This window comes from Calliphora vicina, chromosome 4 (genome assembly GCF_958450345.1).
Source record: "Calliphora vicina chromosome 4, idCalVici1.1, whole genome shotgun sequence".
Taxonomy (NCBI): domain Eukaryota; kingdom Metazoa; phylum Arthropoda; class Insecta; order Diptera; family Calliphoridae; genus Calliphora; species Calliphora vicina.
Genome location: NC_088783.1, coordinates 94,785,502 through 94,857,590, shown reverse-complemented (window position 1 = coordinate 94,857,590; position 72,089 = coordinate 94,785,502). Strand labels below are relative to the sequence as shown.

Genomic DNA, 72,089 nt, shown 5'->3' with positions numbered 1-72,089 from the left:
CTAAAGACCTAGGAAGCTAATTATTTTTAAATTTGGATTGCATGAGATTGTAGCTTTCTGACAAGGTATAACTTAAGTAGCTAGCATAAATAGTACCCGATATATATGCGGGTATATCGGACATTTTTCGAAAGATGTCCCAAAATTACCCCAGTTTTTAACGACTTCATATAAATCGCAATTTGAAAAGGCCCTAAAGAGCTAGGAAACTCATTTTTTTATATTTGGATTGCATGAGATTGTAGCTTTCTAACAAGGTATAACTTAAGTAGCTAGCATAAATAGTACCCGATATATATGCGGGTATATCGGACATTTTTCGAAAAATGTCCCAAAATTACCCCAGTTTTTAACGACTTCATATAAATCGCAATTCTAAAGGCCCCTAAAGACCTAGGAAGCTAATTATTTTTAAATTTGGATTGCATGAGATTGTAGCTTTCTGACAAGGTATAAGTTAAGTAGCTAGCATAAATAGTACCCGATATATATGCGGGTATATCGGACATTTTTCGAAAGATGTCCCAAAATTACCCCAGTTTTTAACGACTTCATATAAATCGCAATTTGAAAAGGCCCTAAAGAGCTAGGAAACTCATTTTTTTATATTTGGATTGCATGAGATTGTAGCTTTCTAACAAGGTATAACTTAAGTAGCTAGCATAAATAGTACCCGATATATATGCGGGTATATCGGACATTTTTCGAAAAATGTCCCAAAATTACCCCAGTTTTTAACGACTTCATATAAATCGCAATTCTAAAGGCCCCTAAAGACCTAGGAAGCTAATTATTTTTAAATTTGGATTGCATGAGATTGTAGCTTTCTGACAAGGTATAAGTTAAGTAGCTAGCATAAATAGTACCCGATATATATGCGGGTATATCGGACATTTTTCGAAAAATGTCCCAAAATTACCCCAGTTTTTAACGACTTCATATAAATCGCAATTTTAAAAGGCCATAAAGAGCTAGGAAGCTAATTATTTTTAAATTTGGATTGCATGAGATTGTGGCTTTCTAACAAGGTATAACTTAAGTAGCTAGCATAAATAGTACCCGATATATATGCGGGTATATCGGACATTTTTCGCAAAATGCATGAGATTGTAGCTTTCTGACAAAGTATAACTTAAGTAGCTAGCATAAATAGTACCCGATATATATGCGGGTATATCGGAAATTTTTCGAAAAATGGCCCAAAATTACCCCAGTTTTTAACGACTTCATATAAAACGCAATTCTAAAGGCCCCTAAAGACCTAGGAAGCTAATTATTTTTAAATTTGGATTGCATGAGATTGTAGCTTTCTGACAAGGTATAAGTTAAGTAGCTAGCATAAATAGTACCCGATATATATGCGGGTATATCGGACATTTTTCGAAAGATGTCCCAAAATTACCCCAGTTTTTAACGACTTCATATAAATCGCAATTTGAAAAGGCCCTAAAGAGCTAGGAAACTCATTTTTTTATATTTGGATTGCATGAGATTGTAGCTTTCTGACAAGGTATAAGTTAAGTAGCTAGCATAAATAGTACCCGATATATATGCGGGTGTATCGGACATTTTTCGAAAAATGTCCCAAAATTACCCCAGTTTTTAACGACTTCATATAAATCGCAATTTTAAAAGGCCATAAAGAGCTAGGAAGCTAATTATTTTTAGATTTGGATTGCATGAGATTGTGGCTTTCTAACAAGGTATAACTTAAGTAGCTAGCATAAATAGTACCCGATATATATGCGGGTATATCGGACATTTTTCGCAAAATGCATGAGATTGTAGCTTTCTGACAAAGTATAACTTAAGTAGCTAGCATAAATAGTGCCCGATATATATGCAGGTATATCGGAAATTTTTCGAAAAATGGCCCAAAATTACCCCAGTTTTTAACGACTTCATATAAATCGCAATTTTAAAAGGCCATAAAGAGCTAGGAAGCTAATTATTTTTAAATTTGGATTGCATGAGATTGTAGCTTTCTAACAAGGTATAACTTAAGTAGCTAGCATAAATAGTACCCGATATATATGCGGGTATATCGGACATTTTTCGCAAAATGTCCCAAAATTACCCCAGTTTTTAACGACTTCATATAAATCGCAATTTTAAAAGACCCTAAAGAGCTAGGAAGCTAATTATTTTTAAATTTGGATTGCATGAGATTGTAGCTTTCTAACAAGGTATAACCTAAGTAGCTAGCATAAATAGCACCCGATATATCCGATATATATCGGACATTTTTCGAAAAATGTCCCAAAATTACCCCAGTTTTTAACGACTTCAAATAAATCGCAATTTTAAAAGGCCCTAAAGAGCTAGGAAACTCATTTTTTTATATTTGGATTGCATGAGATTGTAGCTTTCTGACAAGGTATAACTCAAGTAGCTAGCATAAATAGTGCCCGATATATATGCAGGTATATCGGAAATTTTTCGAAAAATGTCCCAAAATTACTCCAGTTTTTAACGACTTCATATAAATCGCAATTTTAAAAGGCCATAAAGAGCTAGGAAGCTAATTATTTTTAAATTTGGATTGCATTAGATTGTAGCTTTCTAACAAGGTATAACTTAAGTAGCTAGCATAAATAGTACCCGATATATATGCGGGTATATCGGACATTTTTCGAAAAATGTCCCAAAATTACCCCAGTTTTTAACGACTTCATATAAATCGCAATTCTAAAGGCCCCTAAAGACCTAGGAAGCTAATTATTTTTAAATTTGGATTGCATGAGATTGTAGCTTTCTGACAAGGTATAACTTAAGTAGCTAGCATAAATAGTACCCGATATATATGCGGGTATATCGGACATTTTTCGAAAAATGTCCAAAAATTACCCCAGTTTTTAACGACTTCATATAAATCGCAATTTTAAAAGGCCATAAAGAGCTAGGAAGCTAATTATTTTTAAATTTGGATTGCATGAGATTGTAGCTTTCTAACAAGGTATAACTTAAGTAGCTAGCATAAATAGTACCCGATATATATGCGGGTATATCGGACATTTTTCGCAAAATGTCCCAAAATTACCCCAGTTTTTAACGACTTCATATAAATCGCAATTTTAAAAGGCCATAAAGAGCTAGGAAGCTAATTATTTTTAAATTTGGATTGCATGAGATTGTAGCTTTCTAACAAGGTATAACTTAAGTAGCTAGCATAAATAGTACCCGATATATATGCGGGTATATCGGACATTTTTCGCAAAATGTCCCAAAATTACCCCAGTTTTTAACGACTTCATATAAATCGCAATTCTAAAGGCCCCTAAAGACCTAGGAAGCTAATTATTTTTAAATTTGGATTGCATTAGATTGTAGCTTTCTAACAAGGTATAACTTAAGTAGCTAGCATAAATAGTACCCGATATATATGCGGGTATATCGGACATTTTTCGAAAAATGTCCCAAAATTACCCCAGTTTTTAACGACTTCATATAAATCGCAATTCTAAAGGCCCCTAAAGACCTAGGAAGCTAATTATTTTTAAATTTGGATTGCATGAGATTGTAGCTTTCTGAAAAGGTATAACTTAAGTAGCTAGCATAAATAGTACCCGATATATATGCGGGTATATCGGACATTTTTCGAAAAATGTCCCAAAATTACCCCAGTTTTTAACGACTTCATATAAATCGCAATTCTAAAGGCCCCTAAAGACCTAGGAAGCTAATTATTTTTAAATTTGGATTGCATGAGATTGTAGCTTTCTGACAAGGTATAACTTAAGTAGCTAGCATAAATAGTACCCGATATATATGCGGGTATATCGGACATTTTTCGCAAAATGTCCCAAAATTACACCAGTTTTTAACGACTTCATATAAATCGCAATTTTAAAAGGCCATAAAGAGCTAGGAAGCTAATTATTTTTAAATTTGGATTGCATGAGATTGTAGCTTTCTAACAAGGTATAACTTAAGTAGCTAGCATAAATAGTACCCGATATATATGCGGGTATATCGGACATTTTTCGCAAAATGTCCCAAAATTACCCCAGTTTTTAACGACTTCATATAAATCGCAGTTTTAAAAGGCCATAAAGAGCTAGGAAGCTAATTATTTTTAAATTTGGATTGCATGAGATTGTAGCTTTCTAACAAGGTATAACTTAAGTAGCTAGCATAAATAGTACCCGATATATATGCGGGTATATCGGACATTTTTCGCAAAATGTCCCAAAATTACCCCAGTTTTTAACGACTTCATATAAATCGCAATTCTAAAGGCCCCTAAAGACCTAGGAAGCTAATTATTTTTAAATTTGGATTGCATGAGATTGTAGCTTTCTGACAAGGTATAAGTTAAGTAGCTAGCATAAATAGTACCCGATATATATGCGGGTATATCGGACATTTTTCGAAAGATGTCCCAAAATTACCCCAGTTTTTAACGACTTCATATAAATCGCAATTCTAAAGGCCCCTAAAGACCTAGGAAGCTAATTATTTTTAAATTTGGATTGCATGAGATTGTAGCTTTCTAACAAGGTATAACTTAAGTAGCTAGCATAAATAGTACCCGATATATATGCGGGTATATCGGACATTTTTCGCAAAATGTCCCAAAATTACACCAGTTTTTAACGACTTCATATAAATCGCAATTTTAAAAGGCCATGAAGAGCTAGGAAGCTAATTATTTTTAAATTTGGATTGCATGAGATTGTAGCTTTCTAACAAGGTATAACTTAAGTAGCTAGCATAAATAGTACCCGATATATATGCGGGTATATCGGACATTTTTCGCAAAATGTCCCAAAATTACCCCAGTTTTTAACGACTTCATATAAATCGCAGTTTTAAAAGGCCATAAAGAGCTAGGAAGCTAATTATTTTTAAATTTGGATTGCATGAGATTGTAGCTTTCTAACAAGGTATAACTTAAGTAGCTAGCATAAATAGTACCCGATATATATGCGGGTATATCGGACATTTTTCGCAAAATGTCCCAAAATTACCCCAGTTTTTAACGACTTCATATAAATCGCAGTTTTAAAAGGCCATAAAGAGCTAGGAAGCTAATTATTTTTAAATTTGGATTGCATGAGATTGTAGCTTTCTAACAAGGTATAACTTAAGTAGCTAGCATAAATAGTACCCGATATATATGCGGGTATATCGGACATTTTTCGCAAAATGTCCCAAAATTACCCCAGTTTTTAACGACTTCATATAAATCGCAATTCTAAAGGCCCCTAAAGACCTAGGAAGCTAATTATTTTTAAATTTGGATTGCATGAGATTGTAGCTTTCTGACAAGGTATAAGTTAAGTAGCTAGCATAAATAGTACCCGATATATATGCGGGTATATCGGACATTTTTCGAAAGATGTCCCAAAATTACCCCAGTTTTTAACGACTTCATATAAATCGCAATTCTAAAGGCCCCTAAAGACCTAGGAAGCTAATTATTTTTAAATTTGGATTGCATGAGATTGTAGCTTTCTAACAAGGTATAACTTAAGTAGCTAGCATAAATAGTACCCGATATATATGCGGGTATATCGGACATTTTTCGCAAAATGTCCCAAAATTACACCAGTTTTTAACGACTTCATATAAATCGCAATTTTAAAAGGCCATAAAGAGCTAGGAAGCTAATTATTTTTAAATTTGGATTGCATGAGATTGTAGCTTTCTAACAAGGTATAACTTAAGTAGCTAGCATAAATAGTACCCGATATATATGCGGGTATATCGGACATTTTTCGCAAAATGTCCCAAAATTACCCCAGTTTTTAACGACTTCATATAAATCGCAGTTTTAAAAGGCCATAAAGAGCTAGGAAGCTAATTATTTTTAAATTTGGATTGCATGAGATTGTAGCTTTCTAACAAGGTATAACTTAAGTAGCTAGCATAAATAGTACCCGATATATATGCGGGTATATCGGACATTTTTCGCAAAATGTCCCAAAATTACCCCAGTTTTTAACGACTTCATATAAATCGCAATTCTAAAGGCCCCTAAAGACCTAGGAAGCTAATTATTTTTAAATTTGGATTGCATGAGATTGTAGCTTTCTGACAAGGTATAAGTTAAGTAGCTAGCATAAATAGTACCCGATATATATGCGGGTATATCGGACATTTTTCGAAAGATGTCCCAAAATTACCCCAGTTTTTAACGACTTCATATAAATCGCAATTTGAAAAGGCCCTAAAGAGCTAGGAAACTCATTTTTTTATATTTGGATTGCATGAGATTGTAGCTTTCTAACAAGGTATAACTTAAGTAGCTAGCATAAATAGTACCCGATATATATGCGGGTATATCGGACATTTTTCGAAAAATGTCCCAAAATTACCCCAGTTTTTAACGACTTCATATAAATCGCAATTCTAAAGGCCCCTAAAGACCTAGGAAGCTAATTATTTTTAAATTTGGATTGCATGAGATTGTAGCTTTCTGACAAGGTATAAGTTAAGTAGCTAGCATAAATAGTACCCGATATATATGCGGGTATATCGGACATTTTTCGAAAAATGTCCCAAAATTACCCCAGTTTTTAACGACTTCATATAAATCGCAATTTTAAAAGGCCATAAAGAGCTAGGAAGCTAATTATTTTTAAATTTGGATTGCATGAGATTGTGGCTTTCTAACAAGGTATAACTTAAGTAGCTAGCATAAATAGTACCCGATATATATGCGGGTATATCGGACATTTTTCGCAAAATGCATGAGATTGTAGCTTTCTGACAAAGTATAACTTAAGTAGCTAGCATAAATAGTGCCCGATATATATGCAGGTATATCGGAAATTTTTCGAAAAATGGCCCAAAATTACCCCAGTTTTTAACGACTTCATATAAATCGCAATTTTAAAAGGCCATAAAGAGCTAGGAAGCTAATTATTTTTAAATTTGGATTGCATGAGATTGTAGCTTTCTAACAAGGTATAACTTAAGTAGCTAGCATAAATAGTACCCGATATATATGCGGGTATATCGGACATTTTTCGCAAAATGTCCCAAAATTACCCCAGTTTTTAACGACTTCATATAAATCGCAATTTTAAAAGACCCTAAAGAGCTAGGAAGCTAATTATTTTTAAATTTGGATTGCATGAGATTGTAGCTTTCTAACAAGGTATAACCTAAGTAGCTAGCATAAATAGCACCCGATATATATGCGGGTATATCGGACATTTTTCGAAAAATGTCCAAAAATTACCCCAGTTTTTAACGACTTCATATAAATCGCAATTTTAAAAGGCCATAAAGAGCTAGGAAGCTAATTATTTTTAAATTTGGATTGCATGAGATTGTAGCTTTCTAACAAGGTATAACTTAAGTAGCTAGCGTAAATAGTACCCGATATATATGCGGGTATATCGGACATTTTTCGCAAAATGTCCCAAAATTACCCCAGTTTTTAACGACTTCATATAAATCGCAGTTTTAAAAGGCCATAAAGAGCTAGGAAGCTAATTATTTTTAAATTTGGATTGCATGAGATTGTAGCTTTCTAACAAGGTATAACTTAAGTAGCTAGCATAAATAGTACCCGATATATATGCGGGTATATCGGACATTTTTCGCAAAATGTCCCAAAATTACCCCAGTTTTTAACGACTTCATATAAATCGCAGTTTTAAAAGGCCATAAAGAGCTAGGAAGCTAATTATTTTTAAATTTGGATTGCATGAGATTGTAGCTTTCTAACAAGGTATAACTTAAGTAGCTAGCATAAATAGTACCCGATATATATGCGGGTATATCGGACATTTTTCGCAAAATGTCCCAAAATTACCCCAGTTTTTAACGACTTCATATAAATCGCAATTCTAAAGGCCCCTAAAGACCTAGGAAGCTAATTATTTTTAAATTTGGATTGCATGAGATTGTAGCTTTCTGACAAGGTATAAGTTAAGTAGCTAGCATAAATAGTACCCGATATATATGCGGGTATATCGGACATTTTTCGAAAGATGTCCCAAAATTACCCCAGTTTTTAACGACTTCATATAAATCGCAATTCTAAAGGCCCCTAAAGACCTAGGAAGCTAATTATTTTTAAATTTGGATTGCATGAGATTGTAGCTTTCTAACAAGGTATAACTTAAGTAGCTAGCATAAATAGTACCCGATATATATGCGGGTATATCGGACATTTTTCGCAAAATGTCCCAAAATTACACCAGTTTTTAACGACTTCATATAAATCGCAATTTTAAAAGGCCATAAAGAGCTAGGAAGCTAATTATTTTTAAATTTGGATTGCATGAGATTGTAGCTTTCTAACAAGGTATAACTTAAGTAGCTAGCATAAATAGTACCCGATATATATGCGGGTATATCGGACATTTTTCGCAAAATGTCCCAAAATTACCCCAGTTTTTAACGACTTCATATAAATCGCAGTTTTAAAAGGCCATAAAGAGCTAGGAAGCTAATTATTTTTAAATTTGGATTGCATGAGATTGTAGCTTTCTAACAAGGTATAACTTAAGTAGCTAGCATAAATAGTACCCGATATATATGCGGGTATATCGGACATTTTTCGCAAAATGTCCCAAAATTACCCCAGTTTTTAACGACTTCATATAAATCGCAATTCTAAAGGCCCCTAAAGACCTAGGAAGCTAATTATTTTTAAATTTGGATTGCATGAGATTGTAGCTTTCTGACAAGGTATAAGTTAAGTAGCTAGCATAAATAGTACCCGATATATATGCGGGTATATCGGACATTTTTCGAAAGATGTCCCAAAATTACCCCAGTTTTTAACGACTTCATATAAATCGCAATTTGAAAAGGCCCTAAAGAGCTAGGAAACTCATTTTTTTATATTTGGATTGCATGAGATTGTAGCTTTCTAACAAGGTATAACTTAAGTAGCTAGCATAAATAGTACCCGATATATATGCGGGTATATCGGACATTTTTCGAAAAATGTCCCAAAATTACCCCAGTTTTTAACGACTTCATATAAATCGCAATTCTAAAGGCCCCTAAAGACCTAGGAAGCTAATTATTTTTAAATTTGGATTGCATGAGATTGTAGCTTTCTGACAAGGTATAAGTTAAGTAGCTAGCATAAATAGTACCCGATATATATGCGGGTATATCGGACATTTTTCGAAAAATGTCCCAAAATTACCCCAGTTTTTAACGACTTCATATAAATCGCAATTTTAAAAGGCCATAAAGAGCTAGGAAGCTAATTATTTTTAAATTTGGATTGCATGAGATTGTGGCTTTCTAACAAGGTATAACTTAAGTAGCTAGCATAAATAGTACCCGATATATATGCGGGTATATCGGACATTTTTCGCAAAATGTCCCAAAATTACCCCAGTTTTTAACGACTTCATATAAATCGCAATTTTAAAAGGCCATAAAGAGCTAGGAAGCTAATTATTTTTAAATTTGGATTGCATGAGATTGTAGCTTTCTAACAAGGTATAACTTAAGTAGCTAGCATAAATAGTACCCGATATATATGCGGGTATATCGGACATTTTTCGCAAAATGTCCCAAAATTACCCCTGTTTTTAACGACTTCATATAAATCGCAATTCTAAAGGCCCCTAAAGACCTAGGAAGCTAATTATTTTTAAATTTGGATTGCATTAGATTGTAGCTTTCTAACAAGGTATAACTTAAGTAGCTAGCATAAATAGTACCCGATATATATGCGGGTATATCGGACATTTTTCGAAAAATGTCCCAAAATTACCCCAGTTTTTAACGACTTCATATAAATCGCAATTCTAAAGGCCCCTAAAGACCTAGGAAGCTAATTATTTTTAAATTTGGATTGCATGAGATTGTAGCTTTCTGAAAAGGTATAACTTAAGTAGCTAGCATAAATAGTACCCGATATATATGCGGGTATATCGGACATTTTTCGAAAAATGTCCCAAAATTACCCCAGTTTTTAACGACTTCATATAAATCGCAATTCTAAAGGCCCCTAAAGACCTAGGAAGCTAATTATTTTTAAATTTGGATTGCATGAGATTGTAGCTTTCTGACAAGGTATAAGTTAAGTAGCTAGCATAAATAGTACCCGATATATATGCGGGTATATCGGACATTTTTCGAAAAATGTCCCAAAATTACCCCAGTTTTTAACGACTTCATATAAATCGCAATTTTAAAAGGCCATAAAGAGCTAGGAAGCTAATTATTTTTAAATTTGGATTGCATGAGATTGTGGCTTTCTAACAAGGTATAACTTAAGTAGCTAGCATAAATAGTACCCGATATATATGCGGGTATATCGGACATTTTTCGCAAAATGCATGAGATTGTAGCTTTCTGACAAAGTATAACTTAAGTAGCTAGCATAAATAGTGCCCGATATATATGCAGGTATATCGGAAATTTTTCGAAAAATGGCCCAAAATTACCCCAGTTTTTAACGACTTCATATAAATCGCAATTTTAAAAGGCCATAAAGAGCTAGGAAGCTAATTATTTTTAAATTTGGATTGCATGAGATTGTAGCTTTCTAACAAGGTATAACTTAAGTAGCTAGCATAAATAGTACCCGATATATATGCGGGTATATCGGACATTTTTCGCAAAATGTCCCAAAATTACCCCAGTTTTTAACGACTTCATATAAATCGCAATTTTAAAAGACCCTAAAGAGCTAGGAAGCTAATTATTTTTAAATTTGGATTGCATGAGATTGTAGCTTTCTAACAAGGTATAACCTAAGTAGCTAGCATAAATAGCACCCGATATATATGCGGGTATATCGGACATTTTTCGAAAAATGTCCAAAAATTACCCCAGTTTTTAACGACTTCATATAAATCGCAATTTTAAAAGGCCATAAAGAGCTAGGAAGCTAATTATTTTTAAATTTGGATTGCATGAGATTGTAGCTTTCTAACAAGGTATAACTTAAGTAGCTAGCATAAATAGTACCCGATATATATGCGGGTATATCGGACATTTTTCGCAAAATGTCCCAAAATTACCCCTGTTTTTAACGACTTCATATAAATCGCAATTCTAAAGGCCCCTAAAGACCTAGGAAGCTAATTATTTTTAAATTTGGATTGCATTAGATTGTAGCTTTCTAACAAGGTATAACTTAAGTAGCTAGCATAAATAGTACCCGATATATATGCGGGTATATCGGACATTTTTCGAAAAATGTCCCAAAATTACCCCAGTTTTTAACGACTTCATATAAATCGCAATTCTAAAGGCCCCTAAAGACCTAGGAAGCTAATTATTTTTAAATTTGGATTGCATGAGATTGTAGCTTTCTGAAAAGGTATAACTTAAGTAGCTAGCATAAATAGTACCCGATATATATGCGGGTATATCGGACATTTTTCGAAAAATGTCCCAAAATTACCCCAGTTTTTTAACGACTTCATATAAATCGCAATTCTAAAGGCCCCTAAAGACCTAGGAAGCTAATTATTTTTAAATTTGGATTGCATGAGATTGTAGCTTTCTGACAAGGTATAACTTAAGTAGCTAGCATAAATAGTACCCGATATATATGCGGGTATATCGGACATTTTTCGCAAAATGTCCCAAAATTACACCAGTTTTTAACGACTTCATATAAATCGCAATTTTAAAAGGCCATAAAGAGCTAGGAAGCTAATTATTTTTAAATTTGGATTGCATGAGATTGTAGCTTTCTAACAAGGTATAACTTAAGTAGCTAGCATAAATAGTACCCGATATATATGCGGGTATATCGGACATTTTTCGCAAAATGTCCCAAAATTACCCCAGTTTTTAACGACTTCATATAAATCGCAGTTTTAAAAGGCCATAAAGAGCTAGGAAGCTAATTATTTTTAAATTTGGATTGCATGAGATTGTAGCTTTCTAACAAGGTATAACTTAAGTAGCTAGCATAAATAGTACCCGATATATATGCGGGTATATCGGACATTTTTCGCAAAATGTCCCAAAATTACCCCAGTTTTTAACGACTTCAAATAAAACGCAATTCTAAAGGCCCCTAAAGACCTAGGAAGCTAATTATTTTTAAATTTGGATTGCATGAGATTGTAGCTTTCTGACAAGGTATAAGTTAAGTAGCTAGCATAAATAGTACCCGATATATATGCGGGTATATCGGACATTTTTCGAAAGATGTCCCAAAATTACCCCAGTTTTTAACGACTTCATATAAATCGCAATTTGAAAAGGCCCTAAAGAGCTAGGAAACTCATTTTTTTATATTTGGATTGCATGAGATTGTAGCTTTCTAACAAGGTATAACTTAAGTAGCTAGCATAAATAGTACCCGATATATATGCGGGTATATCGGACATTTTTCGAAAAATGTCCCAAAATTACCCCAGTTTTTAACGACTTCATATAAATCGCAATTCTAAAGGCCCCTAAAGACCTAGGAAGCTAATTATTTTTAAATTTGGATTGCATGAGATTGTAGCTTTCTGACAAGGTATAAGTTAAGTAGCTAGCATATATATATAGTTACCGATATATATGCGGGTATATCGGACATTTTTCGAAAGATGTCCCAAAATTACCCCAGTTTTTAACGACTTCATATAAATCGCAATTTGAAAAGGCCCTAAAGAGCTAGGAAGCTAATTATTTTTAAATTTGGATTGCATGAGATTGTAGCTTTCTGACAAGGTATAAGTTAAGTAGCTAGCATAAATAGTACCCGATATATATGCGGGTATATCGGACATTTTTCGAAAAATGTCCCAAAATTACCCCAGTTTTTAACGACTTCATATAAATCGCAATTTTAAAAGGCCATAAAGAGCTAGGAAGCTAATTATTTTTAAATTTGGATTGCATGAGATTGTGGCTTTCTAACAAGGTATAACTTAAGTAGCTAGCATAAATAGTACCCGATATATATGCGGGTATATCGGACATTTTTCGCAAAATGCATGAGATTGTAGCTTTCTGACAAAGTATAACTTAAGTAGCTAGCATAAATAGTGCCCGATATATATGCAGGTATATCGGAAATTTTTCGAAAAATGGCCCAAAATTACCCCAGTTTTTAACGACTTCATATAAATCGCAATTTTAAAAGGCCATAAAGAGCTAGGAAGCTAATTATTTTTAAATTTGGATTGCATGAGATTGTAGCTTTCTAACAAGGTATAACTTAAGTAGCTAGCATAAATAGTACCCGATATATATGCGGGTATATCGGACATTTTTCGCAAAATGTCCCAAAATTACCCCAGTTTTTAACGACTTCATATAAATCGCAGTTTTAAAAGGCCATAAAGAGCTAGGAAGCTAATTATTTTTAAATTTGGATTGCATGAGATTGTAGCTTTCTAACAAGGTATAACTTAAGTAGCTAGCATAAATAGTACCCGATATATATGCGGGTATATCGGACATTTTTCGCAAAATGTCCCAAAATTACCCCAGTTTTTAACGACTTCATATAAATCGCAGTTTTAAAAGGCCATAAAGAGTTAGGAAGCTAATTATTTTTAAATTTGGATTGCATGAGATTGTAGCTTTCTAACAAGGTATAACTTAAGTAACTAGCAGTTTTTAACGACTTCATATAAATCGCAGTTTTAAAAGGCCATAAAGAGCTAGGAAGCTAATTATTTTTAAATTTGGATTGCATGAGATTGTAGCTTTCTAACAAGGTATAACTTAAGTAGCTAGCATAAATAGTACCCGATATATATGCGGGTATATCGGACATTTTTCGCAAAATGTCCCAAAATTACCCCAGTTTTTAACGACTTCATATAAATCGCAATTCTAAAGGCCCCTAAAGATCTAGGAAGCTAATTATTTTTAAATTTGGATTGCATGAGATTGTAGCTTTCTGACAAGGTATAAGTTAAGTAGCTAGCATAAATAGTACCCGATATATATGCGGGTATATCGGACATTTTTCGAAAGATGTCCCAAAATTACCCCAGTTTTTAACGACTTCAGATAAATCGCAATTTGAAAAGGCCCTAAAGAGCTAGGAAACTCATTTTTTTATATTTGGATTGCATGAGATTGTAGCTTTCTAACAAGGTATAACTTAAGTAGCTAGCATAAATAGTACCCGATATATATGCGGGTATATCGGACATTTTTCGAAAAATGTCCCAAAATTACCCCAGTTTTTAACGACTTCATATAAATCGCAATTCTAAAGGCCCCTAAAGACCTAGGAAGCTAATTATTTTTAAATTTGGATTGCATGAGATTGTAGCTTTCTGACAAGGTATAAGTTAAGTAGCTAGCATAAATAGTACCCGATATATATGCGGGTATATCGGACATTTTTCGAAAGATGTCCCAAAATTACCCCAGTTTTTAACGACTTCAGATAAATCGCAATTTGAAAAGGCCCTAAAGAGCTAGGAAACTCATTTTTTTATATTTGGATTGCATGAGATTGTAGCTTTCAAACAAGGTATAACTTAAGTAGCTAGCATAAATAGTACCCGATATATATGCGGGTATATCGGACATTTTTCGAAAAATGTCCCAAAATTACCCCAGTTTTTAACGACTTCATATAAATCGCAATTCTAAAGGCCCCTAAAGACCTAGGAAGCTAATTATTTTTAAATTTGGATTGCATGAGATTGTAGCTTTCTGACAAGGTATAAGTTAAGTAGCTAGCATAAATAGTACCCGATATATATGCGGGTATATCGGACATTTTTCGAAAGATGTCCCAAAATTACCCCAGTTTTTAACGACTTCATATAAATCGCAATTTTAAAAGGCCATAAAGAGCTAGGAAGCTAATTATTTTTAAATTTGGATTGCATGAGATTGTGGCTTTCTAACAAGGTATAACTTAAGTAGCTAGCATAAATAGTACCCGATATATATGCGGGTATATCGGACATTTTTCGAAAAATGTCCCAAAATTACCCCAGTTTTTAACGACTTCATATAAATCGCAATTCTAAAGGCCCCTAAAGACCTAGGAAGCTAATTATTTTTAAATTTGGATTGCATGAGATTGTAGCTTTCTGACAAGGTATAACTTAAGTAGCTAGCATAAATAGTACCCGATATATATGCGGGTATATCGGACATTTTTCGAAAAATGTCCAAAAATTACCCCAGTTTTTAACGACTTCATATAAATCGCAATTTTAAAAGGCCATAAAGAGCTAGGAAGCTAATTATTTTTAAATTTGGATTGCGTGAGATTGTAGCTTTCGAACAAGGTATAATTTAAGTAGCTAGTATAAACACTACCCGATATATATGCGGGTATATCGGACATTTTTCGCAAAATGTCCCAAAATTACCCCAGTTTTTAACGACTTCATATAAATCGCAGTTTTAAAAGGCCATAAAGAGTTAGGAAGCTAATTATTTTTAAATTTGGATTGCATGAGATTGTAGCTTTCTAACAAGGTATAACTTAAGTAGCTAGCATAAATAGTACCCGATATATATGCGGGTATATCGGACATTTTTCGCAAAATGTCCCAAAATTACCCCAGTTTTTAACGACTTCATATAAATCGCAATTCTAAAGGCCCCTAAAGATCTAGGAAGCTAATTATTTTTAAATTTGGATTGCATGAGATTGTAGCTTTCTGACAAGGTATAAGTTAAGTAGCTAGCATAAATAGTACCCGATATATATGCGGGTATATCGGACATTTTTCGAAAGATGTCCCAAAATTACCCCAGTTTTTAACGACTTCATATAAATCGCAATTTGAAAAGGCCCTAAAGAGCTAGGACACTCATTTTTTTATATTTGGATTGCATGAGATTGTAGCTTTCTAACAAGGTATAACTTAAGTAGCTAGCATAAATAGTACCCGATATATATGCGGGTATATCGGACATTTTTCGAAAAATGTCCCAAAATTACCCCAGTTTTTAACGACTTCATATAAATCGCAATTTGAAAAGGCCCTAAAGAGCTAGGACACTCATTTTTTTATATTTGGATTGCATGAGATTGTAGCTTTCTAACAAGGTATAACTTAAGTAGCTAGCATAAATAGTACCCGATATATATGCGGGTATATCGGACATTTTTCGAAAAATGTCCCAAAATTACCCCAGTTTTTAACGACTTCATATAAATCGCAATTCTAAAGGCCCCTAAAGACCTAGGAAGCTAATTATTTTTAAATTTGGATTGCATGAGATTGTAGCTTTCTGACAAGGTATAAGTTAAGTAGCTAGCATAAATAGTACCCGATATATATGCGGGTATATCGGACATTTTTCGAAAGATGTCCCAAAATTACCCCAGTTTTTAACGACTTCATATAAATCGCAATTTGAAAAGGCCCTAAAGAGCTAGGAAACTCATTTTTTTATATTTGGATTGCATGAGATTGTAGCTTTCTAACAAGGTATAACTTAAGTAGCTAGCATAAATAGTACCCGATATATATGCGGGTATATCGGACATTTTTCGAAAAATGTCCCAAAATTACCCCAGTTTTTAACGACTTCATATAAATCGCAATTCTAAAGGCCCCTAAAGACCTAGGAAGCTAATTATTTTTAAATTTGGATTGCATGAGATTGTAGCTTTCTGACAAGGTATAAGTTAAGTAGCTAGCATAAATAGTACCCGATATATATGCGGGTATATCGGACATTTTTCGAAAAATGTCCCAAAATTACCCCAGTTTTTAACGACTTCATATAAATCGCAATTTTAAAAGGCCATAAAGAGCTAGGAAGCTAATTATTTTTAAATTTGGATTGCATGAGATTGTGGCTTTCTAACAAGGTATAACTTAAGTAGCTAGCATAAATAGTACCCGATATATATGCGGGTATATCGGACATTTTTCGCAAAATGCATGAGATTGTAGCTTTCTAACAAGGTATAACTTAAGTAGCTAGCATAAATAGTACCCGATATATATGCGGGTATATCGGACATTTTTCGCAAAATGTCCCAAAATTACCCCAGTTTTTAACGACTTCATATAAATCGCAATTTTAAAAGACCCTAAAGAGCTAGGAAGCTAATTATTTTTAAATTTGGATTGCATGAGATTGTAGCTTTCTAACAAGGTATAACCTAAGTAGCTAGCATAAATAGCACCCGATATATATGCGGGTATATCGGACATTTTTCGAAAAATGTCCCAAAATTACCCCAGTTTTTAACGACTTCATATAAATCGCAATTTTAAAAGGCCCTAAAGAGCTAGGAAACTCATTTTTTTATATTTGGATTGCATGAGATTGTAGCTTTCTGACAAGGTATAACTCAAGTAGCTAGCATAAATAGTGCCCGATATATATGCAGGTATATCGGAAATTTTTCGAAAAATGTCCCAAAATTACTCCAGTTTTTAACGACTTCATATAAATCGCAATTTTAAAAGGCCATAAAGAGCTAGGAAGCTAATTATTTTTAAATTTGGATTGCATTAGATTGTAGCTTTCTAACAAGGTATAACTTAAGTAGCTAGCATAAATAGTACCCGATATATATGCGGGTATATCGGACATTTTTCGAAAAATGTCCCAAAATTACCCCAGTTTTTAACGACTTCATATAAATCGCAATTCTAAAGGCCCCTAAAGACCTAGGAAGCTAATTATTTTTAAATTTGGATTGCATGAGATTGTAGCTTTCTGACAAGGTATAACTTAAGTAGCTAGCATAAATAGTACCCGATATATATGCGGGTATATCGGACATTTTTCGAAAAATGTCCAAAAATTACCCCAGTTTTTAACGACTTCATATAAATCGCAATTTTAAAAGGCCATAAAGAGCTAGGAAGCTAATTATTTTTAAATTTGGATTGCATGAGATTGTAGCTTTCTAACAAGGTATAACTTAAGTAGCTAGCATAAATAGTATAAATAGGACATTTTTCGAAAAATGTCCCAAAATTACCCCAGCAATTCTAAAGGCCCCTAAAGACCTAGGAAGCTAATTATTTTTAAATTTGGATTGCATGAGATTGTAGCTTTCTGACAAGGTATAAGTTAAGTAGCTAGCATAAATAGTACCCGATATATATGCGGGTATATCGGACATTTTTCGAAAAATGTCCCAAAATTACCCCAGTTTTTAACGACTTCATATAAATCGCAATTTTAAAAGGCCATAAAGAGCTAGGAAGCTAATTATTTTTAAATTTGGATTGCATGAGATTGTGGCTTTCTAACAAGGTATAACTTAAGTAGCTAGCATAAATAGTACCCGATATATATGCGGGTATATCGGACATTTTTCGCAAAATGCATGAGATTGTAGCTTTCTGACAAAGTATAACTTAAGTAGCTAGCATAAATAGTGCCCGATATATATGCAGGTATATCGGAAATTTTTCGAAAAATGGCCCAAAATTACCCCAGTTTTTAACGACTTCATATAAATCGCAATTTTAAAAGGCCATAAAGAGCTAGGAAGCTAATTATTTTTAAATTTGGATTGCATGAGATTGTAGCTTTCTAACAAGGTATAACTTAAGTAGCTAGCATAAATAGTACCCGATATATATGCGGGTATATCGGACATTTTTCGAAAAATGTCCCAAAATTACCCCAGTTTTTAACGACTTCATATAAATCGCAATTCTAAAAGACCCTAAAGAGCTAGGAAGCTAATTATTTTTAAATATGGATTGCATGAGATTGTAGCTTTCTAACAAGGTATAACCTAAGTAGCTAGCATAAATAGCACCCGATATATATGCGGGTATATCGGACATTTTTCGAAAAATGTCCCAAAATTACCCCAGTTTTTAACGACTTCATATAAATCGCAATTTTAAAAGGCCCTAAAGAGCTAGGAAACTCATTTTTTTATATTTGGATTGCATGAGATTGTAGCTTTCTAACAAGGTATAACTTAAGTAGCTAGCATAAATACTATAAATAGGACATTTTTCGAAAAATGTCCCAAAATTACCCCAGCAATTCTAAAGGCCCCTAAAGACCTAGGAAGCTAATTATTTTTAAATTTGGATTGCATGAGATTGTAGCTTTCTGACAAGGTATAAGTTAAGTAGCTAGCATAAATAGTACCCGATATATATGCGGGTATATCGGACATATTTCGAAAAATGTCCCAAAATTACCCCAGTTTTTAACGACTTCATATAAATCGCAATTTTAAAAGGCCATAAAGAGCTAGGAAGCTAATTATTTTTAAATTTGGATTGCATGAGATTGTGGCTTTCTAACAAGGTATAACTTAAGTAGCTAGCATAAATAGTACCCGATATATATGCGGGTATATCGGACATTTTTCGCAAAATGCATGAGATTGTAGCTTTCTGACAAAGTATAACTTAAGTAGCTAGCATAAATAGTGCCCGATATATATGCAGGTATATCGGAAATTTTTCGAAAAATGGCCCAAAATTACCCCAGTTTTTAACGACTTCATATAAATCGCAATTTTAAAAGGCCATAAAGAGCTAGGAAGCTAATTATTTTTAAATTTGGATTGCATGAGATTGTAGCTTTCTAACAAGGTATAACTTAAGTAGCTAGCATAAATAGTACCCGATATATATGCGGGTATATCGGACATTTTTCGAAAAATGTCCCAAAATTACCCCAGTTTTTAACGACTTCATATAAATCGCGATTCTAAAAGACCCTAAAGAGCTAGGAAGCTAATTATTTTTAAATTTGGATTGCATGAGATTGTAGCTTTCTAACAAGGTATAACCTAAGTAGCTAGCATAAATAGCACCCGATATATATGCGGGTATATCGGACATTTTTCGAAAAATGTCCCAAAATTACCCCAGTTTTTAACGACTTCATATAAATCGCAATTTTAAAAGGCCCTAAAGAGCTAGGAAACTCATTTTTTTATATTTGGATTGCATGAGATTGTAGCTTTCTGACAAGGTATAACTCAAGTAGCTAGCATAAATAGTGCCCGATATATATGCAGGTATATCGGAAATTTTTCGAAAAATGTCCCAAAATTACTCCAGTTTTTAACGACTTCATATAAATCGCAATTTTAAAAGGCCATAAAGAGCTAGGAAGCTAATTATTTTTAAATTTGGATTGCATTAGATTGTAGCTTTCTAACAAGGTATAACTTAAGTAGCTAGCATAAATAGTACCCGATATATATGCGGGTATATCGGACATTTTTCGAAAAATGTCCCAAAATTACCCCAGTTTTTAACGACTTCATATAAATCGCAATTCTAAAGGCCCCTAAAGACCTAGGAAGCTAATTATTTTTAAATTTGGATTGCATGAGATTGTAGCTTTCTGACAAGGTATAACTTAAGTAGCTAGCATAAATAGTACCCGATATATATGCGGGTATATCGGACATTTTTCGAAAAATGTCCAAAAATTACCCCAGTTTTTAACGACTTCATATAAATCGCAATTTTAAAAGGCCATAAAGGGCTAGGAAGCTAATTATTTTTAAATTTGGATTGCATGAGATTGTAGCTTTCTAACAAGGTATAACTTAAGTAGCTAGCATAAATAGTATAAATAGGACATTTTTCGAAAAATGTCCCAAAATTACCCCAGCAATTCTAAAGGCCCCTAAAGACCTAGGAAGCTAATTATTTTTAAATTTGGATTGCATGAGATTGTAGCTTTCTGACAAGGTATAAGTTAAGTAGCTAGCATAAATAGTACCCGATATATATGCGGGTATATCGGACATATTTCGAAAAATGTCCCAAAATTACCCCAGTTTTTAACGACTTCATATAAATCGCAATTTTAAAAGGCCATAAAGAGCTAGGAAGCTAATTATTTTTAAATTTGGATTGCATGAGATTGTGGCTTTCTAACAAGGTATAACTTAAGTAGCTAGCATAAATAGTACCCGATATATATGCGGGTATATCGGACATTTTTCGCAAAATGCATGAGATTGTAGCTTTCTGACAAAGTATAACTTAAGTAGCTAGCATAAATAGTGCCCGATATATATGCAGGTATATCGGAAATTTTTCGAAAAATGGCCCAAAATTACCCCAGTTTTTAACGACTTCATATAAATCGCAATTTTAAAAGGCCATAAAGAGCTAGGAAGCTAATTATTTTTAAATTTGGATTGCATGAGATTGTAGCTTTCTAACAAGGTATAACTTAAGTAGCTAGCATAAATAGTACCCGATATATATGCGGGTATATCGGACATTTTTCGAAAAATGTCCCAAAATTACCCCAGTTTTTAACGACTTCATATAAATCGCAATTCTAAAAGACCCTAAAGAGCTAGGAAGCTAATTATTTTTAAATTTGGATTGCATGAGATTGTAGCTTTCTAACAAGGTATAACCTAAGTAGCTAGCATAAATAGCACCCGATATATATGCGGGTATATCGGACATTTTTCGAAAAATGTCCCAAAATTACCCCAGTTTTTAACGACTTCATATAAATCGCAATTTTAAAAGGCCCTAAAGAGCTAGGAAACTCATTTTTTTATATTTGGATTGCATGAGATTGTAGCTTTCTGACAAGGTATAACTCAAGTAGCTAGCATAAATAGTGCCCGATATATATGCAGGTATATCGGAAATTTTTCGAAAAATGTCCCAAAATTACTCCAGTTTTTAACGACTTCATATAAATCGCAATTTTAAAAGGCCATAAAGAGCTAGGAAGCTAATTATTTTTAAATTTGGATTGCATTAGATTGTAGCTTTCTAACAAGGTATAACTTAAGTAGCTAGCATAAATAGTACCCGATATATATGCGGGTATATCGGACATTTTTCGAAAAATGTCCCAAAATTACCCCAGTTTTTAACGACTTCATATAAATCGCAATTCTAAAGGCCCCTAAAGACCTAGGAAGCTAATTATTTTTAAATTTGGATTGCATGAGATTGTAGCTTTCTGACAAGGTATAACTTAAGTAGCTAGCATAAATAGTACCCGATATATATGCGGGTATATCGGACATTTTTCGAAAAATGTCCAAAAATTACCCCAGTTTTTAACGACTTCATATAAATCGCAATTTTAAAAGGCCATAAAGAGCTAGGAAGCTAATTATTTTTAAATTTGGATTGCATGAGATTGTAGCTTTCTAACAAGGTATAACTTAAGTAGCTAGCATAAATAGTATAAATAGGACATTTTTCGAAAAATGTCCCAAAATTACCCCAGCAATTCTAAAGGCCCCTAAAGACCTAGGAAGCTAATTATTTTTAAATTTGGATTGCATGAGATTGTAGCTTTCTGACAAGGTATAAGTTAAGTAGCTAGCATAAATAGTACCCGATATATATGCGGGTATATCGGACATTTTTCGAAAAATGTCCCAAAATTACCCCAGTTTTTAACGACTTCATATAAATCGCAATTTTAAAAGGCCATAAAGAGCTAGGAAGCTAATTATTTTTAAATTTGGATTGCATGAGATTGTGGCTTTCTAACAAGGTATAACTTAAGTAGCTAGCATAAATAGTACCCGATATATATGCGGGTATATCGGACATTTTTCGCAAAATGCATGAGATTGTAGCTTTCTGACAAAGTATAACTTAAGTAGCTAGCATAAATAGTGCCCGATATATATGCAGGTATATCGGAAATTTTTCGAAAAATGGCCCAAAATTACCCCAGTTTTTAACGATTTCATATAAATCGCAATTTTAAAAGGCCATAAAGAGCTAGGAAGCTAATTATTTTTAAATTTGGATTGCATGAGATTGTAGCTTTCTAACAAGGTATAACTTAAGTAGCTAGCATAAATAGTACCCGATATATATGCGGGTATATCGGACATTTTTCGAAAAATGTCCCAAAATTACCCCAGTTTTTAACGACTTCATATAAATCGCAATTCTAAAAGACCCTAAAGAGCTAGGAAGCTAATTATTTTTAAATTTGGATTGCATGAGATTGTAGCTTTGTAACAAGGTATAACCTAAGTAGCTAGCATAAATAGCACCCGATATATATGCGGGTATATCGGACATTTTTCGAAAAATGTCCCAAAATTACCCCAGTTTTTAACGACTTCATATAAATCGCAATTTTAAAAGGCCCTAAAGAGCTAGGAAACTCATTTTTTTATATTTGGATTGCATGAGATTGTAGCTTTCTGACAAGGTATAACTCAAGTAGCTAGCATAAATAGTGCCCGATATATATGCGGGTATATCGGACATTTTTCGCAAAATGTCCCAAAATTACCCCAGTTTTTAACGACTTCATATAAATCGCAATTTTAAAAGGCCATAAAGAGCTAGGAAGCTAATTATTTTTAAATTTGGATTGCATGAGATTGTAGCTTTCTAACAAGGTATAACTTAAGTAGCTAGCATAAATAGTACCCGATATATATGCGGGTATATCGGACATTTTTCGCAAAATGTCCCAAAATTACCCCTGTTTTTAACGACTTCATATAAATCGCAATTCTAAAGGCCCCTAAAGACCTAGGAAGCTAATTATTTTTAAATTTGGATTGCATTAGATTGTAGCTTTCTAACAAGGTATAACTTAAGTAGCTAGCATAAATAGTACCCGATATATATGCGGGTATATCGGACATTTTTCGAAAAATGTCCCAAAATTACCCCAGTTTTTAACGACTTCATATAAATCGCAATTCTAAAGGCCCCTAAAGACCTAGGAAGCTAATTATTTTTAAATTTGGATTGCATGAGATTGTAGCTTTCTGAAAAGGTATAACTTAAGTAGCTAGCATAAATAGTACCCGATATATATGCGGGTATATCGGACATTTTTCGCAAAATGTCCCAAAATTACCCCAGTTTTTAACGACTTCATATAAATCGCAATTTTAAAAGGCCATAAAGAGCTAGGAAGCTAATTATTTTTAAATTTGGATTGCATGAGATTGTAGCTTTCTAACAAGGTATAACTTAAGTAGCTAGCATAAATAGTACCCGATATATATGCGGGTATATCGGACATTTTTCGCAAAATGTCCCAAAGTTACCCCTGTTTTTAACGACTTCATATAAATCGCAATTCTAAAGGCCCCTAAAGACCTAGGAAGCTAATTATTTTTAAATTTGGATTGCATTAGATTGTAGCTTTCTGACAAGGTATAACTTAAGTAGCTAGCATAAATAGTACCCGATATATATGCGGGTATATCGGACATTTTTCGAAAAATGTCCCAAAATTACCCCAGTTTTTAACGACTTCATATAAATCGCAATTCTAAAGGCCCCTAAAGACCTAGGAAGCTAATTATTTTTAAATTTGGATTGCATGAGATTGTAGCTTTCTGACAAGGTATAACTTAAGTAGCTAGCATAAATAGTACCCGATATATATGCGGGTATATGGGACATTTTTCGCAAAATGTCCCAAAATTACACCAGTTTTTAACGACTTCATATAAATCGCAATTTTAAAAGGCCATAAAGAGCTAGGAAGCTAACTATTTTTAAATTTGGATTGCATGAGATTGTAGCTTTCTAACAAGGTATAACTTAAGTAGCTAGCATAAATAGTACCCGATATATATGCGGGTATATCGGACATTTTTCGCAAAATGTCCCAAAATTACCCCAGTTTTTAACGACTTCATATAAATCGCAGTTTTAAAAGGCCATAAAGAGCTAGGAAGCTAATTATTTTTAAATTTGGATTGCATGAGATTGTAGCTTTCTAACAAGGTATAACTTAAGTAGCTAGCATAAATAGTACCCGATATATATGCGGGTATATCGGACATTTTTCGCAAAATGTCCCAAAATTACCCCAGTTTTTAACGACTTCATATAAATCGCAATTCTAAAGGCCCCTAAAGACCTAGGAAGCTAATTATTTTTAAATTTGGATTGCATGAGATTGTAGCTTTCTGACAAGGTATAAGTTAAGTAGCTAGCATAAATAGTACCCGATATATATGCGGGTATATCGGACATTTTTCGAAAGGTGTCCCAAAATTACCCCAGTTTTTAACGACTTCATATAAATCGCAATTTGAAAAGGCCCTAAAGAGCTAGGAAGCTAATTATTTTTAAATTTGGATTGCATGAGATTGTAGCTTTCTAACAAGGTATAACTTAAGTAGCTAGCATAAATAGTACCCGATATATATGCGGGTATATCGGACATTTTTCGCAAAATGTCCCAAAATTACCCCTGTTTTTAACGACTTCATATAAATCGCAATTCTAAAGGCCCCTAAAGACCTAGGAAGCTAATTATTTTTAAATTTGGATTGCATGAGATTGTAGCTTTCTGACAAGGTATAACTTAAGTAGCTAGCATAAATAGTACCCGATATATATGCGGGTATATGGGACATTTTTCGCAAAATGTCCCAAAATTACACCAGTTTTTAACGACTTCATATAAATCGCAATTTTAAAAGGCCATAAAGAGCTAGGAAGCTAACTATTTTTAAATTTGGATTGCATGAGATTGTAGCTTTCTAACAAGGTATAACTTAAGTAGCTAGCATAAATAGTACCCGATATATATGCGGGTATATCGGACATTTTTCGCAAAATGTCCCAAAATTACCCCAGTTTTTAACGACTTCATATAAATCGCAGTTTTAAAAGGCCATAAAGAGCTAGGAAGCTAATTATTTTTAAATTTGGATTGCATGAGATTGTAGCTTTCTAACAAGGTATAACTTAAGTAGCTAGCATAAATAGTACCCGATATATATGCGGGTATATCGGACATTTTTCGCAAAATGTCCCAAAATTACCCCAGTTTTTAACGACTTCATATAAATCGCAATTCTAAAGGCCCCTAAAGACCTAGGAAGCTAATTATTTTTAAATTTGGATTGCATGAGATTGTAGCTTTCTGACAAGGTATAAGTTAAGTAGCTAGCATAAATAGTACCCGATATATATGCGGGTATATCGGACATTTTTCGAAAGGTGTCCCAAAATTACCCCAGTTTTTAACGACTTCATATAAATCGCAATTTGAAAAGGCCCTAAAGAGCTAGGAAAATCATTTTTTTATATTTGGATTGCATGAGATTGTAGCTTTCTAACAAGGTATAACTTAAGTAGCTAGCATAAATAGTACCCGATATATATGCGGGTATATCGGACATTTTTCGAAAAATGTCCCAAAATTACACCAGTTTTTAACGACTTCATATAAATCGCAATTTTAAAAGGCCATAAAGAGCTAGGAAGCTAATTATTTTTAAATTTGGATTGCATGAGATTGTAGCTTTCTAACAAGGTATAACTTAAGTAGCTAGCATAAATAGTACCCGATATATATGCGGGTATATCGGACATTTTTCGCAAAATGTCCCAAAATTACCCCAGTTTTTAACGACTTCATATAAATCGCAGTTTTAAAAGGCCATAAAGAGCTAGGAAGCTAATTATTTTTAAATTTGGATTGCATGAGATTGTAGCTTTCTAACAAGGTATAACTTAAGTAGCTAGCATAAATAGTACCCGATATATATGCGGGTATATCGGACATTTTTCGCAAAATGTCCCAAAATTACCCCAGTTTTTAACGACTTCATATAAATCGCAATTCTAAAGGCCCCTAAAGACCTAGGAAGCTAATTATTTTTAAATTTGGATTGCATGAGATTGTAGCTTTCTGACAAGGTATAAGTTAAGTAGCTAGCATAAATAGTACCCGATATATATGCGGGTATATCGGACATTTTTCGCAAAATGTCCCAAAATTACCCCAGTTTTTAACGACTTCATATAAATCGCAATTTTAAAAGGCCATAAAGAGCTAGGAAGCTAATTATTTTTAAATTTGGATTGCATGAGATTGTAGCTTTCTAACAAGGTATAACTTAAGTAGCTAGCATAAATAGTACCCGATATATATGCGGGTATATCGGACATTTTTCGCAAAATGTCCCAAAATTACCCCAGTTTTTAACGACTTCATATAAATCGCAGTTTTAAAAGGCCATAAAGAGCTAGGAAGCTAATTATTTTTAAATTTGGATTGCATGAGATTGTAGCTTTCTAACAAGGTATAACTTAAGTAGCTAGCATAAATAGTACCCGATATATATGCGGGTATATCGGACATTTTTCGCAAAATGTCCCAAAATTACCCCAGTTTTTAACGACTTCATATAAATCGCAATTCTAAAGGCCCCTAAAGACCTAGGAAGCTAATTATTTTTAAATTTGGATTGCATGAGATTGTAGCTTTCTGACAAGGTATAAGTTAAGTAGCTAGCATAAATAGTACCCGATATATATGCGGGTATATCGGACATTTTTCGAAAGATGTCCCAAAATTACCCCAGTTTTTAACGACTTCATATAAATCGCAATTTGAAAAGGCCCTAAAGAGCTAGGAAACTCATTTTTTTATATTTGGATTGCATGAGATTGTAGCTTTCTAACAAGGTATAACTTAAGTAGCTAGCATAAATAGTACCCGATATATATGCGGGTATATCGGACATTTTTCGAAAAATGTCCCAAAATTACCCCAGTTTTTAACGACTTCATATAAATCTGTAATGTGCAATCCGGTTGAAATAAAAATTTATACACAATAGATCTTTTACATTTTCTCAAACTCAATTTTTACACATTTTTCTTGTTACATATTTTCATAATAAAAAAATTCGTATTGTTGTTATTTTTAAAATTTTACATTTAAATATTGTTAAAATCTTTTTGTTAAATATTTCTAATAAACAAACTCTATCGCAACAAGTTATGTATTGTTTATATTATTATTTGAAATTATCGTAAATTTTAGCGGTAATGCCAAGTTCAATATTACGTATCGGTTCACGGCGAATTCAAATGTCATCGTTTGAATTAGTCACTAGAGGGCTTATAGCCTGGAAAGAAATGTCATTTAGGGTTGGGCTAAATTTTCATGAAGGTGAGGTAGTATCTAACCATGAAACCATCATCCTTTTCCGTTTTATCTGGCCTACCATCAACACCTAAACTCTAAAGATTGAGTTAATACTACGGGTAAATATAGCTAAAGAAATTGAACATTTTTGAAAGTGCAGGATTCCCTGTTTGAAGGGTAAAGATTTTTCTGGGTCCAGTAAAAGTTTTATACTTACGCCTTTATCCTTTATAGAAATCTCAACGATTTAATCATAAAGGAATAGTAAACTTTTTAAGTGGATTCCATCCTCATAATTGTTCCGTAAATCCATCAATCACACTTAGCAATCAAGAAAGATAAGGTAATTTTAACCAAATCCTCTTTCTTATTCAGAATCTGGATACTAATATTTGAAATATTTTTCTTTTTTTTATTACTTCGTTAATTTTTCATTTATTTTTGACATAAAATCCATCGAATCTTTATTCTTTTAATTCTGTTTGGTTGATGTCAAAAAAAAAGAAGAATAAGAATAATAGGACAGGAGAACGAAAGGAGAGGAAAAGATCTGTCAATATTTGATCCCACTAAAATTCCCATAAGAAGAAGCATCATCACTTCTATAAGAGTTAAAGTATCAACATAGATCAATGTAAAATCAAAGATAAACGAATACAGATCAAAGTGAAATTGAGAAATTTACAAACACTTATATGTGAAAACTAGAAAAAGATAGTGAAACTTGAAATTTAAAGTAATTATTAAGTAAAATTTGCATTTAATTAAATTAAAAGTAGAAAAAAAGAAAAAGATTAAAAGAATTAAGTAAAAAAAAAAGGTATATTTAAATTAATTATATTGTGTAATTTTCTAAATCGTGGCAATTTGCACAGTGTTCTTTAAAAGAAAAAAATCATAAAAGAAAAAAAATTTTCAGTAAAAAAAAAAAAAAAACATAAAGATAAAAAAATAATTAGGAAAAGAAATCAAATTAACAAAATCATTGGAGAAAAAATATAAAAAAAAACAAGTTAATTGTTAAATAGTGACAAAATCGGTTCGGTGTTTTAAAAATTAAAAGTGCACAGTAGTTTGACGAAGTTTGGTTGCAAACTATTGTAAACCAAGTAACAAAAGAACCTGAAATTTAGGCATAAAAAATATATTAAACTTCATTAAAAAGAAACAATTAAAAAAATCTAGAAAAACAATAGTTTGCAAATTAAAATTGTATCAACCCACATTTTTCGAAAAATGTCCCAAAATTACCCCAGTTTTTAACGACTTCATATAAATCGCAATTTTAAAAGGCCCTAAAGAGCTAGGAAACTCATTTTTTTATATTTGGATTGCATGAGATTGTAGCTTTCTGACAAGGTATAACTCAAGTAGCTAGCATAAATAGTGCCCGATATATATGCGGGTATATCGGACATTTTTCGCAAAATGTCCCAAAATTACCCCAGTTTTTAACGACTTCATATAAATCGCAATTTTAAAAGGCCATAAAGAGCTAGGAAGCTAATTATTTTTAAATTTGGATTGCATGAGATTGTAGCTTTCTAACAAGGTATAACTTAAGTAGCTAGCATAAATAGTACCCGATATATATGCGGGTATATCGGACATTTTTCGCAAAATGTCCCAAAATTACCCCTGTTTTTAACGACTTCATATAAATCGCAATTCTAAAGGCCCCTAAAGACCTAGGAAGCTAATTATTTTTAAATTTGGATTGCATTAGATTGTAGCTTTCTAACAAGGTATAACTTAAGTAGCTAGCATAAATAGTACCCGATATATATGAGGGTATATCGGACATTTTTCGAAAAATGTCCCAAAATTACCCCAGTTTTTAACGACTTCATATAAATCGCAATTCTAAAGGCCCCTAAAGACCTAGGAAGCTAATTATTTTTAAATTTGGATTGCATGAGATTGTAGCTTTCTGAAAAGGTATAACTTAAGTAGCTAGCATAAATAGTACCCGATATATATGCGGGTATATCGGACATTTTTCGCAAAATGTCCCAAAATTACCCCAGTTTTTAACGACTTCATATAAATCGCAATTTTAAAAGGCCATAAAGAGCTAGGAAGCTAATTATTTTTAAATTTGGATTGCATGAGATTGTAGCTTTCTAACAAGGTATAACTTAAGTAGCTAGCATAAATAGTACCCGATATATATGCGGGTATATCGGACATTTTTCGCAAAATGTCCCAAAATTACCCCTGTTTTTAACGACTTCATATAAATCGCAATTCTAAAGGCCCCTAAAGACCTAGGAAGCTAATTATTTTTAAATTTGGATTGCATTAGATAGTAGCTTTCTGACAAGGTATAACTTAAGTAGCTAGCATAAATAGTACCCGATATATATGCGGGTATATCGGACATTTTTCGAAAAATGTCCCAAAATTACCCCAGTTTTTAACGACTTCATATAAATCGCAATTCTAAAGGCCCCTAAAGACCTAGGAAGCTAATTATTTTTAAATTTGGATTGCATGAGATTGTAGCTTTCTGACAAGGTATAACTTAAGTAGCTAGCATAAATAGTACCCGATATATATGCGGGTATATGGGACATTTTTCGCAAAATGTCCCAAAATTACACCAGTTTTTAACGACTTCATATAAATCGCAATTTTAAAAGGCCATAAAGAGCTAGGAAGCTAACTATTTTTAAATTTGGATTGCATGAGATTGTAGCTTTCTAACAAGGTATAACTTAAGTAGCTAGCATAAATAGTACCCGATATATATGCGGGTATATCGGACATTTTTCGCAAAATGTCCCAAAATTACCCCAGTTTTTAACGACTTCATATAAATCGCAGTTTTAAAAGGCCATAAAGAGCTAGGAAGCTAATTATTTTTAAATTTGGATTGCATGAGATTGTAGCTTTCTAACAAGGTATAACTTAAGTAGCTAGCATAAATAGTACCCGATATATATGCGGGTATATCGGACATTTTTCGCAAAATGTCCCAAAATTACCCCAGTTTTTAACGACTTCATATAAATCGCAATTCTAAAGGCCCCTAAAGACCTAGGAAAATCATTTTTTTATATTTGGATTGCATGAGATTGTAGCTTTCTAACAAGGTATAACTTAAGTAGCTAGCATAAATAGTACCCGATATATATGCGGGTATATCGGACATTTTTCGAAAAATGTCCCAAAATTACACCAGTTTTTAACGACTTCATATAAATCGCAATTTTAAAAGGCCATAAAGAGCTAGGAAGCTAATTATTTTTAAATTTGGATTGCATGAGATTGTAGCTTTCTAACAAGGTATAACTTAAGTAGCTAGCATAAATAGTACCCGATATATATGCGGGTATATCGGACATTTTTCGCAAAATGTCCCAAAATTACCCCAGTTTTTAACGACTTCATATAAATCGCAGTTTTAAAAGGCCATAAAGAGCTAGGAAGCTAATTATTTTTAAATTTGGATTGCATGAGATTGTAGCTTTCTAACAAGGTATAACTTAAGTAGCTAGCATAAACAGTACCCGATATATATGCGGGTATATCGGACATTTTTCGCAAAATGTCCCAAAATTACCCCAGTTTTTAACGACTTCATATAAATCGCAATTCTAAAGGCCCCTAAAGACCTAGGAAGCTAATTATTTTTAAATTTGGATTGCATGAGATTGTAGCTTTCTGACAAGGTATAAGTTAAGTAGCTAGCATAAATAGTACCCGATATATATGCGGGTATATCGGACATTTTTCGCAAAATGTCCCAAAATTACCCCAGTTTTTAACGACTTCATATAAATCGCAATTTTAAAAGGCCATAAAGAGCTAGGAAGCTAATTATTTTTAAATTTGGATTGCATGAGATTGTAGCTTTCTGACAAGGTATAAGTTAAGTAGCTAGCATAAATAGTACCCGATATATATGCGGGTATATCGGACATTTTTCGAAAGATGTCCCAAAATTACCCCAGTTTTTAACGACTTCATATAAATCGCAATTTGAAAAGGCCCTAAAGAGCTAGGAAAATCATTTTTTTATATTTGGATTGCATGAGATTGTAGCTTTCTAACAAGGTATAACTTAAGTAGCTAGCATAAATAGTACCCGATATATATGCGGGTATATCGGACATTTTTCGAAAGATGTCCCAAAATTACCCCAGTTTTTAACGACTTCATATAAATCGCAATTTGAAAAGGCCCTAAAGAGCTAGGAAAATCATTTTTTTATATTTGGATTGCATGAGATTGTAGCTTTCTAACAAGGTATAACTTAAGTAGCTAGCATAAATAGTACCCGATATATATGCGGGTATATCGGACATTTTTCGAAAAATGTCCCAAAATTACACCAGTTTTTAACGACTTCATATAAATCGCAATTTTAAAAGGCCATAAAGAGCTAGGAAGCTAATTATTTTTAAATTTGGATTGCATGAGATTGTAGCTTTCTAACAAGGTATAACTTAAGTAGCTAGCATAAATAGTACCCGATATATATGCGGGTATATCGGACATTTTTCGCAAAATGTCCCAAAATTACCCCAGTTTTTAACGACTTCATATAAATCGCAGTTTTAAAAGGCCATAAAGAGCTAGGAAGCTAATTATTTTTAAATTTGGATTGCATGAGATTGTAGCTTTCTAACAAGGTATAACTTAAGTAGCTAGCATAAATAGTACCCGATATATATGCGGGTATATCGGACATTTTTCGCAAAATGTCCCAAAATTACCCCAGTTTTTAACGACTTCATATAAATCGCAATTCTAAAGGCCCCTAAAGACCTAGGAAGCTAATTATTTTTAAATTTGGATTGCATGAGATTGTAGCTTTCTGACAAGGTATAAGTTAAGTAGCTAGCATAAATAGTACCCGATATATATGCGGGTATATCGGACATTTTTCGCAAAATGTCCCAAAATTACCCCAGTTTTTAACGACTTCATATAAATCGCAATTTTAAAAGGCCATAAAGAGCTAGGAAGCTAATTATTTTTAAATTTGGATTGCATGAGATTGTAGCTTTCTAACAAGGTATAACTTAAGTAGCTAGCATAAATAGTACCCGATATATATGCGGGTATATCGGACATTTTTCGCAAAATGTCCCAAAATTACCCCAGTTTTTAACGACTTCATATAAATCGCAGTTTTAAAAGGCCATAAAGAGCTAGGAAGCTAATTATTTTTAAATTTGGATTGCATGAGATTGTAGCTTTCTAACAAGGTATAACTTAAGTAGCTAGCATAAATAGTACCCGATATATATGCGGGTATATCGGACATTTTTCGCAAAATGTCCCAAAATTACCCCAGTTTTTAACGACTTCATATAAATCGCAATTCTAAAGGCCCCTAAAGACCTAGGAAGCTAATTATTTTTAAATTTGGATTGCATGAGATTGTAGCTTTCTGACAAGGTATAAGTTAAGTAGCTAGCATAAATAGTACCCGATATATATGCGGGTATATCGGACATTTTTCGAAAGATGTCCCAAAATTACCCCAGTTTTTAACGACTTCATATAAATCGCAATTTGAAAAGGCCCTAAAGAGCTAGGAAACTCATTTTTTTATATTTGGATTGCATGAGATTGTAGCTTTCTAACAAGGTATAACTTAAGTAGCTAGCATAAATAGTACCCGATATATATGCGGGTATATCGGACATTTTTCGAAAGATGTCCCAAAATTACCCCAGTTTTTAACGACTTCATATAAATCGCAATTCTAAAGGCCCCTAAAGACCTAGGAAGCTATTTATTTTTAAATTTGGATTGCATGAGATTGTAGCTTTCTGACAAGGTATAAGTTAAGTAGCTAGCATAAATAGTACCCGATATATATGCGGGTATATCGGACATTTTTCGAAAGATGTCCCAAAATTACCCCAGTTTTTAACGACTTCATATAAATCGCAATTTGAAAAGGCCCTAAAGAGCTAGGAAAATCATTTTTTTATATTTGGATTGCATGAGATTGTAGCTTTCTAACAAGGTATAACTTAAGTAGCTAGCATAAATAGTACCCGATATATATGCGGGTATATCGGACATTTTTCGAAAAATGTCCCAAAATTACCCCAGTTTTTAACGACTTCATATAAATCTGTAATGTGCAATCCGGTTGAAATAAAAATTTATACACAATAGATCTTTTACATTTTCTCAAACTCAATTTTTACACATTTTTCTTGTTACATATTTTCATAATAAAAAAATTCGTATTGTTGTTATTTTTAAAATTTTACATTTAAATATTGTTAAAATCTTTTTGTTAAATATTTCTAATAAACAAACTCTATCGCAACAAGTTATGTATTGTTTATATTATTATTTGAAATTATCGTAAATTTTAGCGGTAATGCCAAGTTCAATATTACGTATCGGTTCACGGCGAATTCAAATGTCATCGTTTGAATTAGTCACTAGAGGGCTTATAGCCTGGAAAGAAATGTCATTTAGGGTTGGGCTAAATTTTCATGAAGGTGAGGTAGTATCTAACCATGAAACCATCATCCTTTTCCGTTTTATCTGGCCTACCATCAACACCTAAACTCTAAAGATTGAGTTAATACTACGGGTAAATATAGCTAAAGAAATTGAACATTTTTGAAAGTGCAGGATTCCCTGTTTGAAGGGTAAAGATTTTTCTGGGTCCAGTAAAAGTTTTATACTTACGCCTTTATCCTTTATAGAAATCTCAACGATTTAATCATAAAGGAATAGTAAACTTTTTAAGTGGATTCCATCCTCATAATTGTTCCGTAAATCCATCAATCACACTTAGCAATCAAGAAAGATAAGGTAATTTTAACCAAATCCTCTTTCTTATTCAGAATCTGGATACTAATATTTGAAATATTTTTCTTTTTTTTATTACTTCGTTAATTTTTCATTTATTTTTGACATAAAATCCATCGAATCTTTATTCTTTTAATTCTGTTTGGTTGATGTCAAAAAAAAAGAAGAATAAGAATAATAGGACAGGAGAACGAAAGGAGAGGAAAAGATCTGTCAATATTTGATCCCACTAAAATTCCCATAAGAAGAAGCATCATCACTTCTATAAGAGTTAAAGTATCAACATAGATCAATGTAAAATCAAAGATAAACGAATACAGATCAAAGTGAAATTGAGAAATTTACAAACACTTATATGTGAAAACTAGAAAAAGATAGTGAAACTTGAAATTTAAAGTAATTATTAAGTAAAATTTGCATTTAATTAAATTAAAAGTAGAAAAAAAGAAAAAGATTAAAAGAATTAAGTAAAAAAAAAAGGTATATTTAAATTAATTATATTGTGTAATTTTCTAAATCGTGGCAATTTGCACAGTGTTCTTTAAAAGAAAAAAATCATAAAAGAAAAAAAATTTTCAGTAAAAAAAAAAAAAAAACATAAAGATAAAAAAATAATTAGGAAAAGAAATCAAATTAACAAAATCATTGGAGAAAAAATATAAAAAAAAACAAGTTAATTGTTAAATAGTGACAAAATCGGTTCGGTGTTTTAAAAATTAAAAGTGCACAGTAGTTTGACGAAGTTTGGTTGCAAACTATTGTAAACCAAGTAACAAAAGAACCTGAAATTTAGGCACAAAAAATATATTAAACTTCATTAAAAAGAAACAATTAAAAAAATCTAGAAAAACAATAGTTTGCAAATTAAAATTGTATCAACCCACTGTGCATAAATTTTTATATTTTTTATAGGTTTTATATTTTTTTTTTGCTATTTTTCTTTGGTATTTTTGGATCTTGTAAAGAAAAAAAGTTATTAAAAATTTGTGAAAAAAAAGAGAAAAAGATATCAAAGGAAACAAAAGAAAAATATAAAAAAAAAAAAATTTTTTAAAAAAGAAGAAGAATATGCAAAAGTTAAAGTAAAACCGATAAAAAAAAAAGAAAACAAATTTAAAGAAAATTAATCATATAGATACCAGAAATTTCAAATAAAAACAAATTATACAACATCCCCAGCTCTACACCTCTCTCGCCTGCAGCACCAACGAAGATCTTCAGCGGCCTGCATGTAAGTAATTGATTTATACATATATAATTTGTTATTTTGTTTTATTTTTTTTGAGCAAACTAAGAACATAAAAATATCTTAAGAGAATGTTAAATAATTAAAATCAATAATGCAAAATTAGTATTCATATATTTTTTTAAAAAACAATTAAAAGATAATTGTATAAATGTGTTTTAAAAATGTGTCAATCAAAATATAAAAGGATATGTTCTTATTTTGGCCAAAATTATTTCTAAATTTTATATGATTTTCCGTATATCGAGACCTCGGTGTTAATTTAAAAAAAAAAGATTAAAAGAAAACAAATAAAGAAAACAAACAAAAGAAAAAAAAAGAAACTCACTCAATCTCTCTCACTCGCAGAGAAGAGATCAATATTAAAAGAAAGCTTTCGATAAAGCTTTAATGAATCGGTAAAAGCAAGAAATATGTAAAACAATTAACTCTCTTCGATTTGTTATTTGATTTTCACCCTACTGTTACGTTGTTAAATATTTAAATATGTTATCGCGTTTGTTATATATACATTTTTTAAACTGTGCAAGTTGAAACTAATTAATTAAAATAAATTTTTGTTGCAAATTTTATTAGATTTAAGTGCATGTTGTTAAAAATTTAGTTTTTATTCGAAAATGTTACTATTTTGAATTTGTTTACTTTTGGTAACAGAATAAATTAGGAAAGTTGTGTTTTTTATTAAAGAAAAATTATTAAATTTAGTTTGAAATCGAAATTCAAACATAAAAATTAGTTTTTTAATGATTTTAAAATCAAATCGTTAGAATAATGATTAAAACCTGAATTTATAAACAATAAACATTATTAAAAATGTGTGAATAAAATAATTTTTGACTTTTTCCTTTCGGTTGAGAAGAAAAACTATATTAGGGTCCTTTTATTAATATTTTAGGTTGGATAAAGGACAAAGGTTGAGGTGGGTTAAGAACCTAACGAGAATATCATCATCTCTATTATAAAACCACTTTAAAAACTCCTCCACATAATTAGTAGATTTCAATATTTCCGTTTAAATTTGATTATTTTTTTTAACATTTTTTTTGGGGATTCAACAGTTTAGTATACCAGTCCATACCCATATTGTTAGCAACCACTTTACCAGGGACTCTGTAATAAATTAAGGCGACGGGTACATTGAACGAGTAGGGTCAAGAACCTCCCCACCCACTGAAGCTAGCGGAATAGACGGGTCCCGCCGACCCTTACTTGTGCAAATGTAATTTGTGATATTTTAAAGATATTGTCGAGTTTAACGAACTTTGACTCTGTACTTTTTGATCAAGCCAGTCGACCATTACATAAAATGGCGCCCAACGTGGGGCCTGGAACTTTCGATGGGTTATGTGCTGTAAAGTGGATATCATCGTCGAAATACCAGGTTCCTGAGGAATTAGCTTACTAGGATGTTAATCATAGAAAGTTACATTCCTGTGTAGCAGATTTCTCTGTGTGCACGAATATTTTAATTTCTATAGTCCAATTTTCATACCAGGGTATATTTGGATTCAATTTCTTTTTGTAAACTTCTAGTTTATAATAAATTTTTAAACCTTCCTGGAATTCGACTACTTATCGGCAATTAGAATGAGTAGATTTCGACCGGTTGGCAATTTGAGATTCCTTTGTAATCAGGAGTTTATATTTAGTAATTATGAAGATAATTCCAAGAATTTTTGATTGAGTTTCTCAGGCAAAACTTTTCGAGTTGATAGTTTTACTTGGAATATTGAACTTTCTGCTGTTTACGGCGGAATCCAGTCCGTTTAATGATGCTACTTGCGATAGTTTTGTTAGGAATTTCAAATCAAATTATTCGACTTTCAATAAACCATATTTTTAATTTTGTAGATTTTTTTTTAAAGTGGAAAATATTTTCACTAAATATTTTAAAATTATTTAAAATATTATATTTTATACATATATTTTAACTTCTCAACCGAAGATAAGGAAAGTCATACTAATTTAATATAAAATTTTCATTGTATTTATACAATAATACTCATTGAGTAATACAACTTTGTTGTAATTTGCCAATTTATTTTTTTTGATTTTATAAAGCTTTTCAATCACTTTATTTATTGACTGAAATAGTTTCGTACTTTTATAGTATTTGAAGTTTTCAATATAGATCGTTTTAATAATCTGTAGGTTTTCAGATATACATTTTATAAACCCTTGCGAATAGTTAGATAATTTTTTTTTATAATGGCAGTCGTTCGCAGTACAGAAGATATTCCAGCCATGACAGAATCTAACTTAGGTCTAGCCTGTTCTCTTTGTGAGTTGGAAATGTCAAACCCTAGCGAATGTGCTTTGACCAAGTGTAAACATACTTTCCATAGAGAATGTATTACGAAATGGATAAATAGTTCTAATGAGTGTCCAAATTGTGGCAAATTATGTCATGAGAATGATTTAAGTCAAATCGGAGCTAAACCTGTAGAAAAGGCCAAGAATTCTTTTTATCGTGGAAGAGGTCGTGGGTCCGCAACGAAAGCTTATAATACTAGGTCCTCAAATAGGGTACCGAATGATGGCAAATCGACACAAGTCAATGTAGAAGGAGCTTCTTTAGGAACAGAGGTAATAGACGTAGATTCACAGCCAGAAGTAAATATAACGATGAATGAGTCACAGAACCCCAATTATAGTCTACATAATACAACAAATCAGTCTAATAGAGGTAGAAGAGGGAATCGTAATGCAAATCGTATGGCACAGATGATTGAAACTACAGTTCAAAGAATGCTTTCTCAGATGAATTTAAGCCCATGGCATCAGACAAGCCAAGAACCTACTCAACAGCAACAAAACCAACAACCACTACAACTTCAAACACAACGACAATCTACATCTTCACCACCAATACATCAGGATAATTTAGAATGGAATTCACCTAATATCTCTGCTCAAAATCCTAGTTCAGTTTATACAGTCAATAGAATAAAATTACATCCAGATAAAGTTACAACAATAATACAAAGTTGGAATGTTAAGTTCGATGGATCAGCTGATGGATTACATTGCGAAGAATTCTTATATAGAATTAAATGTTTAGTGGAAGAAACATTTAATGGCAATTTTGATGAGAGTGTAGGAAAAAATTTGCATGTTTTAATGTCAGGTAAAGCTAAAACATGGTATTGGAGGTATAGAAAAACTGTTCAAAGAATTATTTGGGATTCATTTTGTACAGAACTTAAGAAACAGTATAAGGATTACAGAACCACATTTGATATACGCGAAGAACTTCACAACCGTAAACAAAAGCCATTTGAGTCATTTGAAACCTTTTATGATGCTATCAACAGTATTATAGACCGATTAGCTATTCCTTTGGAAGAAGAAGAGTTGATTGAGATAGTTATAAGGAATCTTAGGCCCGAAATTAGACATGAATTATTATATGTTCAGGTCAGATCTATAGGACATTTGAAACAGCTTTGTCAGAAACGGGAGAAATTGTTGAACGAAGATTCATTTCGTAGAAATAATCCAAATCGTTACACTACTACTGGTCAACAACGTCGGATAGCAGCCATAGAAAGTGAGGAAATAAATGAACAATTAACGGATCAGGAAATTGTTAGAAACTCTGATTTAGAGGTAAATGCACTTGATTCTCAGCCAAAAAGGAAGATTATATGCTGGAATTGCGATGAAGAAGGTCACTTTTGGGACATGTGCCTTAAGGATCGTAAAATTTTTTGTTACGGATGCGGTCTTAAGGATATGTATAAGCCTCAATGTGAAAAGTGTTCAAAAAACTCAAAAAACTACAGGAACTACAACAACAATCGAATAGATCCGAAATAGAACTTCAAAAAACTGAGGAAAATAATTATGATAATGAATACAATAATACAGAAGGAAAAGATAAAAGTTTAAATGAAATTGGAGAAAAGAAGGAAATCGAGTTGAAAAATTGTATAATTTTAGAGAATAAGGATAGGAAAAATGAATTAAAGGATATGGATATAAAATTATACAAAATTCGTCCTTTTCATGAAAGATTAAAGAATTATATAAGTGCTAGATTTAGAATTTTTAATGATAATAGTTTAGATAGTAAAGTAGTTAGAAAGTATAATAGGAACACAGTACGTATGCGTAATTTTTACGATAAAATTAAACATACGCAAAAATTATTAGTTTCATCTATTATAAATTCTGAAATTGATGGTAGATTATATGCAGAGGTAAACTTTTTGGATAAGACAGAGTTAGGATTGTTAGATACAGGTGCAAATATTTCCTGTTTAGGAAAGGATTTGGCACTGGAAGATTTTGCAAAACATCCCGGATATAAAAATATAATATCATCTGTTCGAACTGCTGATGGTAAAGAACAAAAAGTTATAGGCCTAGTCGAACTGGAAATGTGTTATAAAGGAATCAATAATAAGATCACATTATATATAGTACCTGCACTCAATCAACGTCTTATACTAGGATTAGATTTCTGGCGAAATTTCGGATTAATGAATAATATAGTAGCTGGCGTAACATTGAATGAAACCAAGAAGGAAATTATTGATGAAGATTCGGAAAACTATCCTTTAACGGAAGTACAACAACAAAAACTCGATTTAGTAAAAACATTCTTTCCAAGCTTTGAAAATCAGGGTTTAGGGAAAACGTCATTAATAAAACACAGTATAGATATAGGTAACGCGAAACCTGTAAAACAAAGGTTTTATCCTGTATCTCCAGCAGTAGAAAAGTTGATGTATACTGAAGTGGATCGCATGTTAAGCTTAGGAGTCATCGAAGAAAGTACAAGCTCATGGAGTTCGCCGATGAGATTAGTGATAAAACCTGGGAAAGTAAGATTATGTTTAGATGCAAGAAAGATAAACGAGGTAACTACAAAAGATGCGTACCCATTGCCAAGTATTGAGGGTATATTTGCTCGTTTGCCTAAAGCAAACATCATTAGTAAAATTGATTTGAAAGACGCGTATTGGCAAATAGCTTTAGAAGAGGATTCGAAACCAATTACAGCATTTACCGTACCAGGAAGGCCACTATATCAATTCACTGTGATGCCATTTGGATTATGCACGGCTCCTCAGACCATGTGCCGCCTTATGGACTCGATTATACCACCAGATCTCAAGCATTCTGTATTTGGGTATCTAGATGATGTTTGTGTAGTGTCAGATACATTTGAAAACCATATATCGATTCTTATTAGACTAGCCGAACAATTTAAGAAAGCAAATCTAACGCTTAACCTCAACAAAAGCAAGTTTTGTGTAAGAAAAGTACAGTATTTAGGTTATATAATAGGAAACGGAGGCATATCTATTGATCAAGGAAAGATAGCATCTATAATTAACTGGCCAATACCGAAAACATTAAAGCAAGTTAGGGGTTTCCTCGGCTTAACCGGATGGTATCGAAGATTTATTGCCAATTTCGCCGAAGTAACTCACCCTATCACCGAACAATTGTGCAAAAAGAAGAAATTTGAGTGGACTCAAGAGGCCAATGAAGCTTTTCAAAACATTAAACGATTGTTGACTAGTGCTCCCGTTTTAATAAATCCAGATTTCTCTAAAAAGTTTTATATTCATTGCGATGCAAGTGACTTTGGCATAGGAGCAGTTCTTGTACAATTAGGAGAAAATGGAGAAGAAAATCCCGTAGCTTATATGTCAAAGAAACTGAATTCTGCACAAAGAAATTACTCTGTAACAGAGAAAGAGTGCTTAGCAGCAGTAGAGGCAATCGAAAGATTTAGGTGCTATATAGAACTTCAAGAATTCGAGGTTATTACAGACCACAGCAGCTTAGTCTGGCTGATGAGACAACAAAACTTAAAAGGTAGACTCGCAAGATGGGTTTTAAAACTACAATATTATAAATTTTCAATTAGCCACAGAAAGGGGAAGGACAACATAGTACCCGACGCGCTCAGTAGGATGCATGAAGGCGATATATGCTATTTAACTAGTATAGAACCGGAAATCGATTTAGATTCCACACACTTTTTAGACAATGACTATATTACATTAAAGCAAAAAATTGAAAACAACCAAAGTTCATATCCGGATATTAAGATAATTGATAGGTATGTTTATATTCGTAGGAATTTTAGTAAGGGTATTCCAGAGATTGATGAAAATTCGTGGAAATTGTGGATTCCCGAAGGTTTAAGAACTGACATTCTAAAACGTTGTCACGATTCAGTCTTAGCATCGCACGGTGGCATTGGAAAAACGATAAACCTAATTCGTAGATACTTCTTTTGGCCTAAATTGGTGGCTAACGTTAAAGATTATGTGAATAATTGTCAAATATGCAAAAGTACCAAAGCTACAAATCGAATACAAAAACCGGAAATGGGAAATATGAGCATTTCCGTAAGACCATTTCAACGGATATATGTGGATCTTCTAGGACCATATCCTAGAAGCAAAAAAGGATTCATTGGGTTGTTGATCGTACTTGATCACTTCTCTAAGTACCACTGGCTTTGTCCCATTAGGAAATTTACTTCATCTGTTATCACAGAATTTATAGAAAAACATATTTTTCATCATTACGGAGTTCCTGAGATGCTAATAAGCGATAATGGTAGCCAATTTCGCAGTAATGAATTTAACGCATTTCTAACGACTTATGGAGTTCACCATGTTTACACCGCGTTATATTCACCCCAAAGCAACGCTTCGGAAAGGGTAAATAGATCGATCATTGCCGCAATAAGATCGTATCTTAAAAAGGATCATCGCGAATGGGATGAAAACATATCCTCAATTAGTTGTGCACTTCGTAATGCCATTCACAACTCCATTGGTTTCTCTCCTTATCATGCATTATATGGTTTCGATATGGTAACGCATGCTTCGTCGTATAAACTACTCAAAGATATTCAATCGTTAGGAGAATCTGATGTTGATATAATACGTGATGATAGGTTAGCTTTGTTACGCGATACTATTTCAAAGAACATGAAAAGAGCTTACGATATTAATGTGAAACAGTACAATTTAAGAGCCAGGTCAGTGAGTTATAATGTAGGACAGGAAGTATTCCGAAGGAATTTTGCTCAGAGCAGCGCGGAGAAAAATTTTAATGCCAAATTAAGTCCTCTTTATATACGAGCTAAAGTAAAGGAAAAACTAGGAAACTGTTATTATGTATTAGAAGATATCGAGTCGAAGAATTCAGGTACATATCACGCCAAGGATATCAGAATTTGAGTATTAATTATAATAAAATATATTCTATATTTTATGATTATCTTTGGTTAATTTGGTTTATTTACATTTTTTGTTACAGAATATTGTTGAAAGTTTAAATTACACTATAACTATGGGATCGAACAGAACACCTTTGTACCTCATTTGTAACACAGAAATGGTAGAAAGTCGTTTATACTTGACAATTAGTGATTGCCAACATAAATATCATTTATATTGTGCAGACATGTATTTCAAGCTACATGGGGAATGTCCCCGTTGCAACCGATCCAATTTTGTACAAAGAAAAATAAATGCAATGCTTCGTTTTCTGGATAGACGACAACAAATTCAAAATGAACTTTTACAAATATCGCAATAATGAAACCGCGATTGTTTTTCCGCCTAATTTAGTGCGAAAAATCTTTAAATTATCCGGTTTTGTAATGTGCAATCCGGTTGAAATAAAAATTTATACACAATAGATCTTTTACATTTTCTCAAACTCAATTTTTACACATTTTTCTTGTTACATATTTTCATAATAAAAAAATTCGTATTGTTGTTATTTTTAAAATTTTACATTTAAATATTGTCGCTGGCTGCGACCTGAGCCTATATGTTGAGGACAGCGAATTTAACCAGTCTCAAATAAATGAACCACAAATTTACAATTAATGATGCATATACATGAGCAACCGTTTATTTCTAAAAAAAGAACTTATTACAAAAAATAACTTATAAATATATTAAGCGACAAACAATAAATATAAACAAACCGAAATAATTAAAATTAATAAAAATAAAAATCGTAACAAATTTAAATAAATAAATACATGAGCCATCGGCGACATTCCCACCCCCGTGGATCGGCAACGATTCACTACTCCAAATCAAGGACTGCTAGTTTGGAAACTGGGCGTTTAAGTATTCCACTACTTGTTTGGACATCAGCTCTTCGGATTACACCATCACTGCCAGGAAACACATTTACGACACGACCTCTCTTCCAATCTCGGCGGGAAACAGCTGGATCACAAATTAGTACAAGATCTCCCGGGGCCACAGGCTTCGTATGTTCGCACCGTCTTGTAAGTGTGGGCAAATATTCCACAATCCATCTTTTCCAAAAATGATCTCGTAGCTGTCGAGCAATTCGCCACTGCTTCTTCAGTACCACTGGCTTTGTAATTTCAATACCTTCTGGCGTTTGAGCCGTATTTGCAGAACCCAACAAGAAATGATTAGGCGTCAATGGTTCTTCGTCTTCCGGACTGACAGGCAAGTGAGTCAATGGGCGAGAGTTCACGATGTTTTCGGCTTCAATTAAAAAACTTTGCAAGGTGTGCTCTTTTGGGGCGACTTCTTTTAGGGTTACTCTTAAAACCTTTTTAACACATTGAACCATTCGCTCCCATATTCCACCTTCTGCAGGATTATGTGGACAATTAAACTGCCATTCAATGCCCCTTGTGGACAACTCATCTTCAATTTTAACCAGATCAAATACTTCATCAAATCGCTGGGCTTCTTGGTTAACTCCAACAAAATTCTTTCCGTTATCACTCCGAATCTTCAACGGGGTGCCACGACGATTTATAAAATTCCGTATAGCCAAAATACACGAATCAGTAGATAGATCATAGGCCACTTCTAAATGTACAGCTCTGATTGTAAGGCACGTAAACAGGGCAACCCAACGTTTTTCATGGCGTCTACCAACAGTCACATTTAATGGGCCAAAATAGTCAACACCAGTATAAGTAAATGGCCGGACATATGGAGTTAGTCTATCACTTGGCAACGATCCCATAAAAGGAGCTACTGGAACAGCACGACGAATCTTACAAATGTTGCAATTTGATGTGGTCTTACTCAACAGATTTCGAAGTCGTGGAATCCAGAATCTTTTCCTTATTTCGCCTATGGTAGCCTCAAAATTTTGATGTCTCATTTTATTATGCACATGGGCAACAAATAGTTGTGTAAAGCGGTGACAGGGCGACAAAATAATGGGGTGCCTGGCATCTAAAGGCAACCAACTCGCAGCATCAATACGACCGCTCACTCGAAGTAAATTATTTTCATCAAAATAAGGCGAAAGGGAAAATAACACGTTATCCTTTTTTAAAGAACCACCAGATTTTAAAACGTTTATTTCAAAGGCGAAACACTCTTCTTGGGACAGACGACACAGACTAGTTTCAGCAACCCTTAACTCTTCAGCACACAGGCATCTCGAACCATTACTTTTATCATATTTTCGGCAGCGATTGATAAATCTCAGAACCCAAGCCATTGTTCGTTTAAGCCTGAGAAATGAAGAAAAACGATTAAAATCAATTACTAAATTTGTACTAACCATCATAACAAATTTGGGGCGAAGTTCTTCTTCACACAAATCATCAGATTTCTCAGAATTCTTATTCGGCCAGTCAGCTTTGTTTTCGTACAAAAATCGTGGCCCTTGGAACCAACGTGTTTCAATGGAGAAATCAACTTCATTTTTAGCTCCTGTAGTATCATCGGCAACATTGAGAACTGTAGGCAACCATCTCCAATCATCTTCACTGGCATTAACAAAAATATGCAGCTCTAACTCCAAGGGTAAACCATTTCCAAAATAAAATCGTGGAACCTTTACATGGACAACATTTCTTAGCTCTTGGCGCCATTTATTCCACATCGTTTGTAATGACGCAACAATGGGCAACATCTCGTCCCAAAGTACACTATGTCTCCTGAGCATTTCAAAACCAGCAACTTTATGTATTTCCTTCACATAATGGGCAATACAGGGCGAACAGGCAGCTCCAAACGTCATCACAAGCATCTCATACACTTCCGATGGACCACTAGCATCATCTCGCCACAAGAACCTCTGCGAACACCTGTCTTCCTCAGCAACAACAACTTGATGAAACATTTCCTTTATGTCCCCACAAACAGCTACGGAACCGATTCTAAAATTAAATAAAACTGATGGCAACGGTTTGTATTGCTGAGGGCCTTTCAATAACTTTGAATTCAACGAGACACCTTCCACCTTTGCTGCTGCATCGAACACCATACGAATCTTCCCTGGCTTATTAGGGTTTACGACACCAAAGTGGGGCAAGTACCATGTTCTCGGATGAAACGTATCGACTTCACTCAATGATAATTTGCGTACATACCGCTTCTGCAAATATTCACTCATTATTTGTTTATAGGCCGCACCAAATTCAGGATTATTTTTCATTTTTCTTTCCATTCCAAAAAATCTATTAAGGGCCATGGAATAGCTATCCGGCAGGACTACGTCATCATTACACCATAGTAGTTTGGATTCAAATCTTCCGGCAACCCTCTTCGTCGAATTTCTCAATATCTCTCGTGCACGTAAATCATCTCTTGACTCAATCACTGGTAGAGCCTTAACACCAAAATTTTCAGTTTCAAAATAATTTGCCACCAAATTATTTAAATTATCCAACTGTGTCAGCAAACATGTTTGTGTTCCAGGGCGACCTCCTTTCACGTTTCCAAAAACAACCCATCCAAGAGGAGTATTGGCAGCATATGGACCAGCATCTTCCAAAGGGACTATTTCATCGGGCAATCCTAAATGGCAATGGTCCAATCCAATTAGTACCTTTGGAGCCACACATTCATATGAGTTTAAAGGCACACCATGATTCTTTACTAAATCCGCATTAAAACTCTGACTAGGCAACTTCAAATTCGAGACACCATACACATTTTTCAAAGCATATTTCCTCTTCTTATTAACACCGCTCACATGAAGATCCACCACCATAACTGGTTCTTGTGCCGATTTACCACCATACCAACTCAAATTCAATTGACTTTGTCGACCATGCAGTCCAAGCTGTCTCACTAAAGAGCTATCCATCATCGTGACCGAAGAACCTTCATCTAGGAGTGCATAAGTTTCAATAGCACAATTTGGTCCATAAAGAACCACTGGGAGCACTCTGAACAACAAATCACTTCTTTCACTAGCACTTGAAACACAACTAAGCACTGGTTCGACTGTTGAAGCTCTCTCTGTTGGCGGCACATTTACGGATCGTTCACTTGGTTCATTAGGTTTAGTTTCATGCAATAATTTATTGTGATTTCTTTGGCACTTTTCCATTGGACACTGCTTACACCGACGACAATCTTTACTTGAATGGCCACCACTGAGACACGAAAAACATAACTTCAATCTCTTCACTTCACTCCATCTATTAGGCACACTCAATTCTAAAAATTTCTTACAATCAAAAATTTTATGTGGGCCAACACAATAAAAACATTTTAACTGACGTTCTGGGCCATCAGAAGCATATAAAACCACTTTTCGTTTTGGATCACTGTTAGATCTATTGCCACTTGAACTGCTTATTTGCACACTTCTTACCAAATTTGCAACACGCTGGAGCCAGGTACTAAAATCCAAAATAGTCGGCAACTGAGGTAAAGTTGAAGCAAACTGGGCCCAATCCAAACGTTTGCTCATTGGAAGCTTCTGTACTAACTCCTCCATGAGTGTTGGATTCGACAAATGTTGATAACCATTGGCAGATTCCAAAAATGCTGCTAAATTTCTGACCTTAATGGAATACGGCACCAATTTATCGATCGCGTTTTCTGCTATGGGCTGAACTTCCTTCATCTGTTGCAATTGACATCGAATAAGCAACTCTGGGCGACCATACTGTAGCTTTAATTGCTCTATAACTGTTGGCACATTATTTGGGTGGATGAGCAATGACTTCACGCACTCTCTGGCTTCACCTTTCAAAGCCTTCTGCAATCTCAAACAATTTTCAAAATTATTGTATGAATATGCCGCTGTCGAATGTTCAAGGGCAGACAAAAACATTGGCCAGTCCTCGGGAATACCACAAAATTCGGGCAGATCATAAAGTTTGCGTTGTACTGGCATGGGCACTGTAGCAGGGGAAACAATAAGAGGCTGAGATGTCATCAACTGGTCTGACTGACTAACATAGGAATATGGCGTTGGATTCCGGCGATCAACCATGTTCTCAGGGCCACTGCTAATACTTTGGATGACTGGCGCATTATGTCCAATAACATTCGGCGTATTTAAATTTTGATTTGCTCTTAAAGCACGTTGAGCGTTTGCCAATTGAGCTTGCAGGATATCAATTTGTCGTTGCAGGTTCTCATTATCAGACGATATGGTTTGTGGTGGCTGGGTTCTCACATTAGGACCGGGCACTAACGGCGGCAGACTAAAGGGCTCTTCACTTGTTGAACTGAAAATGTTTTGCGTTGATACAGCAGGTGTCGGTTCTCTAGGGGCACTTATAGAGGCACTAGTTACCGTTGTTCCGAGGGCAACAGAACTGACATTTTGTACCGACGGCATTTGAGAAACATTTGCTGAACTATTTGTTCCGGCAGGCGTGGAACTATTCACATTTTGGCTCGTTGCTGTCTGCAAACGAGAGCTTTTTCTAGATGGCGACCGTTGCATCTTGAATCACAAATATTTTCAAAGGGCACACAAATTCACAAATAATAAACAGCAACACAAAATTAATTTGTTCCGGCAGGCTTGGGGCTTCACAAAAATTCACAAAATAATTGCTATTCACTGCAGATTAAAATTTAATTGCTCCGGCAGCCAAGGAACCACACAATTTATCACAAATAAAAAACACAATTTGTTCCAGCAGGACAGGTTACAATTTCACACAAATTCAGCTTAAAGTTTTACTCGTTCCGGCGTGTAAGGAACCACAAAAATTTCATACTTTAGTTTAAACACTTGTACCGGCAGGCATGGAACGGCTTCACAATTATTTCTATTTGTTCCGGCAGCTTGGAACCACAAATTCACATAAAGTACAAGTAAAATGTTCCGGCAGGCAAGGAACCACAAAATCCAATAAAATTTGTTCCGACGGGCAAGGAACCACAAGATCGCTCAAAAAATTGCGAAATAAAATTTGTCGCTGGCTGCGACCTGAGCCTATATGTTGAGGACAGCGAATTTAACCAGTCTCAAATAAATGAACCACAAATTTACAATTAATGATGCATATACATGAGCAACCGTTTATTTCTAAAAAAAGAACTTATTACAAAAAATAACTTATAAATATATTAAGCGACTTACCGCAGTCTTTATCCCCAACAAACTAAATTTTAATTCTAAAGCCAGTAATTACTGAGCCTACAATTTTCTTTTTGTTTATGTACTATTACAACAGTTCATTTCCAAATAAATAAACTGAACGAAAATACTGCAGTATAATTTAGGGACAAAAAGTGCGATTAGTTCGTAAACAAATATGAACAAAAGGGAATACAAAACAATATAAAAAAATCCTAACGGACAAATGAACCAAACAACAATGATCATACAATTGGTAAATAAGACAATTTAAGTAAACATTAAGGTAGCTCACAAACAATAAATATAAACAAACCGAAATAATTAAAATTAATAAAAATAAAAATCGTAACAAATTTAAATAAATAAATATATGAGCCATCGGCGACAAATATTGTTAAAATCTTTTTGTTAAATATTTCTAATAAACAAACTCTATCGCAACAAGTTATGTATTGTTTATATTATTATTTGAAATTATCGTAAATTTTAGCGGTAATGCCAAGTTCAATATTACGTATCGGTTCACGGCGAATTCAAATGTCATCGTTTGAATTAGTCACTAGAGGGCTTATAGCCTGGAAAGAAATGTCATTTAGGGTTGGGCTAAATTTTCATGAAGGTGAGGTAGTATCTAACCATGAAACCATCATCCTTTTCCGTTTTATCTGGCCTACCATCAACACCTAAACTCTAAAGATTGAGTTAATACTACGGGTAAATATAGCTAAAGAAATTGAACATTTTTGAAAGTGCAGGATTCCCTGTTTGAAGGGTAAAGATTTTTCTGGGTCCAGTAAAAGTTTTATACTTACGCCTTTATCCTTTATAGAAATCTCAACGATTTAATCATAAAGGAATAGTAAACTTTTTAAGTGGATTCCATCCTCATAATTGTTCCGTAAATCCATCAATCACACTTAGCAATCAAGAAAGATAAGGTAATTTTAACCAAATCCTCTTTCTTATTCAGAATCTGGATACTAATATTTGAAATATTTTTCTTTTTTTTATTACTTCGTTAATTTTTCATTTATTTTTGACATAAAATCCATCGAATCTTTATTCTTTTAATTCTGTTTGGTTGATGTCAAAAAAAAAGAAGAATAAGAATAATAGGACAGGAGAACGAAAGGAGAGGAAAAGATCTGTCAATATTTGATCCCACTAAAATTCCCATAAGAAGAAGCATCATCACTTCTATAAGAGTTAAAGTATCAACATAGATCAATGTAAAATCAAAGATAAACGAATACAGATCAAAGTGAAATTGAGAAATTTACAAACACTTATATGTGAAAACTAGAAAAAGATAGTGAAACTTGAAATTTAAAGTAATTATTAAGTAAAATTTGCATTTAATTAAATTAAAAGTAGAAAAAAAGAAAAAGATTAAAAGAATTAAGTAAAAAAAAAAGGTATATTTAAATTAATTATATTGTGTAATTTTCTAAATCGTGGCAATTTGCACAGTGTTCTTTAAAAGAAAAAAATCATAAAAGAAAAAAAATTTTCAGTAAAAAAAAAAAAAAAACATAAAGATAAAAAAATAATTAGGAAAAGAAATCAAATTAACAAAATCATTGGAGAAAAAATATAAAAAAAAAACAAGTTAATTGTTAAATAGTGACAAAATCGGTTCGGTGTTTTAAAAATTAAAAGTGCACAGTAGTTTGACGAAGTTTGGTTGCAAACTATTGTAAACCAAGTAACAAAAGAACCTGAAATTTAGGCACAAAAAATATATTAAACTTCATTAAAAAGAAACAATTAAAAAAATCTAGAAAAACAATAGTTTGCAAATTAAAATTGTATCAACCCACTGTGCATAAATTTTTATATTTTTTATATGTTTTATATTTTTTTTTTGCTATTTTTCTTTGGTATTTTTGGATCTTGTAAAGAAAAAAAGTTATTAAAAATTTGTGAAAAAAAAAGAGAAAAAGATATCAAAGGAAACAAAAGAAAAATATAAAAAAAAAATAAAATTTTTTAAAAAGAAGAAGAATATGCAAAAGTTAAAGTAAAACCGATAAAAAAAAAGAAAACAAATTTAAAGAAAATTAATCATATAGATACCAGAAATTTCAAATAAAAACAAATTATACAACATCCCCAGCTCTACACCTCTCTCGCCTGCAGCACCAACGAAGATCTTCAGCGGCCTGCATGTAAGTAATTGATTTATACATATATAATTTGTTATTTTGTTTTATTTTTTTTGAGCAAACTAAGAACATAAAAATATCTTAAGAGAATGTTAAATAATTAAAATCAATAATGCAAAATTAGTATTCATATATTTTTTTAAAAAACAATTAAAAGATAATTGTATAAATGTGTTTTAAAAATGTGTCAATCAAAATATAAAAGGATATGTTCTTATTTTGGCCAAAATTATTTCTAAATTTTATATGATTTTCCGTATATCGAGACCTCGGTGTTAATTTTAAAAAAAAAGATTAAAAGAAAACAAATAAAGAAAACAAACAAAAGAAAAAAAAGAAACTCACTCAATCTCTCTCACTCGCAGAGAAGAGATCAATATTAAAAGAAAGCTTTCGATAAAGCTTTAATGAATCGGTAAAAGCAAGAAATATGTAAAACAATTAACTCTCTTCGATTTGTTATTTGATTTTCACCCTACTGTTACGTTGTTAAATATTTAAATATGTTATCGCGTTTGTTATATATACATTTTTTAAACTGTGCAAGTTGAAACTAATTAATTAAAATAAATTTTTGTTGCAAATTTTATTAGATTTAAGTGCATGTTGTTAAAAATTTAGTTTTTATTCGAAAATGTTACTATTTTGAATTTGTTTACTTTTGGTAACAGAATAAATTAGGAAAGTTGTGTTTTTTATTAAAGAAAAATTATTAAATTTAGTTTGAAATCGAAATTCAAACATAAAAATTAGTTTTTTAATGATTTTAAAATCAAATCGTTAGAATAATGATTAAAACCTGAATTTATAAACAATAAACATTATTAAAAATGTGTGAATAAAATAATTTTTGACTTTTTCCTTTCGGTTGAGAAGAAAAACTATATTAGGGTCCTTTTATTAATATTTTAGGTTGGATAAAGGACAAAGGTTGAGGTGGGTTAAGAACCTAACGAGAATATCATCATCTCTATTATAAAACCACTTTAAAAACTCCTCCACATAATTAGTAGATTTCAATATTTCCGTTTAAATTTGATTATTTTTTTTAACATTTTTTTTGGGGATTCAACAGTTTAGTATACCAGTCCATACCCATATTGTTAGCAACCACTTTACCAGGGACTCTGTAATAAATTAAGGCGACGGGTACATTGAACGAGTAGGGTCAAGAACCTCCCCACCCACTGAAGCTAGCGGAATAGACGGGTCCCGCCGACCCTTACTTGTGCAAATGTAATTTGTGATATTTTAAAGATATTGTCGAGTTTAACGAACTTTGACTCTGTACTTTTTGATCAAGCCAGTCGACCATTACAAATCGCAATTCTAAAGGCCCCTAAAGACCTAGGAAGCTAATTATTTTTAAATTTGGATTGCATGAGATTGTAGCTTTCTGACAAGGTATAAGTTAAGTAGCTAGCATAAATAGTACCCGATATATATGCGGGTATATCGGACATTTTTCGAAAAATGTCCCAAAATTACCCCAGTTTTTAACGACTTCATATAAATCGCAATTTTAAAAGGCCATAAAGAGCTAGGAAGCTAATTATTTTTAAATTTGGATTGCATGAGATTGTGGCTTTCTAACAAGGTATAACTTAAGTAGCTAGCATAAACAGTACCCGATATATATGCGGGTATATCGGACATTTTTCGCAAAATGCATGAGATTGTAGCTTTCTGACAAAGTATAACTTAAGTAGCTAGCATAAATAGTGCCCGATATATATGCAGGTATATCGGAAATTTTTCGAAAAATGGCCCAAAATTACCCCAATTTTTAACGACTTCATATAAATCGCAATTTTAAAAGGCCATAAAGAGCTAGGAAGCTAATTATTTTTAAATTTGGATTGCATGAGATTGTAGCTTTCTAACAAGGTATAACTTAAGTAGCTAGCATAAATAGTACCCGATATATATGCGGGTATATTTGACATTTTTCGCAAAATGTCCCAAAATTACCCCAGTTTTTAACGACTTCATATAAATCGCAATTTTAAAAGACCCTAAAGAGCTAGGAAGCTAATTATTTTTAAATTTGGATTGCATGAGATTGTGGCTTTCTAACAAGGTATAACTTAAGTAGCTAGCATAAATAGTACCCGATATATATGCGGGTATATCGGACATTTTTCGCAAAATGCATGAGATTGTAGCTTTCTGACAAAGTATAACTTAAGTAGCTAGCATAAATAGTGCCCGATATATATGCAGGTATATCGGAAATTTTTCGAAAAATGGCCCAAAATTACCCCAATTTTTAACGACTTCATATAAATCGCAATTTTAAAAGGCCATAAAGAGCTAGGAAGCTAATTATTTTTAAATTTGGATTGCATGAGATTGTAGCTTTCTAACAAGGTATAACTTAAGTAGCTAGCATAAATAGTACCCGATATATATGCGGGTATATCGGACATTTTTCGCAAAATGTCCCAAAATTACCCCAGTTTTTAACGACTTCATATAAATCGCAATTTTAAAAGACCCTAAAGAGCTAGGAAGCTAATTATTTTTAAATTTGGATTGCATGAGATTGTAGCTTTCTAACAAGGTATAACCTAAGTAGCTAGCATAAATAGCACCCGATATATATGCGGGTATATCGGACATTTTTCGAAAAATGTCCCAAAATTACCCCAGTTTTTAACGACTTCATATAAATCGCAATTTTAAAAGGCCCTAAAGAGCTAGGAAACTCATTTTTTTATATTTGGATTGCATGAGATTGTAGCTTTCTGACAAGGTATAACTCAAGTAGCTAGCATAAATAGTGCCCGATATATATGCAGGTATATCGGAAATTTTTCGAAAAATGTCCCAAAATTACTCCAGTTTTTAACGACTTCATATAAATCGCAATTTTAAAAGGCCATAAAGAGCTAGGAAGCTAATTATTTTTAAATTTGGATTGCATTAGATTGTAGCTTTCTAACAAGGTATAACTTAAGTAGCTAGCATAAATAGTACCCGATATATATGCGGGTATATCGGACATTTTTCGAAAAATGTCCCAAAATTACCCCAGTTTTTAACGACTTCATATAAATCGCAATTCTAAAGGCCCCTAAAGACCTAGGAAGCTAATTATTTTTAAATTTGGATTGCATGAGATTGTAGCTTTCTGACAAGGTATAACTTAAGTAGCTAGCATAAATAGTACCTGATATATATGCGGGTATATCGGACATTTTTCGAAAAATGTCCAAAAATTACCCCAGTTTTTAACGACTTCATATAAATCGCAATTTTAAAAGGCCATAAAGAGCTAGGAAGCTAATTATTTTTAAATTTGGATTGCATGAGATTGTAGCTTTCTAACAAGGTATAACTTAAGTAGCTAGCATAAATAGTACCCGATATATATGCGGGTATATCGGACATTTTTCGCAAAATGTCCCAAAATTACCCCACTTTTTAACGACTTCATATAAATCGCAATTTTAAAAGGCCATAAAGAGCTAGGAAGCTAATTATTTTTAAATTTGGATTGCATGAGATTGTAGCTTTCTAACAAGGTATAACTTAAGTAGCTAGCATAAATAGTACCCGATATATATGCGGGTATATCGGACATTTTTCGCAAAATGTCCCAAAATTACCCCTGTTTTTAACGACTTCATATAAATCGCAATTCTAAAGGCCCCTAAAGACCTAGGAAGCTAATTATTTTTAAATTTGGATTGCATTAGATTGTAGCTTTCTAACAAGGTATAACTTAAGTAGCTAGCATAAATAGTTCCCGATATATATGCGGGTATATCGGACATTTTTCGAAAAATGTCCCAAAATTACCCCAGTTTTTAACGACTTCATATAAATCGCAATTCTAAAGGCCCCTAAAGACCTAGGAAGCTAATTATTTTTAAATTTGGATTGCATGAGATTGTAGCTTTCTGAAAAGGTATAACTTAAGTAGCTAGCATAAATAGTACCCGATATATATGCGGGTATATCGGAAATTTTTCGAAAAATTTCCCAAAATTACCCCAGTTTTTAACGACTTCATATAAATCGCAATTCTAAAGGCCCCTAAAGACCTAGGAAGCTAATTATTTTTAAATTTGGATTACATGAGATTGTAGCTTTCTGACAAGGTATAACTTAAGTAGCTAGCATAAATAGTACCCGATATATATGCGGGTATATCGGACATTTTTCGCAAAATGTCCCAAAATTACACCAGTTTTTAACGACTTCATATAAATCGCAATTTTAAAAGGCCATAAAGAGCTAGGAAGCTAATTATTTTTAAATTTGGATTGCAGGAGATTGTAGCTTTCTAACAAGGTATAACTTAAGTAGCTAGCATAAATAGTACCCGATATATATGCGGGTATATCGGACATTTTTCGCAAAATGTCCCAAAATTACCCCAGTTTTTAACGACTTCATATAAATCGCAGTTTTAAAAGGCCATAAAGGGCTAGGAAGCTAATTATTTTTAAATTTGGATTGCATGAGATTGTAGCTTTCTAACAAGGTATAACTTAAGTAGCTAGCATAAATAGTACCCGATATATATGCGGGTATATCGGACATTTTTCGCAAAATGTCCCAAAATTACCCCAGTTTTTAACGACTTCATATAAATCGCAATTTGAAAAGGCCCTAAAGAGCTAGGAAACTCATTTTTTTATATTTGGATTGCATGAGATTGTAGCTTTCTAACAAGGTATAACTTAAGTAGCTAGCATAAATAGTACCCGATATATATGCGGGTATATCGGACATTTTTCGAAAAATGTCCCAAAATTACCCCAGTTTTTAACGACTTCATATAAATCGCAATTCTAAAGGCCCCTAAAGACCTAGGAAGCTAATTATTTTTAAATTTGGATTGCATGGGATTGTAGCTTTCTGACAAGGTATAAGTTAAGTAGCTAGCATAAATAGTACCCGATATATATGCGGGTATATCGGACATTTTTCGAAAGATGTCCCAAAATTACCCCAGTTTTTAACGACTTCATATAAATCGCAATTTGAAAAGGCCCTAAAGAGCTAGGAAACTCATTTTTTTATATTTGGATTGCATGAGATTGTAGCTTTCTAACAAGGTATAACTTAAGTAGCTAGCACAAATAGTACCCGATATATATGCGGGTATATCGGACATTTTTCGAAAAATGTCCCAAAATTACCCCAGTTTTTAACGACTTCATATAAATCGCAATTCTAAAGGCCCCTAAAGACCTAGGAAGCTAATTATTTTTAAATTTGGATTGCATGAGATTGTAGCTTTCTGACAAGGTATAAGTTAAGTAGCTAGCATAAATAGTACCCGATATATATGCGGGTATATCGGACATTTTTCGAAAAATGTCCCAAAATTACCCCAGTTTTTAACGACTTCATATAAATCGCAATTTTAAAAGGCCATAAAGAGCTAGGAAGCTAATTATTTTTAAATTTGGATTGCATGAGATTGTGGCTTTCTAACAAGGTATAACTTAAGTAGCTAGCATAAATAGTACCCGATATATATGCGGGTATATCGGACATTTTTCGCAAAATGCATGAGATTGTAGCTTTCTGACAAAGTATAACTTAAGTAGCTAGCATAAATAGTGCCCGATATATATGCAGGTATATCGGAAATTTTTCGAAAAATGGCCCAAAATTACCCCAGTTTTTAACGACTTCATATAAATCGCAATTTTGAAAGACCCTAAAGAGCTAGGAAGCTAATTATTTTTAAATTTGGATTGCATGAGATTGTAGCTTTCTAACAAGGTATAACCTAAGTAGCTAGCATAAATAGCACCCGATATATATGCGGGTATATCGGACATTTTTCGAAAAATGTCCCAAAATTACCCCAGTTTTTAACGACTTCATATAAATCGCAATTTTAAAAGGCCCTAAAGAGCTAGGAAACTCATTTTTTTATATTTGGATTGCATGAGATTGTAGCTTTCTGACAAGGTATAACTCAAGTAGCTAGCATAAATAGTGCCCGATATATATGCAGGTATATCGGAAATTTTTCGAAAAATGTCCCAAAATTACTCCAGTTTTTAACGACTTCATATAAATCGCAATTTTAAAAGGCCATAAAGAGCTAGGAAGCTAATTATAAATTTGGATTGCATTAGATTGTAGCTTTCTAACAAGGTATAACTTAAGTAGCTAGCATAAATAGTACCCGATATACAGTGAGCCGCAAAAGTGAGTATACACCAAAAATTATTGGATATTTTTTAAGATAATGAAAATTCTAAAATTTATCCATGATTAAAATTTTAAAGTTTCGGTTTGATAGAGGTTGGCTTGAATAATATCTTTGGTTGTGAAAAATATAGATTTAAGTCGGACTATAATGATTTTCATGATCTTAAAAAATCAAAAAATTCGCTGCTGTTTACTCACTTTTGAAGCTCACTGTATATGCGGGTATATCGGACATTTTTCGAAAAATGTCCCAAAATTACCCCAGTTTTTAACGACTTCATATAAATCGCAATTCTAAAGGCCCCTAAAGACCTAGGAAGCTAATTATTTTTAAATTTGGATTGCATGATTGTAGCTTTCTGACAAGGTATAACTTAAGTAGCTAGCATAAATAGTACCCGATATATATGCGGGTATATCGGACATTTTTCGAAAAATGTCCAAAAATTACCCCAGTTTTTAACGACTTCATATAAATCGCAATTTTAAAAGGCCATAAAGAGCTAGGAAGCTAATTATTTTTAAATTTGGATTGCATGAGATTGTAGCTTTCTAACAAGGTATAACTTAAGTAGCTAGCATAAATAGTACCCGATATATATGCGGGTATATCGGACATTTTTCGCAAAATGTCCCAAAATTACACCAGTTTTTAACGACTTCATATAAATCGCAATTTTAAAAGGCCATAAAGAGCTAGGAAGCTAATTATTTTTAAATTTGGATTGCATGAGATTGTAGCTTTCTAACAAGGTATAACTTAAGTAGCTAGCATAAATAGTACCCGATATATATATATATATATATATATATATATATATATATATATATATATATATATATATATATATATATATTCTAAAGGCCCCTAAAGACCTAGGAAGCTAATTATTTTTAAATTTGGATTGCATGAGATTGTAGCTTTCTGACAAGGTATAAGTTAAGTAGCTAGCATAAATAGTACCCGATATATATGCGGGTATATCGGACATTTTTCGAAAGATGTCCCAAAATTACCCCAGTTTTTAACGACTTCATATAAATCGCAATTTGAAAAGGCCCTAAAGAGCTAGGAAACTCATTTTTTTATATTTGGATTGCATGAGATTGTAGCTTTCTAACAAGGTATAACTTAAGTAGCTAGCATAAATAGTACCCGATATATATGCGGGTATATCGGACATTTTTCGAAAAATGTCCCAAAATTACCCCAGTTTTTAACGACTTCATATAAATCGCAATTCTAAAGGCCCCTAAAGACCTAGGAAGCTAATTATTTTTAAATTTGGATTGCATGAGATTGTAGCTTTCTGACAAGGTATAAGTTAAGTAGCTAGCATAAATAGTACCCGATATATATGCGGGTATATCGGACATTTTTCGAAAAATGTCCCAAAATTACCCCAGTTTTTAACGACTTCATATAAATCGCAATTTTAAAAGGCCATAAAGAGCTAGGAAGCTAATTATTTTTAAATTTGGATTGCATGAGATTGTGGCTTTCTAACAAGGTATAACTTAAGTAGCTAGCATAAATAGTACCCGATATATATGCGGGTATATCGGACATTTTTCGCAAAATGCATGAGATTGTAGCTTTCTGACAAAGTATAACTTAAGTAGCTAGCATAAATAGTGCCCGATATATATGCACGTATATCGGAAATTTTTCGAAAAATGGCCCAAAATTACCCCAGTTTTTAACGACTTCATATAAATCGCAATTTTAAAAGGCCATAAAGAGCTAGGAAGCTAATTATTTTTAAATTTGGATTGCATGAGATTGTAGCTTTCTAACAAGGTATAACTTAAGTAGCTAGCATAAATAGTACCCGATATATATGCGGGTATATCGGACATTTTTCGCAAAATGTCCCAAAATTACCCCAGTTTTTAACGACTTCATATAAATCGCAATTTTAAAAGACCCTAAAGAGCTAGGAAGCTAATTATTTTTAAATTTGGATTGCATGAGATTGTAGCTTTCTAACAAGGTATAACCTAAGTAGCTAGCATAAATAGCACCCGATATATATGCGGGTATATCGGACATTTTTCGAAAAATGTCCCAAAATTACCCCAGTTTTTAACGACTTCATATAAATCGCAATTTTAAAAGGCCCTAAAGAGCTAGGAAACTCATTTTTTTATATTTGGATTGCATGAGATTGTAGCTTTCTGACAAGGTATAACTCAAGTAGCTAGCATAAATAGTGCCCGATATATATGCAGGTATATCGGAAATTTTTCGAAAAATGTCCCAAAATTACTCCAGTTTTTAACGACTTCATATAAATCGCAATTTTAAAAGGCCATAAAGAGCTAGGAAGCTAATTATTTTTAAATTTGGATTGCATTAGATTGTAGCTTTCTAACAAGGTATAACTTAAGTAGCTAGCATAAATAGTACCCGATATATATGCGGGTATATCGGACATTTTTCGAAAAATGTCCCAAAATTACCACAGTTTTTAACGACTTCATATAAATCGCAATTCTAAAGGCCCCTAAAGACCTAGGAAGCTAATTATTTTTAAATTTGGATTGCATGAGATTGTAGCTTTCTGACAAGGTATAACTTAAGTAGCTTGCATAAATAGTACCCGATATATATGCGGGTATATCGGACATTTTTCGAAAAATGTCCAAAAATTACCCCAGTTTTTAACGACTTCATATAAATCGCAATTTTAAAAGGCCATAAAGAGCTAGGAAGCTAATTATTTTTAAATTTGGATTGCATGAGATTGTAGCTTTCTAACAAGGTATAACTTAAGTAGCTAGCATAAATAGTACCCGATATATATGCGGGTATATCGGACATTTTTCGCAAAATGTCCCAAAATTACCCCAGTTTTTAACGACTTCATATAAATCGCAATTTTAAAAGACCCTAAAGAGCTAGGAAGCTAATTATTTTTAAATTTGGATTGCATGAGATTGTAGCTTTCTAACAAGGTATAACCTAAGTAGCTAGCATAAATAGCACCCGATATATATGCGGGTATATCGGACATTTTTCGAAAAATGTCCCAAAATTACCCCAGTTTTTAACGACTTCATATAAATCGCAATTTTAAAAGGCCATAAAGAGCTAGGAAGCTAATTATTTTTAAATTTGGATTGCATGAGATTGTAGCTTTCTAACAAGGTATAACTTAAGTAGCTAGCATAAATAGTACCCGATATATATATATATATATATATATATATATATATATATATATATATATATATATATATATATATATATATATATATATATATATATATATATATATATATATATATATATATATATATATATATATATATATATATATATATATATATATATATATATATATTCTAAAGGCCCCTAAAGACCTAGGAAGCTAATTATTTTAAATTTGGATTGCATGAGATTGTAGCTTTCTGACAAGGTATAAGTTAAGTAGCTAGCATAAATAGTACCCGATATATATGCGGGTATATCGGACATTTTTCGAAAGATGTCCCAAAATTACCCCAGTTTTTAACGACTTCATATAAATCGCAATTTGAAAAGGCCCTAAAGAGCTAGGAAACTCATTTTTTTATATTTGGATTGCATGAGATTGTAGCTTTCTAACAAGGTATAACTTAAGTAGCTAGCATAAATAGTACCCGATATATATGCGGGTATATCGGACATTTTTCGAAAAATGTCCCAAAATTACCCCAGTTTTTAACGACTTCATATAAATCGCAATTCTAAAGGCCCCTAAAGACCTAGGAAGCTAATTATTTTTAAATTTGGATTGCATGAGATTGTAGCTTTCTGACAAGGTATAAGTTAAGTAGCTAGCATAAATAGTACCCGATATATATGCGGGTATATCGGACATTTTTCGAAAGATGTCCCAAAATTACCCCAGTTTTTAACGACTTCATATAAATCGCAATTTGAAAAGGCCCTAAAGAGCTAGGAAACTCATTTTTTTATATTTGGATTGCATGAGATTGTAGCTTTCTAACAAGGTATAACTTAAGTAGCTAGCATAAATAGTACCCGATATATATGCGGGTATATCGGACATTTTTCGAAAAATGTCCCAAAATTACCCCAGTTTTTAACGACTTCATATAAATCGCAATTCTAAAGGCCCCTAAAGACCTAGGAAGCTAATTATTTTTAAATTTGGATTGCATGAGATTGTAGCTTTCTGACAAGGTATAAGTTAAGTAGCTAGCATAAATAGTACCCGATATATATGCGGGTATATCGGACATTTTTCGAAAAATGTCCCAAAATTACCCCAGTTTTTAACGACTTCATATAAATCGCAATTTTAAAAGGCCATAAAGAGCTAGGAAGCTAATTATTTTTAAATTTGGATTGCATGAGATTGTGGCTTTCTAACAAGGTATAACTTAAGTAGCTAGCATAAATAGTACCCGATATATATGCGGGTATATCGGACATTTTTCGCAAAATGCATGAGATTGTAGCTTTCTGACAAAGTATAACTTAAGTAGCTAGCATAAATAGTGCCCGATATATATGCACGTATATCGGAAATTTTTCGAAAAATGGCCCAAAATTACCCCAGTTTTTAACGACTTCATATAAATCGCAATTTTAAAAGGCCATAAAGAGCTAGGAAGCTAATTATTTTTAAATTTGGATTGCATGAGATTGTAGCTTTCTAACAAGGTATAACTTAAGTAGCTAGCATAAATAGTACCCGATATATATGCGGGTATATCGGACATTTTTCGCAAAATGTCCCAAAATTACCCCAGTTTTTAACGACTTCATATAAATCGCAATTTTAAAAGACCCTAAAGAGCTAGGAAGCTAATTATTTTTAAATTTGGATTGCATGAGATTGTAGCTTTCTAACAAGGTATAACCTAAGTAGCTAGCATAAATAGCACCCGATATATATGCGGGTATATCGGACATTTTTCGAAAAATGTCCCAAAATTACCCCAGTTTTTAACGACTTCATATAAATCGCAATTTTAAAAGGCCCTAAAGAGCTAGGAAACTCATTTTTTTATATTTGGATTGCATGAGATTGTAGCTTTCTGACAAGGTATAACTCAAGTAGCTAGCATAAATAGTGCCCGATATATATGCAGGTATATCGGAAATTTTTCGAAAAATGTCCCAAAATTACTCCAGTTTTTAACGACTTCATATATATCGCAATTTTAAAAGGCCATAAAGAGCTAGGAAGCTAATTATTTTTAAATTTGGATTGCATTAGATTGTAGCTTTCTAACAAGGTATAACTTAAGTAGCTAGCATAAATAGTACCCGATATATATGCGGGTATATCGGACATTTTTCGAAAAATGTCCCAAAATTACCCCAGTTTTTAACGACTTCATATAAATCGCAATTCTAAAGGCCCCTAAAGACCTAGGAAGCTAATTATTTTTAAATTTGGATTGCATGAGATTGTAGCTTTCTGACAAGGTATAACTTAAGTAGCTTGCATAAATAGTACCCGATATATATGCGGGTATATCGGACATTTTTCGAAAAATGTCCAAAAATTACCCCAGTTTTTAACGACTTCATATAAATCGCAATTTTAAAAGGCCATAAAGAGCTAGGAAGCTAATTATTTTTAAATTTGGATTGCATGAGATTGTAGCTTTCTAACAAGGTATAACTTAAGTAGCTAGCATAAATAGTACCCGATATATATGCGGGTATATCGGACATTTTTCGCAAAATGTCCCAAAATTACCCCAGTTTTTAACGACTTCATATAAATCGCAATTTTAAAAGACCCTAAAGAGCTAGGAAGCTAATTATTTTTAAATTTGGATTGCATGAGATTGTAGCTTTCTAACAAGGTATAACTTAAGTAGCTAGCATAAATAGTACCCGATATATATGCGGGTATATCGGACATTTTTCGCAAAATGTCCCAAAATTACCCCAGTTTTTAACGACTTCATATAAATCGCAATTTTAAAAGACCCTAAAGAGCTAGGAAGCTAATTATTTTTAAATTTGGATTGCATGAGATTGTAGCTTTCTAACAAGGTATAACCTAAGTAGCTAGCATAAATAGCACCCGATATATATGCGGGTATATCGGACATTTTTCGAAAAATGTCCCAAAATTACCCCAGTTTTTAACGACTTCATATAAATCGCAATTTTAAAAGGCCATAAAGAGCTAGGAAGCTAATTATTTTTAAATTTGGATTGCATGAGATTGTAGCTTTCTAACAAGGTATAACTTAAGTAGCTAGCATAAATAGTACCCGATATATATATATATATATATATATATATATATATATATATATATATATATATATATATATATATATATATATATATTCTAAAGGCCCCTAAAGACCTAGGAAGCTAATTATTTTAAATTTGGATTGCATGAGATTGTAGCTTTCTGACAAGGTATAAGTTAAGTAGCTAGCATAAATAGTACCCGATATATATGCGGGTATATCGGACATTTTTCGAAAGATGTCCCAAAATTACCCCAGTTTTTAACGACTTCATATAAATCGCAATTTGAAAAGGCCCTAAAGAGCTAGGAAACTCATTTTTTTATATTTGGATTGCATGAGATTGTAGCTTTCTAACAAGGTATAACTTAAGTAGCTAGCATAAATAGTACCCGATATATATGCGGGTATATCGGACATTTTTCGAAAAATGTCCCAAAATTACCCCAGTTTTTAACGACTTCATATAAATCGCAATTCTAAAGGCCCCTAAAGACCTAGGAAGCTAATTATTTTTAAATTTGGATTGCATGAGATTGTAGCTTTCTGACAAGGTATAAGTTAAGTAGCTAGCATAAATAGTACCCGATATATATGCGGGTATATCGGACATTTTTCGAAAGATGTCCCAAAATTACCCCAGTTTTTAACGACTTCATATAAATCGCAATTTGAAAAGGCCCTAAAGAGCTAGGAAACTCATTTTTTTATATTTGGATTGCATGAGATTGTAGCTTTCTAACAAGGTATAACTTAAGTAGCTAGCATAAATAGTACCCGATATATATGCGGGTATATCGGACATTTTTCGAAAAATGTCCCAAAATTACCCCAGTTTTTAACGACTTCATATAAATCGCAATTCTAAAGGCCCCTAAAGACCTAGGAAGCTAATTATTTTTAAATTTGGATTGCATGAGATTGTAGCTTTCTGACAAGGTATAAGTTAAGTAGCTAGCATAAATAGTACCCGATATATATGCGGGTATATCGGACATTTTTCGAAAAATGTCCCAAAATTACCCCAGTTTTTAACGACTTCATATAAATCGCAATTTTAAAAGGCCATAAAGAGCTAGGAAGCTAATTATTTTTAAATTTGGATTGCATGAGATTGTGGCTTTCTAACAAGGTATAACTTAAGTAGCTAGCATAAATAGTACCCGATATATATGCGGGTATATCGGACATTTTTCGCAAAATGCATGAGATTGTAGCTTTCTGACAAAGTATAACTTAAGTAGCTAGCATAAATAGTGCCCGATATATATGCACGTATATCGGAAATTTTTCGAAAAATGGCCCAAAATTACCCCAGTTTTTAACGACTTCATATAAATCGCAATTTTAAAAGGCCATAAAGAGCTAGGAAGCTAATTATTTTTAAATTTGGATTGCATGAGATTGTAGCTTTCTAACAAGGTATAACTTAAGTAGCTAGCATAAATAGTACCCGATATATATGCGGGTATATCGGACATTTTTCGCAAAATGTCCCAAAATTACCCCAGTTTTTAACGACTTCATATAAATCGCAATTTTAAAAGACCCTAAAGAGCTAGGAAGCTAATTATTTTTAAATTTGGATTGCATGAGATTGTAGCTTTCTAACAAGGTATAACCTAAGTAGCTAGCATAAATAGCACCCGATATATATGCGGGTATATCGGACATTTTTCGAAAAATGTCCCAAAATTACCCCAGTTTTTAACGACTTCATATAAATCGCAATTTTAAAAGGCCCTAAAGAGCTAGGAAACTCATTTTTTTATATTTGGATTGCATGAGATTGTAGCTTTCTGACAAGGTATAACTCAAGTAGCTAGCATAAATAGTGCCCGATATATATGCAGGTATATCGGAAATTTTTCGAAAAATGTCCCAAAATTACTCCAGTTTTTAACGACTTCATATATATCGCAATTTTAAAAGGCCATAAAGAGCTAGGAAGCTAATTATTTTTAAATTTGGATTGCATTAGATTGTAGCTTTCTAACAAGGTATAACTTAAGTAGCTAGCATAAATAGTACCCGATATATATGCGGGTATATCGGACATTTTTCGAAAAATGTCCCAAAATTACCCCAGTTTTTAACGACTTCATATAAATCGCAATTCTAAAGGCCCCTAAAGACCTAGGAAGCTAATTATTTTTAAATTTGGATTGCATGAGATTGTAGCTTTCTAACAAGGTATAACCTAAGTAGCTAGCATAAATAGCACCCGATATATATGCGGGTATATCGGACATTTTTCGAAAAATGTCCCAAAATTACCCCAGTTTTTAACGACTTCATATAAATCGCAATTTTAAAAGGCCCTAAAGAGCTAGGAAACTCATTTTTTTATATTTGGATTGCATGAGATTGTAGCTTTCTGACAAGGTATAACTCAAGTAGCTAGCATAAATAGTGCCCGATATATATGCAGGTATATCGGAAATTTTTCGAAAAATGTCCCAAAATTACTCCAGTTTTTAACGACTTCATATAAATCGCAATTTTAAAAGGCCATAAAGAGCTAGGAAGCTAATTATTTTTAAATTTGGATTGCATTAGATTGTAGCTTTCTAACAAGGTATAACTTAAGTAGCTAGCATAAATAGTACCCGATATATATGCGGGTATATCGGACATTTTTCGAAAAATGTCCCAAAATTACCCCAGTTTTTAACGACTTCATATAAATCGCAATTCTAAAGGCCCCTAACGACCTAGGAAGCTAATTATTTTTAAATTTGGATTGCATGAGATTGTAGCTTTCTGACAAGGTATAACTTAAGTAGCTAGCATAAATAGTACCCGATATATATGCGGGTATATCGGACATTTTTCGAAAAATGTCCAAAAATTACCCCAGTTTTTAACGACTTCATATAAATCGCAATTTTAAAAGGCCATAAAGAGCTAGGAAGCTAATTATTTTTAAATTTGGATTGCATGAGATTGTAGCTTTCTAACAAGGTATAACTTAAGTAGCTAGCATAAATAGTACCCGATATATATGCGGGTATATCGGAAATTTTTCGCAAAATGTCCCAAAATTACCCCAGTTTTTAACGACTTCATATAAATCGCAATTTTAAAAGGCCATAAAGAGCTAGGAAGCTAATTATTTTTAAATTTGGATTGCATGAGATTGTAGCTTTCTAACAAGGTATAACTTAAGTAGCTAGCATAAATAGTACCCGATATATATGCGGGTATATCGGACATTTTTCGCAAAATGTCCCAAAATTACCCCAGTTTTTAACGACTTCATATAAATCGCAGTTTTAAAAGGCCATAAAGAGCTAGGAAGCTAATTATTTTTAAATTTGGATTGCATGAGATTGTAGCTTTCTAACAAGGTATAACTTAAGTAGCTAGCATAAATAGTACCCGATATATATGCGGGTATATCGGACATTTTTCGCAAAATGTCCCAAAATTACCCCAGTTTTTAACGACTTCATATAAATCGCAATTCTAAAGGCCCCTAAAGACCTAGGAAGCTAATTATTTTTAAATTTGGATTGCATGAGATTGTAGCTTTCTGACAAGGTATAAGTTAAGTAGCTAGCATAAATAGTACCCGATATATATGCGGGTATATCGGACATTTTTCGAAAGATGTCCCAAAATTACCCCAGTTTTTAACGACTTCATATAAATCGCAATTTGAAAAGGCCCTAAAGAGCTAGGAAACTCATTTTTTTATATTTGGATTGCATGAGATTGTAGCTTTCTAACAAGGTATAACTTAAGTAGCTAGCATAAATAGTACCCGATATATATGCGGGTATATCGGACATTTTTCGAAAAATGTCCCAAAATTACCCCAGTTTTTAACGACTTCATATAAATCGCAATTCCCTAAAGACCTAGGAAGGCCCCTAAAGACCTAGGAAGCTAATTATTTTTAAATTTGGATTGCATGAGATTGTAGCTTTCTGACAAGGTATAAGTTAAGTAGCTAGCATAAATAGTACCCGATATATATGCGGGTATATCGGACATTTTTCGAAAGATGTCCCAAAATTACCCCAGTTTTTAACGACTTCATATAAATCGCAATTTGAAAAGGCCCTAAAGAGCTAGGAAACTCATTTTTTTATATTTGGATTGCATGAGATTGTAGCTTTCTAACAAGGTATAACTTAAGTAGCTAGCATAAATAGTACCCGATATATATGCGGGTATATCGGACATTTTTCGAAAAATGTCCCAAAATTACCCCAGTTTTTAACGACTTCATATAAATCGCAATTCTAAAGGCCCCTAAAGACCTAGGAAGCTAATTATTTTTAAATTTGGATTGCATGAGATTGTAGCTTTCTGACAAGGTATAAGTTAAGTAGCTAGCATAAATAGTACCCGATATATATGCGGGTATATCGGACATTTTTCGAAAAATGTCCCAAAATTACCCCAGTTTTTAACGACTTCATATAAATCGCAATTTTAAAAGGCCATAAAGAGCTAGGAAGCTAATTATTTTTAAATTTGGATTGCATGAGATTGTGGCTTTCTAACAAGGTATAACTTAAGTAGCTAGCATAAATAGTACCCGATATATATGCGGGTATATCGGACATTTTTCGCAAAATGCATGAGATTGTAGCTTTCTGACAAAGTATAACTTAAGTAGCTAGCATAAATAGTGCCCGATATATATGCAGGTATATCGGAAATTTTTCGAAAAATGGCCCAAAATTACCCCAGTTTTTAACGACTTCATATAAATCGCAATTTTAAAAGGCCATAAAGAGCTAGGAAGCTAATTATTTTTAAATTTGGATTGCATGAGATTGTAGCTTTCTAACAAGGTATAACTTAAGTAGCTAGCATAAATAGTACCCGATATATATGCGGGTATATCGGACATTTTTCGCAAAATGTCCCAAAATTACCCCAGTTTTTAACGACTTCATATAAATCGCAATTTTAAAAGACCCTAAAGAGCTAGGAAGCTAATTATTTTTAAATTTGGATTGCATGAGATTGTAGCTTTCTAACAAGGTATAACCTAAGTAGCTAGCATAAATAGCACCCGATATATATGCGGGTATATCGGACATTTTTCGAAAAATGTCCCAAAATTACCCCAGTTTTTAACGACTTCATATAAATCGCAATTCCCTAAAGACCTAGGAAGGCCCCTAAAGACCTAGGAAGCTAATTATTTTTAAATTTGGATTGCATGAGATTGTAGCTTTCTGACAAGGTATAAGTTAAGTAGCTAGCATAAATAGTACCCGATATATATGCGGGTATATCGGACCTTTTTTGAAAGATGTCCCAAAATTACCCCAGTTTTTAACGACTTCATATAAATCGCAATTTGAAAAGGCCCTAAAGAGCTAGGAAACTCATTTTTTTATATTTGGATTGCATGAGATTGTAGCTTTCTAACAAGGTATAACTTAAGTAGCTAGCATAAATAGTACCCGATATATATGCGGGTATATCGGACATTTTTCGAAAAATGTCCCAAAATTACCCCAGTTTTTAACGACTTCATATAAATCGCAATTCTAAAGGCCCCTAAAGACCTAGGAAGCTAATTATTTTTAAATTTGGATTGCATGAGATTGTAGCTTTCTGACAAGGTATAAGTTAAGTAGCTAGCATAAATAGTACCCGATATATATGCGGGTATATCGGAAATTTTTCGAAAAATGTCCCAAAATTACCCCAGTTTTTAACGACTTCATATAAATCGCAATTTTAAAAGGCCATAAAGAGCTAGGAAGCTAATTATTTTTAAATTTGGATTGCATGAGATTGTGGCTTTCTAACAAGGTATAACTTAAGTAGCTAGCATAAATAGTACCCGATATATATGCGGGTATATCGGACATTTTTCGCAAAATGCATGAGATTGTAGCTTTCTGACAAAGTATAACTTAAGTAGCTAGCATAAATAGTGCCCGATATATATGCAGGTATATCGGAAATTTTTCGAAAAATGGCCCAAAATTACCCCAGTTTTTAACGACTTCATATAAATCGCAATTTTAAAAGGCCATAAAGAGCTAGGAAGCTAATTATTTTTAAATTTGGATTGCATGAGATTGTAGCTTTCTAACAAGGTATAACTTAAGTAGCTAGCATAAATAGTACCCGATATATATGCGGGTATATCGGACATTTTTCGCAAAATGTCCCAAAATTACCCCAGTTTTTAACGACTTCATATAAATCGCAATTTTAAAAGACCCTAAAGAGCTAGGAAGCTAATTATTTTTAAATTTGGATTGCATGAGATTGTAGCTTTCTAACAAGGTATAACCTAAGTAGCTAGCATAAATAGCACCCGATATATATGCGGGTATATCGGACATTTTTCGAAAAATGTCCCAAAATTACCCCAGTTTTTAACGACTTCATATAAATCGCAATTTTAAAAGGCCATAAAGAGCTAGGAAGCTAATTATTTTTAAATTTGGATTGCATGAGATTGTAGCTTTCTAACAAGGTATAACTTAAGTAGCTAGCATAAATAGTACCCGATATATATGCGGGTATATCGGACATTTTTCGCAAAATGTCCCAAAATTACCCCAGTTTTTAATGACTTCATATAAATCGCAATTCTAAAGGCCCCTAAAGACCTAGGAAGCTAATTATTTTTAAATTTGGATTGCATGAGATTGTAGCTTTCTAACAAGGTATAACTTAAGTAGCTAGCATAAATAGTACCCGATATATATGCGGGTATATCGGACATTTTTCGCAAAATGTCCCAAAATTACACCAGTTTTTAACGACTTCATATAAATCGCAATTTTAAAAGGCCATAAAGAGCTAGGAAGCTAATTATTTTTAAATTTGGATTGCATGAGATTGTAGCTTTCTAACAAGGTATAACTTAAGTAGCTAGCATAAATAGTACCCGATATATATGTGGGTATATCGGACATTTTTCGCAAAATGTCCCAAAATTACCCCAGTTTTTAACGACTTCATATAAATCGCAGTTTTAAAAGGCCATAAAGAGCTAGGAAGCTAATTATTTTTAAATTTGGATTGCATGAGATTGTAGCTTTCTAACAAGGTATAACTTAAGTAGCTAGCATAAATAGTACCCGATATATATGCGGGTATATCGGACATTTTTCGCAAAATGTCCCAAAATTACCCCAGTTTTTAACGACTTCATATAAATCGCAATTCTAAAGGCCCCTAAAGACCTAGGAAGCTAATTATTTTTAAATTTGGATTGCATGAGATTGTAGCTTTCTGACAAGGTATAAGTTAAGTAGCTAGCATAAATAGTACCCGATATATATGCGGGTATATCGGACATTTTTCGAAAGATGTCCCAAAATTACCCCAGTTTTTAACGACTTCATATAAATCGCAATTTGAACAGGCCCTAAAGAGCTAGGAAACTCATTTTTTTATATTTGGATTGCATGAGATTGTAGCTTTCTAACAAGGTATAACTTAAGTAGCTAGCATAAATAGTACCCGATATATATGCGGGTATATCGGACATTTTTCGAAAAATGTCCCAAAATTACCCCAGTTTTTAACGACTTCATATAAATCGCAATTCTAAAGGCCCCTAAAGACCTAGGAAGCTAATTATTTTTAAATTTGGATTGCATGAGATTGTAGCTTTCTGACAAGGTATAAGTTAAGTAGCTAGCATAAATAGTACCCGATATATATGCGGGTATATCGGACATTTTTCGAAAGATGTCCCAAAATTACCCCAGTTTTTAACGACTTCATATAAATCGCAATTTGAAAAGGCCCTAAAGAGCTAGGAAACTCATTTTTCTACATTTGGATTGCATGAGATTGTAGCTTTCTAACAAGGTATAACATAAATAGCTAGCATAAATAGTACACGATATATATGCGGGTATATCGGACATTTTTCGATAAATGTCCCAAAATTACCCCAGTTTTTAACGACTTCATATAAATCGCAATTCTAAAGGCCCCTAAAGACCTAGGAAGCTAATTATTTTTAAATTTGGATTGCATGAGATTGTAGCTTTCTGACAAGGTATAAGTTAAGTAGCTAGCATAAATAGTACCCGATATATATGCGGGTATATCGGACATTTTTCGAAAAATGTCCCAAAATTACCCCAGTTTTTAACGACTTCATATAAATCGCAATTTTAAAAGGCCATAAAGAGCTAGGAAGCTAATTATTTTTAAATTTGGATTGCATGAGACTGTGGCTTTCTAACAAGGTATAACTTAAGTAGCATAAATAGTACCCGATATATATGCGGGTATATCGGACATTTTTCGCAAAATGCATGAGATTGTAGCTTTCTGACAAAGTATAACTTAAGTAGCTAGCATAAATAGTGCCCGATATATATGCAGGTATATCGGAAATTTTTCGAAAAATGGCCCAAAATTACCCCAGTTTTTAACGACTTCATATAAATCGCAATTTTAAAAGGCCATAAAGAGCTAGGAAGCTAATTATT

General features: G+C 32.8%; 1 protein-coding gene across 1 annotated transcript; it reads right to left on the bottom strand.

The window, feature by feature from the left end:
• Positions 1–43,810: 43,810 nt before the first annotated feature.
• Positions 43,811–48,421, bottom strand: LOC135958583 (uncharacterized). Its single transcript, XM_065509479.1, has one exon. It carries the CDS (start codon positions 48,419–48,421, stop codon positions 43,811–43,813), a length of 4,611 nt encoding a protein of 1,536 aa, XP_065365551.1.
• Between the last annotated feature and the right edge of the window lie 23,668 nt (positions 48,422–72,089).

Excerpts from the sequence above, each read along its gene's own strand:
- LOC135958583 (XM_065509479.1), bottom strand. The coding sequence starts at position 48,421 with ATGCAACGGTCGCCATCTAGAAAAAGCTCTCGTTTGCAGACAGCAACG.